At 35.3% G+C, this 72,089-nt stretch overlaps 2 protein-coding genes, 1 long non-coding RNA gene and 1 other non-coding gene across 7 annotated transcripts in view; all 4 read left to right on the top strand.

Moving 5' to 3' along the window:
• Window positions 1-23,015, top strand: part of LOC147400218 (ubiquitin C-terminal hydrolase 13) — a 30,721-nt gene extending 7,706 nt beyond the window's left edge. For 2 of the 4 annotated variants that reach the window (XM_086445833.1, XM_086445832.1), the window contains exons 16-32: window positions 463-585; window positions 1,751-1,828; window positions 1,972-2,060; window positions 2,147-2,255; window positions 2,425-2,493; window positions 2,583-2,693; window positions 16,361-16,416; window positions 16,524-16,701; window positions 16,816-16,917; window positions 17,003-17,074; window positions 17,327-17,392; window positions 20,821-20,886; window positions 21,060-21,146; window positions 21,274-21,387; window positions 21,594-21,668; window positions 22,010-22,096; window positions 22,354-23,015. In XM_086445833.1, the coding sequence (XP_086301959.1) occupies window positions 463-585; window positions 1,751-1,828; window positions 1,972-2,060; window positions 2,147-2,255; window positions 2,425-2,493; window positions 2,583-2,693; window positions 16,361-16,416; window positions 16,524-16,701; window positions 16,816-16,917; window positions 17,003-17,074; window positions 17,327-17,392; window positions 20,821-20,886; window positions 21,060-21,146; window positions 21,274-21,387; window positions 21,594-21,668; window positions 22,010-22,096; window positions 22,354-22,395 (1,524 nt within the window). In that variant the 3' untranslated portion in view covers window positions 22,396-23,015. Of the gene's footprint in view, window positions 1-462; window positions 586-1,750; window positions 1,829-1,971; window positions 2,061-2,146; window positions 2,256-2,424; window positions 2,494-2,582; window positions 2,694-16,360; window positions 16,417-16,523; window positions 16,702-16,815; window positions 16,918-17,002; window positions 17,075-17,326; window positions 17,393-20,820; window positions 20,887-21,059; window positions 21,147-21,270; window positions 21,388-21,593; window positions 21,669-22,009; window positions 22,097-22,353 lie in introns of all 4 variants that reach the window. The other 2 variants (XM_086445831.1, XM_086445830.1) reach the window with 1 other exon arrangement.
• A 1,069-nt stretch (window positions 23,016-24,084) lies between these two features.
• On the top strand, window positions 24,085-24,157 carry TRNAR-CCU (transfer RNA arginine (anticodon CCU)). The gene has a single exon. It is a non-coding gene; the product is annotated as a tRNA-Arg (tRNA).
• A 27,530-nt stretch (window positions 24,158-51,687) lies between these two features.
• On the top strand, window positions 51,688-52,357 carry LOC147400216 (uncharacterized). Its single transcript, XR_015179535.1, has 3 exons — window positions 51,688-51,806; window positions 51,893-52,018; window positions 52,117-52,357. It is a non-coding gene; the product is annotated as an uncharacterized LOC147400216 (long non-coding RNA).
• Window positions 52,358-53,657: 1,300 nt separating this feature from the next.
• On the top strand, window positions 53,658-64,719 carry LOC147400215 (protein BUNDLE SHEATH DEFECTIVE 2, chloroplastic-like). Its single transcript, XM_086445829.1, has 4 exons — window positions 53,658-53,996; window positions 54,093-54,123; window positions 62,708-62,791; window positions 64,440-64,719. The coding sequence occupies exons 1-4, from the start codon at window positions 53,703-53,705 to the stop codon at window positions 64,490-64,492; spliced, it is 462 nt and encodes a 153-aa protein (XP_086301955.1). The 5' UTR covers window positions 53,658-53,702; the 3' UTR covers window positions 64,493-64,719.
• The last annotated feature ends 7,370 nt before the right edge of the window (window positions 64,720-72,089 follow it).

Raw genomic sequence — 72,089 nt, 5'->3', positions numbered from 1 at the left:
TTTTTATTTTTGATAAATAAAGAATTTTTTTTTTTTGTGTGTGGAATTTTTACTGAAAAATTCTTCGAACTCAATTGATCTCCCCTGAATTAATTTTATTTGAAATGTAGTATTTCACAATTATACACTTGCACAGCAAAAGACTAGCAATAGCCAATACGCACACCCATTTGCTTGGACCATGAATGTTCATTATTGGTGTCGATACCATATGTCCCCAAAGCCCCATCTGTTGTCCCTAATTTAGGAAGTTCTGTTACATTTTTGTTTACTAGTTTACCGTGTTATATATATTGGGTAGTGTGTTAGTGAATTCAATACTCAGTATATCTTATATGTACAATGATGTAGTTTGACTGGCGATGCCCAGTTCTGCTCCATGCTATCACCATGAAGCTTATTACTGAAAATTTTATCCTATTCTGTCACATTGTGGTTTGACTAAGTTGAAGTGGTTTGCAGGAGGAGGTTGCTAAAGAGTTTGGTATACCAGTACAGTTTCAGCGTTTTTGGCTGTGGGCGAAGCGCCAAAACCATACATACCGTCCAAATCGGCCATTGACCCATCTAGAAGAAACACAATCTGTAATTTTTTTTTCCATGGCCAATACTTTTTTTTTTCCAATAATTTTGATCTATCTGCATACTGTTGTGTTTTCACTGTTAGAGTTTTGAGTTATTTAAGGATTGCCTTAATTTTCTATATTTTTTGTGGTATGCTAATCATGCTTGATGAATATATTGAAATTAAAAGGTTTGATGTATATTGACTGGTCACGAGCCATTTTGTTCAAACTATGGAATGGATATAAAATGAAAACATGTATGCAATAGATGAAAACTTCGAAGGTTTCTGGCTTGGTAAGTTAAAAAGTCAGTGAGTGACATTACCACAAACCTGAGCTCAATGCCCTCTGTCATCCACATGCCTATCGGAAAAAGAATAATGAAAATTTCCATGTATCTTTTATTCTCAATTTTGGGCATGGACAACATTATAAGCACCTTATTTATATACCTTTGCTTTAGTCTTGAACTTTGTAAGCTTCTATGCATCAGTCATGGGGTTGCCATGTGAATATATAATGTACTTTTTTTGATAACCAAATATAATGTACTTGAATTTCAATATTACTTTCTTGCCTTTTTTTTGCTAATATTTTTCAAGAACCTATTTTTAAACTCACTTATCAACATATATATATTTAATTGGTACAGCTAGGGATCTATCAAAAAAAAAAATTGGTACAGCTAGGGGTACTTTGAATATGGTCTAACTGCATCTTGTCTTACTAGTTCATAGTTTCATATGTCTTGGAATGTCTCATCTGCAGTCAGATTTGTCTGAGTCTTGAGGATGACTTGAAGTGTACATCGGGGTTGTCTCAGCTTTGTCGACCTGTCTCAGTTCAAATTGTCTCTATGATGTAGTTGTTAGTTCATATCAATCTCGCCACGGCTTTTCAATTGATTTGGAATACCTTAAGACCAATACTTCAACCTTACTGGGTGCATTACCCCATAATTTTGTTTGATGCGCTTAGTCTCCTCACTAGCCCTCCCTCCTTTGCATCTCTTGTGCTGCTGTGCTTTTCCCCAATTTGATAATTTGAACATTTTTGTTATGAGTTGTGCTGGACCTGTGGTGTTCTGGCTTCAACAAATTAATTAGATTTCAGATACGATGTTTGTATGAGATGGAACTCGGAAAACATGTAGGTCAAATTCATAATCCTTTGTTGCATTGTAGGTTGGACAGTTAAGGGAGGTATCGAATAAGGCTCACAATGCAGAGCTAAAGTTGTTCTTGGAAGTAGAGCTTGGCCTGGTAACATTTTTTTTTCCAATTAAGGCAATTTTAGTATAGGGTTTCTTGGGTGTGAATTGCGAATTTTCTGTAGGTTTTAAGCTGACACATTATACTGCCCAGCAAGAAATGCTTTATTACTGATTTTCATTGTGATCATACAGGATTTACATCCTATTGCTCCACCTGATAAGACAAAAGAAGATATTCTGCTCTTCTTCAAACTTTATGATCCTTTAAAAGAAGAGCTCCGGTATATATTGATTCTTGTCCTGACACTGTATCCCTCATGTCAGAATTACATGCAATTTGACTTGTGGTTTTCTTTTATGATGTCAGGTACATCGGAAGGCTTTTTGTGAAGGGTAGCGGTAAGCCAGCAGAAATTTTGGGAAAACTTAATGAAATGGCTGGTTTCGCTTCTAATGAAGAAATTGAACTTTATGAGGTTAGTTTTCCATCTAATACTTTGCTTGTGGGATCATCATTTTCTAGCTGGGTTTTCATTCAGTACCTTATAGCCAGTCCTTCCAATAAATTACTATTATTGCTTATAATTTTTTTTTTAATACCATTATTGGAAGTATTTGACATATCCTTCCTTTTTTGTTGTTTAGGAAATTAAGTTTGAGCCCACTGTCATGTGTGAACGCATTGACAAGAAAATAACATTTCGATCTAGCCAGGTATATATTATGCATGAATGATTGCTTGATATATTATATGAAATGGTTTCTGATTTTGTAGTTAACTTTTCTGTTATATATTTTTGTAGCTTGAGGATGGGGACATCATATGTTTTCAGAAATCCTCTCCAGTTGAAATTGAGGAACAATGTCGCTATCCCGACGTTCCTTCATTTTTGAAGTATGTGCATGATCGACAGGTACAGTTGCCGAACCCCACTCCTTGTAAGAAATTTTCATGCACTTTCTCGATCCCTTTTGATACACCTTCACCTTAAGTGGAGATTATTTTCATGATGCCAGCCCTAGGAAGCACCCGTATTTAAGCCCAGTGCTTCTTTATCACAGTGTCTTCTGTATATTATGTTAGACCATGCTACTTGCCTACTAAGATGTCTAAATACGGATACCGCTATGGACACTGGTATGGGGAACAGAGATACGACTCCTTGTTGCGTAAATACTATCACGGATACGTATATGGGTACCCTACCTTATAACTTTATACCATGCCCTATTTTTTAGTTTTCCAGTCTAGATTCTAGACTATCTTTCTTTCTTTTCTTTGTTTTTTTGTTTTTATTTTGTTTTTATTTTTTGAGGTATTTACACTATTTCCAAGCCAACCCCAATTCTTTGGGATTAGGCTTCCACAGTGATGATGATTTACATCCTGTCAAACATAGAGTAAAGGGTCAAGGAAAAGGGAGGAAAGTCATACTAATGAAATCTGTCCAGAATTTTCTGTCCGAGTTAACTCAATCAACCTTTGTCAAGTTGGTTTTGACCAGCCAGATCGAGTTGACTAGGTTGGACCTGAATTAGGACAAAATTGATATAAGTTTCCCAAAAAGGAATTAGATAGTGTCTGTTTTAGTTAGTTTCTAATTTGTTTTCAAGTTTCTATTTTTTTTTTTAAATTCGTTTTTATTCTTTAGGTAATTATAATAAGATTATAAAGTTGCTATTATGTTAAATATAGATTATGAAAGTTACCTTTTAGTATTTTAGAAGGATTCTAAGTTGTTATGATGAAGTTATCTATATAAGGAGCTTCAAAAACGAAAATCAATACATATATCAATTCAATTTTCTTTTGCAAACTTTTTTATCTTTTAGTTACTTAGGACATGTTTGATTGCAAGGAAAATATTTCCTTGCTAAGTAAATGGTTTGCACAGGCAAATCCTTTTCCATTGTTTGAGCACATCATGGAAAATTTCGCAGATTAATTTAGATTTGGGAGTTCCATAGCCGTTCATTTTCAAAACCTTTGATCATGCCCAAAATAAATCATTTTTTTGAAAAAAAAAATTGGATGTGTTTTTTCATGAAATCTAGAGGATTCTGGTGTTGGATTGCCAATGTGGTAATCCATTTGAGCCAAATGATCATTACTAACTTGGTAAGATTTTAAGTCTTACTAAAGGTTCCTTGATTTCGAAAGGATCTCAATTTTTTTTTTCTTTTGGGCTTTATCCAAGGTTTTAAAAATGGACGGCTATCGGACTTCCCCTCCACTCCAAAATTTAAAATTAATATTCAACGGCGAAAAATAACTTTTTTGAATTTTTTTTCAAAGTTCATAGAGTTTTGTCTTTTACAACCCAGAAACATCTAATCATGGTTTTTGATGTCACAAGGTGAATCCAAGGACCCTTAGCAAGGGTCAAAATCCTTAGAGGGATACAGCCCAGATCACCAGCTAAGGCTCCCAAATGATTGCTCAATGAAAAAGGAGGTAAGGGTGCAGAGACAGCCGGGAGGTTTGCCTAGAAGCAGCCGCCCTTGAAAGAGTGCGTAATAGCTCATTGATTGAGCGCTCTTGCACCGACTAAGTTAATAAGGCTAGTTGGACTCAATTATTATAAATGAAACCCTTTCCTTACTAACTTAGTAAGATTTCAGCCTTACTAAGAGTCTTTTTGCTCAAATGGATTACCACAGGAGCAATCCAACATCACAACCTTCTAAGTTTTTTTTGAAAAACTTAGATAAATAAAAAATTCAATTTTTATTTATTTATTTGAGCTTGATCCAAGGTTTTGATAATGGACGGCTACCGAACATCCACATAGCTCCAAAACTAAAAATTGAAATTCAACGTTGAAAAATTAATTTTTTTGGATTTTTTCTTTTTGAAAGTTCATAGAATTTTGTCCTTTACAACCTTGAAGCATCGGATCATGTTTTTGGATGCCACAAGGTGAGCTCAAGGACTCTTAGTAAGGGTGAAATCCTTACTAACTAAGGCTAGTTGGACTCTTTTATAAAAATCTCCAACAAGCTACGGCAGCTAACATGTAAGCTTTAAAAACCTTAAAGCCGTGGCAAATCCTTTTCCGGGGGGAGTGTTTTAAAAAACCCACGCCTCGGGCATGAGGTGTATGCCTCAAGGCGAGGTGCATGGATCATGCCTTGAGGCTTAAGACTCAACAGATTTTTGTGAGGCTTATGCCTCAGGTGTGTGAGGTGTACGCCTTGAGGCTATGTGAGGCATAAGCCTCAGGTTTTGCGGCAAAACCCAAACCCATGGGTCAAAAAGCTGATTTGTTTGTTTGCATTTTTTTTGTTTTATTTAGAACAATACCCCCTTCATGTCATTTATTTACTAAACCCTACCAAATAAAAGTGCTTTTTGTTTTAGAAACTAAGTTATCAAGAGAAATCTCAAAATCTCTCTTCCAAACCCTATTTTCTCCCTACACCAAGATTTCTTCCTAGAGTTTCCAATACTCATCTGATTTCAATTTCGTCGCTTCCTACGAATTTCTTATGAAGATTGTGGTCAAATAGAATTAAAAAAAAAAATCAAGGATGTACTAAGTTTTTGAGGCATGTGATTTTTATGTGTAGTTTTTTGAAGTTTTTTTGTTGTCAAAATCTCATATTTCTCCCTTGTTTTTGTGTCTGATCCTTTTGTTTTCTGTTTTATTCTTCCTATTTATGATGGTGGTTAAAGAAGGGAATAAAGGTGGGGGTAATATAAAAGACCCCTCTTGGTAGCATGGGGTCTAAAACTTCATTCCTAGGTTTAGACTAGTTGTTTATTTAATGTTTGATACTATAATTAATGAAACATTTCTACTTCCCTACATTTTTATTATTTAATGTTTATTTGATGCTTGATGGTTGTCTTTATAAATTTATTATTACTGTTATATATATTTTGGGATTCTTTTAAAAAAAGTAATTGAGGCTTACGCCTTACCTCAAGTCCAAAACACCTCACTTTAAAACACTGCAGGGGGGGGGGGGGGTAAGGATTTTCCTCCCTAGGTGGAAAATCTTGCGCGTTAGAGAATACTTTCTCCGTCTTTATTAATTATTAGTGTTGTCAAACACCGAAAAATATGTGTTCTCCGTAGCAAACAATTTGCCGTTGGATTTTCCTTGCAATCAAACATGCCCAATGTTGTCAAATGGCATATGCGATCAGCTTGGGCTGTTTGTATATCACATATGCCATGACATATTCAACAAAAAAATTGGGAAAAAATATAAAAAAAATGCTAACAAATTCAGAAAAAATAAAGAATACTCTGGAAAAATACTTAGTAATTAAGCAATGCACAAATTCCATATTTTGATTCATAAATCATAGTTCATACACCAAAACACGCGAGTAAAAGACTTAAAATAGTCAATTATAAAAAAAAAAAACAATAAGTCAAATAACCAAATAGTCATACAATACATAAAATAGTCATAGAAATCTTAGTTTGATTATCTAGTCTACACACAAGCATCCATAATCCATTGTGGAACATCTCTAGTAGGATCGTCATTGCTTCTATTTCCGTCGTCATCAGAGTCACCAACCTTCTCCACGTACACGCCATCATCCTCAGTCTTCTCATATTCAGATCTCACATTCATCTCCTTGACCTTGTATTGCTTCATCTTCTTCTTCGTCATTTTCTTTTTGTATCTCATCTTCAACTTCATCTTCTAGTTGCCTCGAGCATTGACCAATGCCTCTTCTTCTTTGGCTTGAGCGTTCTCCAGTTGTCGATGCAAAAGTTGCTTGCTCAACTTGGGCCCAACTTAGATCCTCTCCTTCGAACACAGGCTCGTCCCGTGCATCTGTGATCCACGAATGATCTATGCTAAGATCATCAATAGAGATGGGATCATATAAGTCGAGATTCTCTTTCCTCAACTTGAATTGTTCGTGCAATTGCTGGTTGTATTGTACGAACACAAGTCATTCAACTTCTTTTGTTCTAACTTGTTTCTCTTTTTAGTGTGGATCTGTTCAACATAAAATAATTTATAAATATTATATACTTATTTATATTATTGAAAGTATGAAACAAAATATTAATGGTTTACTTAGTTTAGTTATTAGTTTTTGCCATCTCAAAAGTGCTTCAATTACGTTTGCAACTCGATGCAGAACATGCTAGGCCAAGAATCCGTATGGCCAACCTCTTCAAATAGGGATCCTTCGCAATAGGATCAACTCCATATGCTGACCACCAATCAACTGTAGTATACAATATAATTATAGTGATAATAAGATGACAAATAATTAAGTTAAATTTACTAAAGTCTAAATCTAAATATTAAATTTTTTACTTGGAATTTTTGTTGTTTTATGACTTTTGACTATATCTCTTCCAAAGATCCCTTCGCTATTGTTGTAACGATCCAACTACGTCGATATTGCATCTTGTTCTGCTTGATTAGGGACCATTTTTTTCAACACGTCAAGAAATCCAACCATATGCATCGAATCTGCCTCATCTTGATTGACGGATTTGAAGTATACGGTTGGATTAATGATGTAAGAAATCGAATATAATGGAGATTTCATTTGGCTGCCCCATTTCTTATAAATAATATCGATAACATTTATAATTTCTTTCACGATATTGGTATATTTAATCTTTTCAATAGCTTTGTCCATTGCATTGTAAATGTAGCCCATAGGGGGCTTATCATCACCATTTACTAACTAAAGAACAGAGACTAATTGCATGACATTATTCAGGGCCTTTGTGACACCTGTCTAAAAAGTTTGGGACAGGATAGTTTGGGCAACTAATTTTCCTTCGGTTTTCTTTGACCAAGGCCCATTGTTTGATTTGGCCGACACTACAGAGGTTCTAAGTTCAGTCTTTTTTCCGTGTAGGCTTTGTAGTGTCAAAAAGGCTGTTGAAAATCGAGTGATTGCAGGCTTAATTAGGTTTTCATCCATATGTGCTCTCATTCATTGTAGTAACAATGCATGCTTGTACATAAAAACAATAACCTTCCTAGTTTTAGCAATAGTGTCGATATGCAATTAACCTATGTCCTCCAAAGTTAGGTCTAAGCAATGTGCTGCACATGGAAACCAATACAAACGGTGGGGTTTATCCATTAAAAGGCAACCTACAGCCACATGCAGTCGCGTTGTCTGTTACAACTTGGACAACTTTGCCCTCACCAATTTTCTCAATTGTTTTATCTAAATATTGAAAAAGATACTCAGCCTTGTGAGAATGAGCTGATGCATCTATGGATTTGAGGAACATTATTCCGGTCGGACAATTAATTAAAAAGTTAATTATTGACCGACCGGTTTTATCGATTCATTCATCAACCATCAAAATACACTTAAAGGTTTTCCATGATTCTCAATAGTTGTTGATTAATCCCTGGGTGAATTCCACTTCTTTTTTAAGACGTGACTCTTATTTCATGATAAGAAGGTGGCTTGAGGCCAGGTCTAAATTGACCTATTGCCTTTACCATTACTTTGAAGCTCTTTAATTTGACAGTATTAAATGCAATTCCAGCTTGATATAGCCATTTGGCTATATATTTAATGTGGTGGTTTTCCTATCTTTGGTGCTATGTTCAATGGTGGTTTGGTATGGACCTTTACCTTACCCTTTTTGGTCGACTACATCTTCTGGATGTGGTCTACACCACTTATCCATTGGACCATGGGCACGAGTTCTTTTAGAAGCTCTTCGAGATAGTGGTGGTGGAACCGGTGGTCTACTACGCACCATTGACGTAGGAGGTGTATCGTAAGCAATGATATCATCATCCTCTCGACCTCCACCCTACATAGAACTTTCTTAGATTTATGGCCTCATCTTGTTTTTTTTTTTTTTTTTTTGAAATCTTGTCCATGTACTCCATTAGTTCCTTTCGGATTTCAGGACTAACTTTCTCACATGTCCTAGCATTTGATCCCGACATGTGTACTAAATGTTGTTTGTGGCGTGTAATGCCACCTTTACTAATGTACCCACACAACTCACATACTACTATTTTTCTTTTCATTTGGACTACGGTAATGACCATATTTCCAACCGGGATCATTAGATTTAGGCTTTAGGGAAGAGTTGACCGATGTGGATGACATACTAATTTCTAAGTTTCTAAGTTCTGACTTCTAACAAGTGAAACTTTGAAATAAAAAAACAACTACAAGTAATAACTATTAAAGTAAAAAAGTATATAAATTATAAATACCTCAACCTCGACTTGAGTAGTATTCGTAAAAGAGAAAGAAGATGAATGCTGATGGATTGATAGTTGAAGGTTGATTTAATTCTTAAGCCTTTTCTTGAGTGAGTTGATGTCTTGAAGGTTGATAGAAATTAGAATTTAGAATGATAGTTGAATTTGAGTGATGCTTGAATGCTTGATGCCTTGACCTTTGATCAATCTTGATTCTTGATTTGAATTATTGACTTTAATCTTCTTGATTCTTGAAGTTGAAGGTTGAAGGTTGAAGGTTGAAGGTTGAAGTTGAACACTTGATTCTTGTACTTGAATGGATGATGAGATGACTTCATTTGAATTTGATTCTTATCTTCAAGTCGTGAGAGTTGAGAGTGAGTGATGATAGTAGTGGGTAAGTGAGTTAGAGAACTTGAGACTTGAGAGTTGAGAGTGATGATAGTGATTAGTAAGCGGGAGATTTAAGAAGAATTGAAGAAAGAAAGATATTTGAGCTTAAAGAAGGTAGTAGAGAGTAGAGAGTATGAGGGTATTTATAGGAAAAAATGGTGGTTTAAAGTAAAAAAAATAAAAAATTCTGGGTCCAACGGTCATATTTCTGACCGTTGGAAATTATGTTATTGCATACTTCTTGGCCAACATATCATGTACATGCGTGGGTAGCATATTTGATTTTTGATTTGGATATCGCATATGAGATCGCACAATCGCATATGTGATCGCACAATCGCATGTGATTGCATTTGACAACATTGAACACACCCTTAATTTGTAATTCTTTTCTTTATCTTTTTCAAGTTGTTTTTTGTTTATCAATTGAATCTATTGATTGACACGCTTCTACTACTTCAAGTGGTATACGAGCTTTTGCTAAGATCCACAAAAGATGACTGGTGAAGGTGATTTGTCATAAAATCTTATTTAAAAGCTCAATTTGAGAGGTTTGAAGTCAGAATTTTAGCTAAGTTGGAGTCCCTTGTTCAAGGCATAGTCCTCAACACCATTAAGAAGGAGAAAGGTAAGAAAACCCTTGGAGATGAAAACCAAAAGGATTCCCCTCCCCGTCCCTCCCTTAGTTTTCCCCTCAAAATTCAACCTTGCCCAAAATTTCAATCTTACCTAAATTGCATCCGATGTTTCCCTAAACCCTCAAACCTATCCTCCACCATCACCTTATCAAAACCCTTCCAATAATCCACTCTCCACACCTCATACGAAGCTCTCTTAACCTTCTAGCCATACCGCACCACTCCTAGACTCTCAAAATCAAAATCCTCACCCTTTAATAACCGCATATCGTCCCCCATAACATGTTTCTCATAACCCAACCTTCCATGTAACCTTCAGAACCCTTCCCAAACCCAACCGGTCCTGTATACTGATTATGTTGATGAATTGGATCCTTACTCTACTCCACCACCGTCCCAAATTCATCAGGTCAAATACTGACTTAGGACGGACATTCCACAATTCAATGGTCTTTTCCACATTGACGATTTCCTTGATTGGTTGTTTACTGTTGAGTGTTTCTTGGAGTATAAGTGTGAGCTTCTTAGGAGAGAATTTTAGCACTGTTGGAATTATTTCATTCCTCTTATTCCCTTGTCAAATGCATGGTTACAACCATTAGAATAAATAGGCTGATGACAACAAATCAGCCCCTAAGAACTAGGAACAAATAAGGAAAAATAAACTAGGAAAAATCATAATCAGATCTGTAATAAAATCCCTATAGATCTGGAATAATATCCCAAAGGATAGGATCTGTTTCTTAGCTTATTTGAATTAAAAGTCTATCCCTAAAAATCAGGATATAACTATTTACAGCTGATCCGATTCTTTCTACACTCCCCCTCAAGCTTGGACTGAAAAAACATCAAACAGTCCAAGCTTGCTTACAAATTTTTTGAATGATACCCCTGGAAGCCCCATGGTGAGAATATCCGCAGTCTGATCAGTTGTATGGAGATAAACCAGACACAAAGTTCCGTCTTCAATCTTTTCTTTAATAAAGTGCCGGTCCACCTCAACATGCTTCGTTCGATCATGGTAGATTGGATTAAGTGTCATGCTTATGGCTGCCTTGTTATCTGAAAATAGTTTCATAAGCTGATTAAATTTCCTTCTTAGTTCCTTCAGTAACATCTTTAGCCATAAAAGTTTGCAAACTCCTTAAGCAATGGCTCTAAGTTTCACTTCAGCACTACTTTTAGACACAACCAACTGCTTTTTACTCCTCTATGTTACCAAGTTACCCCATACAAAGGTGCAATAACCAGAAGTTGACCTCAAGTCGACCTTGGATCCAGCCCAATCAGCATTTGTATAAGCTTCAACACTTCTGTTTTGGTTCTTTTCAAAGAATAAACCTTTTCCTGGTGTTCCTTTTAGATAATGAAGGATCTGATATACAGCCTCAAGGCGTTCTTTGCAGGGAGCATGCATAAACTGACTAACTACACACAACGAAAGTAATATCAGGGTGTGTGAGAGAGAGATAAATAAGTCTTTCAACCAGACGTTGGTACCTTACCTTGTCCACATGATCATTGCTTGGTTCAAGATCCAACTTCGTAGTAGAGTCAATTGGCGTAGGGATTGATCTGCACCCCAACATTCTAGTTTCCTTGAGTAGGTCAAGAACATATTTCCTTTGAGAAATAACAATGCCTTTCTTACTCCTAGCAACCTCCACGCCTAGAAAGTATCTCAGATGTCCCAAATCTTTAACGTCAAATTCTGTGGCCAAAACATCTTTCAGTCTCTCAATCTCCATAAGGTCATCACCAGTTAGAATAATATCATCAACGTAGACAATCAAGATGGTGCTTCTTCCTTCTTTATGACAGTAAAACAGTGTATGATCAGCATGAGCTTGACTATACCCTTGTTGTCGAATAACCTTAGTAAACCTTTCCAATCAGGCTTTGGGAGATTGTTTTAAGCCATGGAGAGATTTTTGAAGTCGGCATATTTTACCTTTCTTACTTTCATCATCAAAACCTGGTGGAAGATCCATATACACTTCTTCTAAGTCACCATTAAGAAATGCATTCTTTACATCAAGTTGGTGTAGTTTCCAATCAAGATTTGTTGCTAAGGATAGAAGGATTCTGACTGTATTCATTTTTGCCATAGGTGCAAAGGTTTCCAAGTAGTACACACCATATGTCTGAGTGAAACCTTTTGTATCCAATCTAGCTTTGTATCTTTCAATGGTCCCATCAGAGTTATACTTAATGGTAAAAACCTACTTACACCCGACAGATGTTTTGTCCCGTGGTTTCTCCACCAACTCCCATGTCCCATTCTTTTCCAGGGCACTCATCTCTTCCATGACTGCCTTTTTCCACTTAGAATCTTGTAATGCTTCTTATATGGTTCTAGGTACTTCCTTTGACAAGTTGGCTACAAAAGCTTTAAGCTAAGGAGATAAATGATTGTAGGCCACGAAGTTGTATAATGGATGCTGAGTACAAGATCTAACACCCTTTCTGAGAGCAATAGGAGCATCAAGATCACTAGGAGTATTTATATGTGTACCTTGATTTGGTTTGGAATCATGACTGAGCTGAGTGTCCTCAATGGGTTCTATTCTTCTTGGGCGTCGAGAATAAACACGAAGCTCTGATTGTGGTTCTGAGTCTTCCTCTTCATTTCTGTTATTAGTCATCGAGGACTCAATAGGGTCGGATTGATTCTCAGGCTGAAAAACGTCATACTAATGTGTGTCTGGTAGATCTGGGGGGATATGACAGGTTGGTGAGTGTTTTGGATATGTGGTGTGTCAGGTAGATCTGGGGATATGACAGGTTGGTGAGTGTTTTGGATATGTGGAAGACCTTAAAAATTATCTTCATTACTCATGTACTCCCCTTGAAGGGAATTTTTGGCGTAGAATGGCTTGGTTTAAAAAAAAGTGACATTCATGGAGATAAAATATTTACGTTTTTCGGGAGAGTAACACTTATACCCTTTTTGACTAGCAGAGTATCCTCAAAACAATCATTTAACGGCTTTGGGATCTAATTTGCTACGTTCTCGATCATAAACATGAACGAATGATTGACAACCAAAGATTTTTAGGGGTATGGATGAGTAGGTCTTGGAAAAAGAGGGGTAGTGAGTGGTGAGAGCTTGAAGAGGGGTCTTAAATTGTAAGACACGAGTGGGCATTCTATTAATGAGATAGCAGGCAGTAAGGACAACATCCCCCCAGAACTGTTTTGGGACATTTGAGGTGAACATTAGAGATCTAGCTACTTTTAGGAGATGGCGATTTTTTCTCTCAGCAATACTGTTTTGTTGAGGAGTATCAATACATGTGCTTTGGTGTATAATTCCTTTTTCTAAGAAAAAACCTCCAAGAATGGAATTAAAGTATTCTTTTCCATTATCAGTATGAAGGATTTTTATGTTGGTGTTGTACTGATTTTGGACCATAGAATGAAAAATTTTAAAAATCTGGGCATCATTAGATTTTTCTTTTAGTAAGTAAACCCAACAGACCCTAGAATGATCATCAATGAAGGTTATGAACCACCTATTTCCTGTGATGTGTTGTGTGCGAGATGGTCCCCAAATATCACTATGGATTTGAGTGAATGGTTGAGATGCTTTATATGGTTTTGATGGAAAATTAGAACATTGATGTTTTGACAATTGACAGATTTCACATTCAAACACATTTTATTTCTAAACAAAGAGGGAAACAACTTTTTAAGATACGGAAAGCTAGGGTGACCTAATCTACGATGCCACAACATTATTGTATGCTCACGCGTTAAGGGAAAAGTCTCACAACCAGCCATTTGAGCTTGTTTATTCTTGAAGCCTTCATTTTTGAAGAAATATAGCCCACTAAATTCCCTAGCATTGCCAATCATCCTCCCAGATTTTCGGTCCTGAAATAAACACTCAAACTATGAGAAGTTGGCAGAACAATCTTGGTCTTTAGTTAATTTGCTAATTGAGAGTAAGTTGTAAGACAACTTTGGGACATGTAGTACAGATTTCAAAACAAAATTAAGAGAAAGGTTTATATCTCCACTACCAGCCACAATTGAAAGAAAACCATCGGCAACCTTAACTGACGGAGGAGTGGAACCTTGGAGATTAATCAGTTTGATGAGTTGGTCCAGTTGCTCCTTTGTGAGGGACAAACTTGGAGCAGAATCTTCATGTTTTGTGACCATTTCAACAGTAGTTTGAAGGCCTCTAGGTTTGCATTGGTCCTTGGAGTCGAAGTTTGCTGGTCTGCCTTGAAGTTTCTAGCAAGTTTCACGAGTATGGTTGGTCCTTTGGTAGTGATCACACCAGAGATTTCCTCTTCGTTGGTTTCAGTTGGTATCTCGGTGGTAGGGCTCCATGTTTTTGTTGGCAGCAAGAGCAAAATTGTCAATAAGTGTGGGTTTGGGCTCTTCCATCATCACACGTTTACAGCTTTCCTCTCTTCTTACTTCTGCAAATGCTTCATCTATTGAAGGAAGTGGTTTAGTACCAAGAGGATGTCCTCGAACTTCGTCAAGGTGGTTGTTGAGGCCAGCAAGAAAGTCGTGTATCAGTTTCTTATTGACAGAATTTTGATGGTGTTCTCGGCAAGTAGTGCACCATTGAAACTTGTCAAAGAAATCAACCTCCTGCCAAAGTTTTGTGAGAGAGTTGTAATATTGAGTGACATCCATCTCACATTGGGTTAGCATCCGTGCTCTATTTCTCAATTTGAACAATTGGGCAGAATTTTCTAGGTCAGAATATTGCCTTTGCATAACATCCCACATTTCTTTTTCTATGGTATAACCAAGAAAATTTGCACCTATCTTGTCCTCCATGGAGTTGATTAGCCAAGCCATAACCATGGAATTTTGGGCATCCCACATTTTGAAAGAAGCATCAGTAGTGGTTGGTTTTGTAACAGTCCCGTCAATGAACCCATACCTTCCTTTTCCTCGGATTACCATTTGAACTGAGAGTGACCATTGTAGATAATTTCGTCCATTGAGTTTGTGAGAGGTGATTTGAAGAGAGGACATATTGGAATAAGCAGTGGGGGTTATTGTGGGGTTAGATTCAGAGGTAACCTCTGAACTATTACCGCCGCTAGCCCCGGTGTGAGCCAATTTGTGCATGGCTTCTCTCAACCAAGTTTAGGCTCTAATACCATGTGAGCTTCTTAGGAGAGAATTTTAGCACTGCTGGAATTATTTCATTCCTCTTATTCCATTGTCAAAAACACGGTTATAGCCCTTAGAATAAATAGGCTGATGACAACAAATCAGCCCCTAAGAACTAAGAACAAATAAGGAAAAATAAACTAGGAAAAATCAGAATTTGATCTGTAATAATATCCCAACAGATCTGGAATAATATCCCAAAGGATGGGATATAATTTTCAGCTTATTTGAATTAAAAGTCTATCCCTAAAAATCAGGATACAACTATTTACAATTGATCCGATTCTTTCTACAATAAGTAAAGGCATTTCAAATCCTATGAAGAAGGAGATTTGGTGATGGTCGACCTTGGCTAGGATCGTTTTCCAACAGGCACCTACAACATGATTAAGTTGTAGAATCTAGGTCCACTCTGCATCTTTAGGAAAATTAGCGTTAATGCTCACATTGTGGACTTACCAGAAGACACGCACATCTTCCTTACTCTCTTGGCGATGGAGGTTGTTTATCTACGTTGAACTTGGAGATTGAGTTCTCTTCAAGAACGGGATAGTATCCATTCTCCACAGTCCACTTACTCAGACGTAACATTTAGATGTTTCTTCAAATCGTGTCACCAGATATATGATATGGAATGGTATATTTCCCCATTGTTTTATCCATATATCATTATTTGTCCATGAAGATATTCATATTAGATTATTTGAAATTTATTGCCGAATACAATAATATCATATTTGGGGATCCTCCACGTCCACATTCAACAATTGGATTTATGCCTATGTGTCGCAGTTTTCCTCTGGCCCTTTTTTTTATTATTCCTTTGGTGCACCTTATGATGTTGTCCCATGTTGTTTTGATGAGCTATTCTTTTACCTTACAAACATTATTTTGTAACTGAATTTAGTCGGTAACATATATTTGAAACTTTGACTTGTTTACCTGAAAAGGTCATGGGTTTGAGTATTGGGAGCAAATACGAAGGCCCTTGAATAATTAGACTTTTAAAATCAATTTGAAATGGAGGAACCGAACCCAGATAATTAGGTTAAGGCTTTGATAATGAGAAGACCATGGTCATGATGATGAAAGGCTTTATTGTTATGGCATTTATTAGCATGATATGTAAGGTGGACATTTCTATTGGTTCATCGTTATACAAAGATTTTCTGATCACCCTTATCCTTCCCATGTTGATTTAAGACCTCGTGTTATGGGATTCTTTTCAGGTTGTGCATTTCCGATCTCTGGAGAAACCAAAGGAGGAGGATTTTTGTCTGGAGCTGTAAGTATTTCCAATTTGTGTATTATTGCATTGTTATTTTGAACAAATGGGGAGGATCTGTGATTAGATATTGTATCTAAATATTTTGCTCTCGTATAAATTTCAAGGTCAAAGCTTTTCACTTATGATGAAGTTGTGGAAAGAGTTGCTCACCAACTTGGTCTAGATGATCCATCCAAAATCAGGCTTACAGCACACAACTGTTATTCTCAGCAACCTAAACCCCAACCTATTAAATACCGGGGTGTTGATCATTTGTCAGACATGCTGGTCCACTACAATCAGGTAGTTTCATCACATATGGACCTAGCAGTGAGGCTTGTTATATGTTTTTGTTTCTAGTAAACATCAATTTACTGCAATTGTTTGAAAATTTCTTTATGGATTTCATTTGGACAGACTTCCGATATTTTGTATTATGAAGTATTGGACATTCCTCTACCAGAATTGCAAGGCTTGAAAACTCTGAAGGTAGCTTTTCATCATTCAACAAAGGATGAGGTGAGTTTACCGACCACTGATCATATTTCCTAACTGATCATTTGTTAGAGAATGCCTCGATAAATCTCAAATTGTTTATCATCAGGTGGTAATTCATAGTATTAGACTGCCAAAACAGAGCACTGTTGGGGATGTGATAAATGACCTGAAAACAAAGGTAATTGTCTTCTATGCATACATTTCTTCTCATCTTTCCTCATATGTAAGGTAACACCCGAGTTTTGTTAATAGCTGGGGCCTTTTCCCTCCCTTTGGATGGTATACTGTTGTAAATTTAACAGATCAGTAAACTTATTTAGCATTCATGTTATGTGCTTCCCATCTTTATTCTTTTTGGGTCCTAGAAATATGATTATTTATCGATTTAAGAAAAATTTACTTACCTTGTGTGTTGCATTTTGAAACACAGGTCGAGCTGTCGCATCCTAATGCGGAACTTAGATTGCTTGAAGTTTTCTATCATAAGATCTATAAGGTACTTGATTATTATTATTATTATTATTATTTTAAAATTCCTGTCTCTATGTTTGTCAGTGGTCTGCATATATGGTTTTAAAGGCACGTGAAGCATACACGTTGAGACGTGCCAAGGGTGAGGCTTACTAAAAATGTCATGAGGCGCAGGGAAGAAACGTAAAAATAGTTGACTACACCTTTTAGCTGAGGCTATAAGCCATACACATTAATTTTTTTTTCCATTTATATATATATGGACGACGTTCGGTTTCCAAAATGGGAGCGAAAGCCTTAGCCAAAGTTTTGTCTCATATGGGCTAAAAGTTTCTGAATGGGCTGAATTTTTGTGAGGATGATCTCTATGGTGAGGAGATCATCCTAAAACAAGCAGTTCATTCCGAAACTTTTAGCCCTTATAGGACAAAACACTTGGCTACGTTTTTGGCTATTGAACCCTTCCCTATATATATAGGGAACGGATCAAGGGACATATGAAAAAATATATGTAAAAACAATGTAACATTAATAAATTTTCAAAATATGGGTTAGAAGTTTCGGATTGAGCTGATTTTTTGTGAGTATGATCTCTATGATGGGAAGATCATTTGAAAAAAAAAATCAGTCCAATCTGAAACTACTAACCCCATTAAAAGTGATTTAGAATGTGGACTGTCGATTTTTTTGCCAATTTTTGCCAATAATTTGTAAATCACTTCTGACGGATTTAGAAGTTTCAGATTGAGCTGATTTTTTGTGAGGATGATCTTCTCATCATAGTAACCATCCTCGCAAAAAAATCAGCTCAATCCAAAACCTCTAACCCATATTTTGAAAAACCATTGTTTTTACATATGTCCCATGAACCGCCCCCATATATATATATATAGGGTCTGATTTTTTGTCCTATATGGCTTAAAAGTTTGGGATTGGGCTGATTTTTTGTGAGGATGATCTCTTTGGTGAGAAGATCATCCTTGCAACCCGAAGGGGTTGGCCTAGTGGCAAGCTGAGCCTTGATAAGCTAGAAGTTTCAGATTGGGCTAATTTTATGTGAGGATGTTCTCCTCGCCATAGAGATCATCCTCACAAAAAATCAGCCCAGTACGGAACTTTTAAACCTTATAGGACAAATTTTGTCTCCCAATGTTGTCTCCCTAACGTTGTCCCTTGAGCGCTACCCTCTCCCTCTCTCTCTCTCTCTCTCTATATATATATATATATATATATATAGGGGTGCAACTTGGTTCGGTTTAGAGCAAAATTAGAACTGAACCGATCATGGTCGGTTCCATTATATGAGAACCAGAACCGAACCAAATTGGTCTCAAACCAAACCAACCCAAACCGATTTTAATTCGGTTTGGTTCGGTTCGGTTCCATGGGTTGCCAAAAATTTCTTAAACAAATATTTTTAATAAAAAATAAAAAATAAAAATTGGTTCATGCATAATTTTGGAGTTTGATAATGTCATCTAAAACAGTATATTTCTTAAAATTTTAATTAATTTTTGTGTTAGATAATAGACAACTTCATATATCTTTACATAAATAAAAAATTATTTAATAAAAAAAATTAAAAGAACTTATCTTTATAATTTCAGGGAAAACCTGACTAATTAATATAGTTAGAAATACTAACCTCTTCCTAAAAAATGCTTAGAAATTGGGGGCATTTTGTGCAGTAGAGATGTGAATCTTATCATACACAAACGACAATCCTATCCATCCATTATTCCCCTTTGATCCAAACATCGAATGACTACAAATCTGGACAATATCGAACAACAAAGCAACTCTGGCTGTTCTTCAACTCCAAGAGACGAGAGAGAGAGAGATCCGTCAGCCGTCGGAGTTGATAGGCAGCCCGCAGCCAGTCAGCTACACCTCTGCTTGCAAGAGAGAGAGAGAGAGAGAGAGAGAGAGAGAGAGAGAGAGAGAGAGAGAGAGAGATGATCGCCCGGCAACTAGCAGCCGCAGAGTGAGAGAGAGGATCCGCCTGTAGCTCGGCAGCCGCAGATAAAGAGAGAGAGATAGAGAGAGACGATAGAGATGATCCGCCCGCAGTCGACATCCGCAGAGAGAGAGATAGAGAGAGAGGAGAGTAAAAGAGACGAGAATTAGGGTTTTTAAAAATCTAAATTTTATTTTAAAAGACACTGTTAGTTCGGTTATCGGTTCGGTTCGGTTATTCATAAAGTCAAAACCGAGAACCGAACCGAATTCATTGGTTCTTTATTTTGTAAACCTGAAACCGAACCGACTTCAATTTAAACCGAACCAAACCAATCCAAAACTCACAGTTTGGTTCGGTTCTCGGTTTGAACCGATTTAAGTTGCACCCCTAATATATATAACGTTGTCTCCCTAACGTTGTCCCTTGAGCGCTACCCTCTCTCTCTCTCTCTCTATCTATATATATATATATATATAGGGTCCCGTTCGATGGCTAACTTTTTGGCAAAACATTTTTCAAAACATGAGTTAGAAGTTTTGGAATGGGCTGATTTTTGGTGAGGATGATCTCTACGGTGAGGAGATCATCATCACCAAAAATCAGCCCATTCCAAAACTTCTTACCCCATCAAAAATAGTTTACAAAAATGGACGGTCCACGATTTTTCAACTTGTAAACATGGGTTAGAAGTTTTGGAATGGGCTGATTTTTGGTGAGGATGATCTCCTCACCGTAGAGATCATCCTCACCAAAAATCAGCCCATTCCAAAACTTCTAACTCATGTTTTGAAAAATGTTTTGCCAAAAAGTTAGCCATTGAACGCTACCCATATATATATATGTCGTTGAGTTGATTTGATTCATAGATTGATTTTTCTAATACTTAGTAATATGCAGAGAAATTGTTGAAATACCTTTTTTTGTTATATTTTATAATAATTTATTGTATAAAATTTTAATTATTCAAATATAATATAATTTTTCTTGATAAAATATAAAATAATAATATTTTATTTTACAGGATTAACTCTTGTAATTTGACATGCAGGTTTGAAAATATGTGATGATTAGTCTATTTTCTTTACTTATAATATTAATTATTTTTGTATGTTATGTTATTCATTTAAAAATCCCATGCACGTAAAGTTTACACCATACCTCAGGGATTATGCCTTGTGGCCTCATGCTCTGGTCGAAATAAGGATCAGTTTTGAAATTGACGGGAAATATAGATAGCCACCGACTGAGTTTTTTAATTTGAGGCTATAACTAAATGGATCGAAATCCATGAGACCCCCTTCGAATGGCTTCAGCTTGGCAAATCGAGTTCGGTGGTGTATTGGAGGACCTCAAGTGTCTTAATTGTGCTACTGTAGATTCTCCCCTGTGGTGATCTTTAAGATGCAATTAAATTATTATAGACTATTCGAGAACAATTCATATTATGTCTTTCATTGTTATCAAGACCATAATTCTGGATCACTTCCTTGCAGATTTTTCCACCGAGCGAAAAGATTGAGAACATAAATGATCAGTACTGGACATTACGAGCAGAGGAGGCAAGTTATTGTTTGGGTTTTTATAATTGTAAAATGGGGGGTTGTTAGGCATTTATATTCCTGTTTAAGATAGTTACATGGTTCAAATCGTATTTCTGAAGGTTTTTTTTTTTTTTTTTGGTTTCTCACTTTCTTGTAATCAAAATCGTTCTGATCCTTGTTCATTTTCACAGATTCCGGAGGAAGAGAAAAATCTTGGTCTTCATGATCGCCTGATTCACGTGTACCATTTCACAAAAGATGCATCTCAAAACCAGATGGTAGGAAATTGTGTATTGTAAATATATCAGGGCACGGTTATTTCACGTTCAGTAGGTACTTGCATTGATATTGCTTGCACGTTTGATAAGTTTGGCTGTTTGAATGTTGTTTTCAATTCAACAGCAGGTTCAGAATTTCGGGGAGCCATTTTTCTTGATCATTCATGAAGGAGAGACTTTAGCTGAAGTTAAAGCTCGTATACAGAAAAAATTGCAGGTCCCAGATGAGGAATTCTCTAAGGTACCCTTCTGCCACCCTCCCTGCTGTACACACATTTACGCTTTATTTTACTCAGGTGTACATTAACTAAGCATGTACACACATCACACTATCTGGTTATATTACCTCATTGCCGTCTTTCATGGATGCATCTAAGTTCTCTGCTTGCTTCAGGATTATATTTTATGTGATATCTGAAATTTTAATTTTTAATTTTTTTGGTTTAGTGGAAGTTTGCCTTTTTGTCATTGGGTCGACCTGAGTACCTTCAGGACACAGACATCGTCTCCAGTCGCTTTCAGGTTTGTCTATCCAATTCAATCCAATTATTTTCTGTGTGTATTTATTTGTCGGGCACATGGTTTAAAATATCAGTATGTATAGGTCGATATGTATTAGTATTGGTTAAGTGAATCATCGACTCTGAAACTTTGAATGTTTTCGGAATGTATCGGGTTGTATTGGATGTAACTTTGAATGTTTTCGGAATGTATCGGGTTGTATTGGATGTATCGGCCGATAACATATCAGTTTTTTAATTAACTGAAACGTTCAATCGATATGATATTTTAAACCATGGTTTTGTTTCTATGTTAGAATTTATATTTGGTACATGTTCTTATTTTTATCCATCTGCCTTCAGAGAAGAGATGTTTATGGAGCGTGGGAGCAGTATCTTGGGTTGGAGCACTCTGACAGCGCTCCTAAAAGGGCTTATGCAGCCAATCAGGTAAAGCCCCACGTTAATGTTTGTTATATTTTGTCTACATTTCAAATTTACCTGGTTAAAGCGATTGTGACTTGTGAAGAAAGTGAATATGGGCTTTATGAAACATGTATGGTCCGGTTCGAAAGACTGGACTTCCACAGATTTCCCTTTGAAAACTTCTTTGATCCGATATTTCTGCTGGGTTATTTGAGGAATAGATCCTACATAATCTTGGGATTCAATATATGTTTGAGTGATTTTGTCTCTAAATTTTGCAGAACCGCCATGCATATGAGAAGCCCGTGAAAATCTACAACTAGAAAAACAGCTGATGAACCTCGACCTTAGCATCGACTGAACCCCCATACCGCGGGATATATTGTGATAGTGGGAAGAGAAGATGAAAAATCTACACTTCCAAAGAAGAAAAGAAGTAAAAAAGAAGAGGAAGAGAGCATTATGAGGTGGTGTCCTTAGGGCTGGTGTATTTATTTTGTTGTCTTATATATTCTTTCTTTGAAGTGTGGGTTGGGGAGTGGTTTTCCGAACAACACTGTATTTCTTCTACAAAACAATGACAACCCCATCGTGAGCTGTTTCGTCCCTTCTTTCTCATGAAGGCTCTTTGTTGGAGTGAGGTTGGTCACATTCATTTCCTGTGTAATTTAGTAAGTATATAAGAAGATTTTGGACTAGGAAATGTATACATACAAGCTATTATGGGGGTGTATTCCACACTTGGTCTTTATTTTTACAATTTTTATCTGATTCTCCTTTTGGGGTTGTTTTAGGTGTGTTATTATTGTGCTTAGGGCAATGGGTTGTAATAGGGTCAGTTGATGCTCAAGTTCTGTCGTTCCTTTCAAGTTTGTGTAAAATATCTGCTCTGCTCTGCTCTGATCAGCTGTTGTCATATTGGGTCTCTGTGCCTCTATTTTCATTGCCTCTTGTCATTTATGTGTTGTTAAAATGAACATCTTTTGTTTAAGGTGAGAAAAAGAGGGAAGTAGAAAAAAAAAAAAAAAAAAAAAAAAGTTCCAAAAATTGTTCATCTAAGATTAGTAATGATGATGCTGTGCTGTGCTATTCGATTAGTGGCACTCTTTATCGGATGCAAAAAAGAAAATATATCATGTTGGGATTTTAATGCCTCCCATTTTTATATTCCAAAAATTGGACTGTACTTGTGTCTCCTGCATCCACAGGTGAGAGAGTGGAATATAGGAACAAGATTCATTTAACCTAAAACCAAATCTTTGTATTTTATTTTACGTAAGAGTTATTACATATATGCCCATTCAAATCTTGAGCCATATAATTTGAGTTTGTAAAAATCATACTAGGGTGGTGTTTAGGAGGCCTTAAAGAGCCAAAATTTTTTCAAAATGTGGGTTAGAAGTTTTGAAATGGACTGATTTTTTGTGATGATGATCTCTATGATGAAGGGATCATTCTCATCAAAAATCAGCCCATTCTAAAACTTCTAATCCCATCAAAAGTGATTTATCAAAATCGGTCGGTCCATGATTCTTCAACTTGTAAACTACGGTTAGAAATTTCAGAATAAGTTGATTATTGAAAAATGTTTGGCTCTCTTTAGGGCCTTCGAATGCTTCCCATCATACAATAATAATTAATAGAATGTTGAAGAGTATAGCGATTTGTGTTGCAAAGAAAGTAGAGAATGATAAAGATAAGAAGAGAAGAGCAAGGGGAATGGCTTGGCTCTCCAATTGACATCATGTGAGAAACTGCTCAAATGGGATAAATCAAGCTAATGTTTTTCATTCACAAATTCTTAAAAATGAAAAAAAAAATAAAAAAAACATAAAGTGAAACTTCTAAATTGTCTTGTGATAGGGGGCATACAAATTTTGTTGATGAAAGTCAGCTTTCAAACAATAAAAAATATAATTTTTATGGAATTTCAAATTTAGATTGAAAAACATATTTTAAATGGAATTTTTCTAGTAAATAAAATTTAAAATAAACTAATAATAAAAATAAATGCGCCTGTAGCTCAGTGGATAGAGCGTCTGTTTCCTAAGCAGAAAGTCGTAGGTTCGACCCCTACCTGGCGCGTCAGCTTGATCCTTTTTTGTTTTTAAAAACATTTCTTGGATTCCACGTATAGAAATAGTGAAAATTACTTAATAGACCCTATGGGGAGGCACTTATTTCTAAACTCACCCCCTTAGTTTGGAGCGGTATCTTAACAACCCATTTACTTTAGTTTTTTCATTTTTAACATTTCTTCGTGGATGTGTTTCTAAATGCACCCTTACTTTGGACTTTGGAGTTGTTATCTTGCCTACCCATTTAGTAAAATTTTTCTTTCTTAATGCACCCTCACCTTGAAAAAATGTTGAACCCAAATCATGGTGATCAGATTAAAATTGTAAAGATCAACCATTTGAATAATTGATCTCAATAATTCAATTTCGAACATTGACAATAGGAGCAAAGGTTAAATGATCTGAATTGTCGAATTTGAAAATTTAAATCATTGATCTCAATGACTGAAAGAGGGATGAGGGGGCATTAAGAAAGAAAAAAAAGATTACTAATTGGAATATCAAGATACTACCTAAAAATTAGAGGGTAAATTTCCTCCTATAAATAACATAATATACCCTTTTTTTTTTGGGGGGGGGGGGGGGGGGGGGGGGGGATTACTCTTATATTTCATGGATGTATTCATTTTTAATTGTATATTTCTTAGTCTTTCCACTTAACTATCTCAACATGCATATTTTTATTACTTTCAATCTCTCAATACATTATTTCTTGATCAACCATTGTTCTATCACCATAACTTATAGTTGGATTTACATTCATCTTATAAACAAAGGTTTTCTTTTAATTTGATTGAACTCCATTTGTCATGTAAAACTCTAAAAACACACATCCATTCTAATCATCGGCTTTAACTCGATGGGGCAATAACTTCCTCATTTTTTCCATCCTTATACATAAACTTGTAAAATGCATGTGCATTGCACATGGATTATCATTTATTTTAATATATATATATATATATATATATGAGTCGTGCTGGAGTAACATTGAAATTGACAGCGTTTGAGATATGGGTGTGCAAAGAACCATAGATGCTTCTCACTCTTATCTCCATTAAAATCATCTATGGTTCTATAGACACATCCACGTCAGCAATGTCCCGAATCCAAAAAATATTTATAAATTGCAGCCATTAAATTAGAAAAAATGACCTCTACTAAGTACGATTATGTAATCAGACACTTTTCCATAGCAGAAAGGATAATGGAGTGGAGTGGCCCATCCTTCCTAAGAAGTGTTTATGCCCTGGGAAAAACTTAGATTACAATTTTTTCAGCACATAAGGCAGGTGTTCTCCCCAGAGTTCGTCATAAAATGTTCTTTGATAACTTTGAGTACTTACTATCTTATGGATAACGAATATAATTTGTATATGAATATGATTTCAAATGCGACTTGATGGGTTTAATTCTGTTCATATATGATTTTTGTTATGAAAATTTGGGCTTCCAAGCATTATGAAAAAATAGCTGAAAAAAGAATTAGAAAATGTACAAATGTCAATTGATTTTGGGAAGGAAAAAAAAATCGAAGTTTTTTATTAATGGAGAAATGCCATGAGTTGATATGTATAAATACATCCTAAATAAAAAATAACAGATAGATGGAAAGATTGACAAAACTCTAATAATATGATGTTACATATTACAATGGGTGGAGTGGATGGGGTTTATATAGAAACGTTCTTCATTAAGTTAATAAGGTTGATTGGGTTTACTCCTCAAGTCATGTCTTTGAAATTTTATATGCCCTTCCAGTAAAAGTTGGCTATTTAATGTTGTACACGTGTCGGGTGGGATGTCATGTGCGGCTTACCAAAGGAAAAAAAATATAATTAATATGCAACAAGGGATTTTGGAAAGATTTCGTAGCTTTTCAAATCTTTCTTTATTACTAATCCTTTCTTTTTTATAATATACATATAACCCAATAAAAATGATGAACTTTATAAGACAATAGTTTTAGTCGAAGTAATAACAAGTACTTTTGTAATTTTTTTGAGGTATATTTGTTGGAGAAACTACAATCTTAATAAACATGGATCTAGGATTTGATCTTGACCAAAACATAATAATTGAATCAAAATAATAAATATAAAATACCTAGATTCGCTTTTCTAATAATCCACGAGGAATAATTTAATCTTGATCTATGAAGAATAGGCGTACTACCCCAACTCTGTCTATACCTTTGGTGATGGGAACCTTTATCTCAAAAATAGAAAAATTTATATAGAGAGCGGGGGACGACCACCTATTTATAAAGAGGATATTAGATTTTTTACTCATCATAGAATTCTAATAGTAAGTGAATATCACTTAAAATTTTGATAGGATGTTCACTAACCCATCATATTTGATGTTGGTAACCAATACTAGACCACAAACATGATTTCCAATTTTACCCTTATGTTTTGAACAAATTACAATCTAGTATTTATACAAAAAATTGTATATGTGAAAAGACAATAAAAATAGTTTTAATTAAAAAATACTAACAATATTCCAACAATCTCCCACTTGGCCTTCACATATACTTTTTGTTTAAAACGATTCTTTGGATTATTACTTTTTGAAAAATTGAGTGTACTTTTTTGAAGAACAATTATTCAAAACAATTCAGATAATCTTTAACTGTCACCTTTATTCAAAGATACTACTAATAATGAATCATGGATGTAACAAAGTGCTCATTTGTTGGCCTTAAGATAGTTCTATGGTCTCAAAACTAGTATCATCAATGAATTCATGAGTTTACCTTTACATGAATTTTCTTTATAGTATTAGGGCAATGAACACTCCTCAATGTAGTCTGTATGTACATTTTCTAGGTGTCCTGCTTCATACTCATCGTATGTCATTCTGATATCTTACTAGTAACTATTCATGTGATATTCCATCACCTTTCTATCTAGAATGAATACTTCATTAATATGATGCCAAATCATGTCTAGCCCAAGCATTTTTAACATTCTACGAGTACATTTACTCACAGGCAATGATAACATGTGTACACAATAATAAATAATCATAATCAATTTCTTTAAGTAGTAATAAATAATCTATTAAGAATATAAATAAATTAAAATAAGCAGAAAATAAACTCAATATTTAAATAACTTGAACAAATGACATGATAACTCTCATACGAGTTACATGTTCTTTGAAAACCTTTGACGAAAGTTCGTTTGTGAGAGAGTTAGTTATTATATTGCTAGAATCTATCTTGACAATCTTGATTCACGAATCTTTTCACATAATGAAAGGTAATTTATTTCGATGTGCTTGTTGTCACTAGTCACTTTTTCATTTTTTACAAAATCAATAGTGATTTTGTTATCACAATAAACAACAATAGGTCTATCAATGAAATCCACAATCCTTAATTTACCAATAACTTTTTTTTATCAAACTACTTGACGAGTTGTTTCTTAGCATCCAATAAACTCTGAATACATGGTCGAATATGTCAAAATGGTTTATTTTAAGCTTCTCTGTGAGATAACTCTATGAGCAAATATGAAAATATAATTTGAAGTGGACTTCAAGCTATCACAACATCCAGCTGTAGACACCCCATTTTTGCATCCGCCTGATTAATCAACTCGTCAACCCGATCGCAACGGTTCCCCAATGATGGATGTCCATTCCAATGCTTTATTTTGTTACCAGATATGTTTCAGAAATCCGGATGAGGTATCTCGAAATCCAGATATGTTTCTGGAAAGTATTTTCCAGAAAAAGTGTTTTCCGAAAGAAGTGTTCTTTAAAAAAAATGTTTTCCAAAACAAGTGTTGTTCTCTAGAAAAATATTTTATAAGAAAAAGTGTTTTCCAGAAAATATTTTCCATAAGAACAAGATTTTCCAAGAGAAAATGCTTTCAAAAAAAAAAATTATTTTTGAGAGAAAAAATATTTTCTAGAAGAAAATGTTTTCCAAAAGAAAAGAAAATGAAGGAAAAATGATTTACAAAAGATCTATTTTTGCATGGAAAATTTTTGAAATATGTTTTTACCAAAAATCTATTTTTTGCATGGACCTTATAAAATGATCAAAATATGTTTTTCTAAAAAGAAAATGATTGCAAAAAATAATCAGAATTGTGAAAATTGTTATTCAATAAAAACATTATTTTCAAGAGTGCAATAAAATTATTTTCCTTCTGAATAATCATTGAATGGATGAATTGTTTAATGGATTGGTGCACAAAATTCAATAAAATCTCAGGGTTCATTTAAAATATTATCAAGGGGGTGACACTAAAATTGGTTAAATTCACCTTCAAAGAGGTTTAAGGGTTATCATTATACTTAAGCTCAATCGTCCATCGTCTAACTAGGGTTGTAAGTCCGATCAGTTAGAACAAGCGTCAGTACCAAGTCAACAGTTAGAAATAACCTCAGAATTTCTCAATATCGCACAGTTGTTCCTTGAAGATCACCATGTCTCAATCCTGTTGGTTCACATTCCGTAGGTCCGAATCGAGCCCATAATTCTTCCTCAAAAATCGACCATGTCACCGTTCTATCTTCATCCTTGTAAGCTCGTTGTAGCCACTGCCACCACTGATTGGCTTCACCCTCAAGATGGAATGATGCTAGAGATACTTTTTTTGTTTCAGCAGTGCCTTGAAACTCAAAGAATTGATCAACGCGGTTGAACCACTCGGTTGGATCGTCACCAGAATATCTTGGAAACTCGATTGATAAACAGCCACGTCGTTCCTATCGTTTTCCTAAGCTAAATCCAAAATACGCAGCATAAGAGTGGAACTGATTCAATTCTGTTACTAGTGGAGTTGTTGATTCAATTCTGTTTCTAGTGGAACTGATTCAATTCTGTTACTAATTTAGTTCCAATTTCATATGCTTAGGAATATGACAAAGTTGTTGGCATTTGTTAGCTATTATTTTGCATTTGTTGGTCGTAAGTTTAGGAGAAGTTGTTAAACTCTGTTTTATTTAAATTCCAGTGAAGTGCAGTAATAGGCAGGCAATTTTCATTCAACAATTGTGATTTAATTCTCACCCAAAGAGAATAGTTTATTTTGTTGTTATCAGCCTTGATTGGGACCTTATCATCGTCCCTTCTGAATTTGATTGGATGAAGAAAATTTTTGAATACCTTGAGCGCATTAACGAATTAACTAATAATCTAGCTTCAAGGATATATTTTTCTCCTGAACAAGAAGATAAGAGTCAGACTCAAGAAAGCAAAGGTCATTGACCTCGGAACAGAAATAAATTTCTAAATAGATTCAAATAGAAACCATCTTATCTCTAGAGGAACACAAGGGGATAATGAATTTTCTCAGAAATTTCCAAAGACTTGTTCGCGTGGGCCTATGAGGATATGTTAGGTGCAAGCTTGGGTGTTGTCTGACACGGATTAGATATTGAATTGATAAAATGAGATCAAAGAAGATCTTACAAAATGTATCAGTGCTAGACTTCTCAACATGGTAGAGCTCCCAGAATATATTACCATTATCAGATTAATGAAACAGTTGAAGCGGTATTGATCTCTGATAATGGGTCATACATCAAAGCTTAGGTTATCACTCTATGTTCAAATTTCAAGATTCAACATCACATTGTCTCTTTACCGTCCTCAGATTAATGAAAATGTTGAAGCTGCCAATAAAATATCTCAAAACAATCATCAAGGATATGTGTCAATCACACCAAGATTAGTTAGAGAAGTTACCATTCACACTAGGGGCACATCATACTTCAATACAGTCTTCCACTGGAGCTACTCCCTACTGCTTAGTGTATGGCATGGAAACAGTCTTGCTAGTTGAAATGAAAATTCCATCACTCAAGGTCTTGTTGGAAAGTCAGTTGTCAGAAACAGATTGGGTTCGCCAACAGTATGAAGAATTGAATTTGATCGAAGAAAAATGACTGAGAGCTTTATATCACGTGCAAGCTTATCAAAGAAGGGTCGCCCGTGCATTTGACAAAAAGATCAAGGTCTGTCACTTACAAGTCGGGGATTTAGTACTCAAAGAGAATCAGGTACCTATCTTTGACCCTAGAGGGAAGTTCAAACCAAATTGGGGAGGTCCGTACATCATCAATGAGATATTACCAGGAAAAGTTGTCAGACTTCAAGATCATGATGGAATCGAGTTACCAGAACCAACCAACCTTGACCAAATCAAATAGTACTACATTTAAGGAGGCTGTTTTTAGTCGAATCAATTTTCCTACTACCTAGTTCATTATCTCCTTTCTCAACCCTTTTGCAGTCTGTTCAAAAAGAGAAAAAATATGCCTTTTACTTTTTAGCCTGATTACCTGACCCAGGGGAGAGAAAAATTCGAACTATGTCTTGGTCTGATCCCAAAATTTTGGGGTACGTAGGTAACCTGAGAAGTTACTTCAGGCCCGACCACGTCAAAAAAAGAAAATAGATTCCTCGAAAATTTTTAGTAAATATTCAAAAGAAAAATATTATCCAAAATAGGGAAGAAAATTCAAGAAAAAATTTTAAATGAAATGTCACACAAGGGGCATTTGGGTTTTTGAGCCTCAAAATTCCTTTCTTTTTATACCCAGTCCTAAGCCCACCTATAAAAGTCCTTCTAAGTACCGTACGAAAAGTCAAGGAAGATAGCAAAACATGATCAGATAGTAACTCTAGAAGATCAGAAGAGAAGAAAAAGATAAAAAAAAAATGATGAAGCCTGCTAAGTTGAAAACCCGAAAAGGGAGACTTAGGCAAAAATTAAGGCAAGCTCGCAAGGTTGAAAATCTTAAAGGACAACTTTGGCAACAATCTGAGCCGAGAAAAAAGAAGAAAAAGCTCGGTAGATCGAAAACCTGAAAAGGCGATCTAGGCAAAAGCTAGAGCAAGCTCGATATATTGAAAACCTAAAAAGGCGATCTAGGCAAAAGTTAGAGCAACAAAGAAAAAAACAGAAGAAAATCTCAAACTGAGAGTGGTCCGAGCTGAAACATTAGAAGTCCGAATAATCAAGGTCAATACTTAGCTTAAACCAGCCATAGACTCGGAAGCCACAAGTATCTTGTCTACGATTGATCTGAAAATTTTTACTTCCCCAAGTGAACCAAGGGAGAGAAGAATGAATTCTATGATGAGTCTCAAAAGGAAAATAATTTTGTTCTCTTAAGCTTGACTCAAAACCTTCAACAAAATTAATCAAAATTAAAAGTTGGATCTTTATTGCGCTTGTGGTAATCAAAAATTTTAAACCTTCATACAAAGGGCATTTTTCTTTTTCCTCTAAATATGTAATTTTCCCCCTTATACCAGGGGCATTTTTTACATGATGTATTCAATTATCTCCAGTGCCATATTTGTTATCAAACTAGGAGCATTTTATGTTTGAGCAATGTTTATCCTAAAAGAGAACCCCAAACTTAAAGGTTACCCTCTTGATAATAGTTTTTCGAAAAACTTGTGAGGTTCAAACTCAGATTTTAAATTCATAAAACTTTTGGATAAAACCTTGAGGTTCAAACAAATGCATTTTGGATCTCACATAGGAGATAGGGCATTCATTCTGTCCCAGATCTATTTATTCCCAAATTCAACCCCTCTTTTTCCAGATTTCATTTTCAATCGTTCTTTCCTAGATTTATTCCTTCATTCTCAGTTTTACTCAGCCAGATGCCGCCGAGGACTTTCTAGGAATTATGCTCAGTTGTCGCTGCCGCCGAGGGTTTTCTCGGAATGATGCTCAGATACCGTCGAGGATTTTCTCGGAATTATGCTTAGATACCGCCAAGGGTTTTCTTGGAATTATGCTCAGATGCCGCCGAGGGTTTTTCTTAGAACTATGCTCAGATACCGCCAAAGGGTTTTCTTGGAATTATGCTCAGATGTCGCCAAGGGTTTTCTTGGAATTATGCTCAGATGCCGCCGATGGTTTTCTCGAAACTATGCTCAGATGCCGCCAAGGGTTTTCTTGGAATTATGCTCAGATGCCGCCGAGGGTTTTCTCGGAACTATGCTCAGATGCCGCCAAGGGTTTTCTTGGAATTATGCTCAGATGCCGCCGAGGGTTTTCTCGGAATTATGTTCAGACGTCGCCAAAGGTTTTCTTGGAATTATGCTCAGATGTCGCCAAGGGTTTTCTCGGAACTATGCTTAGATACCGTCGAGGGTTTTCTCGGAACTATGCTCAGATGTCGTTGAGGGTTTTCTTGGAATTATGCTTAGATGCCGTCGAGGGTTTTCTTGGAACTATGCTCAGATGCCGCCAAGGGTTTCTTGGAATTATGCTCAAATGCCGTCGAGGATTTTCTCAGAATTATGCTCAGATGCCGCTAAGGGTTTTCTTGGAATTATGGTCAGATGCCATCGAGGGTTTTCTCGGAACTATGCTCAGATACCGTCGAGGGTTTTCTCGGAACTATGATCAGATGCCGCCAAGGGTTTTCTTGGAATTATGCTCAGATGCCGTCGAGGGTTTTCTCAGAACTATGCTCAGATGTCGCCGAGGGTTTTCTCAGAACTATGCTCAGATGCCGCTAAGGGTTTTCTTGGAATTATGCTCAGATGCCGCCAAGGGGTTTCTTAGAATTATGCTCAGATGCCATCGAGGGTTTTCTCGGTACTATGCTCAGATGTCGCCAAGGGTTTTCTTGGAATTATGCTCAGATGCCGCCGAGGGTTTTCTCGAAACTATGCTCAGTTACCGCCGAGGGTTTTCTCGGAACTATGCTCAGATGCCGCCAAGGGTTTTCTTGGAATTATGCTCAGATGTTGTCGAGGGTTTTCTCGGAACTATGCTCAGTTACTACCGAGGGTTTTCTCAGAATTATGCTCAGATGCCGCCAAGGGTTTTCTTGGAATTATTCTCAGATGCCGCCGAGGGTTTTCTTGGAATTATGCTCAGATGTCGCCAAGGGTTTTCTTAGAATTATACTCAGATGCCACTGAGGATTTTCTCGGAACTATGCTCAGATGCCGCCAAGGGTTTTCTTGGAATTATGCTCAGATGCCGCCGAGGGTTTTCTCAAAACTATGCTCAGTTACCGCCAAGAGTTTTCTCTGAATTATGCTCGGATGCCGCCAAGGGTTTTCTTGGAATTATGCTCAGTTACCGCCGAGGGTTTTCTCGGAACTATGCTCAGATGTCGCCGAGGCTTTTCTCGGAATTATGCTCAGATGCCGCCAAGGATTTTCTTGGAATTATGCTCAGTTTATATTCACATTATGCTCAGTTTTGACTCATTTCCAACTCAAACTCTTTGAAATCTATCTCAGATTTTGAGTCCACACACTTGCACAGTTGTTACATCAGTCAAGGAGAATTTTTTTAAAATTCAAGGATCTGACACTGCCAGTGAGAGCTTGCGCTCAAGGACCTGACAACCTTTTAGTTCGGGGAGAGTTTTACGCTCAAGGATCCGAACACCCCGACGAATTGCTAAATCAGGCTGCAAAATGAACTGTCACTAGCTTTGGCATTCGGATATCGCACTATCTACCGAAATAGATTTGCTATCTAGTTTGCTTCAACCCTCTGCCAAAGAGGGGCATCTGTAGATACCCTAATTTTGCATCCGCCTGATTAATTAACTCGTCAACCCGATCGCAACGGTTCCCCAATGATGGATGTCCATTCCAATACTTTATTTTGTTACCAGATATGTTTTAGAAATCCGGATGAAGTATCTCGAACTAACAAAACTTTAGAAACCACGCTACGCTAGGAAAATACGACCCCAGAAACATATAAATCATCATCTTGCAAACCAAAAAGAAGCTTCACAACAAAAACCATTAAAAATGACCAAATTACCAAAATGCCCATAACATCAAAATAACCCTAGAACCTACGTTACGCTTAGGAAGACCCATTCAAAACACATAAAACAACAAATCGAAATCAAATAAACCACTTCGCCAATTTTCACAAAATTCGACAAAATTATGAAAATACCCCTCATAAAATTCACGATCATTTCACACAAAAAATTTCATAAATGATAAAAATCAACATTTCCATTGAATTCTTTACGAAAAACTAATTCCAAAACAACCTGAAACATTGAAAAACGACTTAAAACGTAAAAAATCCTCTCCGAGGGCAAAACGGTAATTTTATAACTTTAATAATTAAATTTTTTGAAATTAATAAACAAATCATTAAATAAGGTAAAGTGAAACGTTAAAGTCAATCAAGTAAGACTAAAGTCAATCTTAAAGTCAATCAAGTAAGACTAAAGTCAAGATATTAAAAGCCAACCAAGAAAGACTAAAGTCAAAGTATTAAAGTCAATCTCATAAGACTAAAGTCAAAATCCTAAATCAAAACCCTAATCTAAACTAATCAAGTCAATCTCATAAGACTAAAGTCAAAATCCTAAATTAAACCATAATCTAAATTAATCAAGTCAATCTCATAAGACTAAAGTCAAAATCCTAAATTAAAACCCTAAAGACTAAGTCCATCTCATAAGACCAAAGTCAAAACCCTAATTAAAAAGAAACCCTAATCAAACCCTAATGCTTCTAAAAAACTTTATAAATGGGAGCCTCCACAACCTATTTTCGTATCAAAGAAAAAATCCTAGGAAAACTAGGTGAAGAAGCCTCCACAACCTCTTCAAAACCCTAATTTTGGAGCCCCAACTCCTTACCTAACACCCCTACTTCGATTTTAGCCTAAAAAATACCCAGAAACCTTTCAAAAACACCCTAAAATCCACAACAAATTCGAAGCACCCATATCCAAGAAGGAGATACCTTGCCTCGGAGATCAGAAATCAGATCCGGAGACAGAACGAAGTAAGAGTACGGTACAATGAGCATTTTCACCGGATCTGAGGGAATAGAACCTTTGCAGATTGAAGATAAGATTTTTGTTATTTTTTTATCTAGGTTTTTTCATTAGCGATGTAGTCTTATTTTGGATAAGTAGAGACTGACATTGGCCGGGCGGGGTTGGTGCCTAACACCTTCCAACCCCGTAATATGATCCTCGGATTCAGTTTTTCTCTAGTCGATTAGTTTTTTATCCGTTTTAGAGTCAGTTTGGTTCCTAGACCATAATAAGTAGGTGGCGACTCCCAAACCTCAAGGGTCAAAAGCGGATCCGCGCACCCCGCGGATCGAGTGCGTTTTCACCAATATGATCGGCATCAGAATAACCAACAACTCAAAGCTCACTCGATCTTCTTTATATTAACATAAAGTCATTTATTTTTTACAAATATCGGAGTACTTTCTTTATTCTCCAATGAACAATACCGAAGTTCTATTGATATCTCCCAAGCATATCAACGATGTAACTGATATCGGGTCGGATGTAAATCATTACATATATAAGACTACCGACTACTGAGACATATTCTGATGCATCAACCTCCAACTTCTCAATCTTGTTCTTGGTACATTGATCTTGGTTGAATACATCTTCTTTTACCACATGAGCCTCATTAGGGGCACATTTATCTATACCAAATTTTTTGAGCACCTTTTCAATGTATGTCCTCTATGACAAATCCAAAAACCCAACTTGTCAATCTTAGTGAATTTTAATCCCTAGAACATATTGAGCATCCCCCATATCTTTCATGTCAAAACTTTTTGATAGAAAATTATTTGTATTATATAAAAGATGAACATTATTGCTTGCCAGTAATATATCATCAGCATAGAGTATAAGAATGATGAATCGACTCCTACTCATCTTGAAATATATGCAGTTGTCGACGATATTTTCTTTAAAATCGTATCTAATCACCACTTGATCAAATTTTACGTACCATTGTCTTGATATTTATTTCAAGTCATAAATTGATCTTTTCAACTTGTAGACAAGATGTTCTCATTTATCAATTTTAAAACCATCAAGTTGTGCTATGTAAATTTCCTCATCCAGTTCATCATTAAAAAACATAATTTTTATATCCATCTGATGTAAATCTAAATTATAATGCGCCAATATTGCCATGATGATTTTTAGCGAATCTTTAGAAAAAACTAGGGAATAAGTCTTACTTAAGTCAATACTTGGCTTTTGCCTAAAACCCTTCGCCGCAAGACTCGCTTTAAATCTCTCGACCTTACCTTCTGAGTTTCTTTTAGTTTTGAAAACCCATTTACATTCTATTATCTTTTGACTTTTTGAAAGCGTCGTTAGATCCCATACTTCATTTTTTTCGTAGATCTCAATTCTTATTTCATTGTTTCCTACCAAAATTGAGATTTATTTGAGTCATGGCTTCTTTGAATGTTAAATGACCATCTACATTACCTTTGATAACATCTCATTCCTAAACATATACCTCATAATCATCTATAATAACGGGTCTGCATTCTCGGATAGATCTTCTAATGGGAATGAGTGGTTGTGTAACTAGGACCACCATTGCTTGAGGAGTGGGTTCTGGTTAGATTATGACATCTTTTGCAACAGCTGTGTGGATAGGTGAAACCACCAAATGAGGTAAAGATTGTGGAATAAAATATATTGGTGAATCACTACATTTTTATTCAAGTATAACCTTCATTCTCTTTTCACTCTTACTGTTTTGATCATATTCAAGAAATTTAGCATGATTGGTTCAACAATTTCGATGTCTCGACGGACAAAAAAATCTATAACCCTTCGATTTCTCTGGATAACCAAGAAAGTAACAAGTCATCATTTGAGAATAAAGTTTTTTTTATTTGGATTGTAAAAATTTTCTCGATAAGACACCCCCAAACATGAAGATGGTTAAGGCTTGGTTTCTTGTCAGTCCATAACTTGAAATGAGTTTTTAGAGCAGCTTTGCAGGGAACTCTATTGAGAATGTAAACTACTGTCTTCAAAGCCTCACCTCAAAAGTTTTCTAGTAGGTTTGAGTGACTCATCATGCTACGAATAGTTTCTTTATAAGTCTAGTTTCTTTTTTTAACAACCCCATTTTGCTTAGCTGTTCTAGGTGTGGTATATTAAAGAACTATTCATTGTTTTCTCAAATATTCCACAAACTTCCTATGATTTACACCATTATTATCCATCCTCCCTTAATACTCTCCACCTTTATTAGATCTGATAACTTTGATCTTCCTATCTAAATATTTTTCAACTTCTACTTGATAGATTTTAAAAACTTTTAATGTCTCATCCTTATAGTGGATTAGATACAGGTAGGCAAATCTAGAATAATCGTCGATGAAAGTAATGAAATAACGTTGACTGCCTTGAGAAGAAATCGAAAAATGACCACAAATATCTATATGAACTAATCCCATCAAATCAATAACTTTAAGGTTCCGTTGCTTAGTCATCTTACCCTTAATGCAATCCACATAGACATAAAAATTTGAGAAATCTAGAGGGCATATAATTATTTCCTTAACTAGGATTCTAGTCTTTTATTAGAAATGTGGCATAATCTCAAATGCCATAATATAGAAGAGCTTTCTGACGAATTAAAAAGCTTAGACCCCGAAATATACGAATCAACAGATAAACATAACAAAGAGGAAGCGAATGAATTATCCAAAGATAATTGATAAAGTCTGTCTAATAAAAAATCATGTCCAACAATGTCATCATGAAAATGAATGTGCATCTTACTGTCACAAAAAGTAAAACTGTAACTAGCAATGTCCAATCTAGAAATGGAAATAATATTTCGTTTAAAAGACAAGATGAAAAAATGTCTTCTAGTATCAAATAATGTCTTGTATCGAGAAAGAAATGATAAGCTCCAACAACATCAACCTAAAATGCCTATGCATTTCCAAGAAAAAGTCTGTTATCCAGTCTGGGGTTTATCCTATTGATGAACCCCTATAGAGAATGAGAGATATGCACAGATGCACCTAAATCAATCCATTATGAGTTTAAATAAACATCAACTAAATTGGACTCATAACAAATTAGAATTGAATTAGTACATCTTGGATTCTTTTGCAACTAATCCTTATAAGCAAAACAATCTCTTTTCATGTCTATTCTTCTTTCAAAACCAACATTTTTCATTATCTATTTTTCCAACCTTTGTCTTTTCATTGATTATTTTCTGATTCTTGAAACCTTTGAATCTCTTTCCTTGCTTGAAGTTCTTGTTGTCGCCTTTTTTAAAATCCTTAATCTTGAAAATTTTCTTGCTACTTGAGTGAATTGCCAAATATGCTGACTCAACCTTTGAACCTATCAATCTTACCTCTTTAGTGACATAAAGGATAATCAGCTGATTTAGATCCCATTTAGTTTCTTGTACATTGTAATTGACCTTAAAAGTGTCATAAGACTTAGGTAGAGATAAAACTGCCATATGAATCAGAAGATCATCTTTAAATGTGATCCCTTGCTCACGAAAACTAATAACAAGCTTGGACATCTTAAGAATGTGTTCCCGCACATTTCCGTTATCGTCATATTTTAGATTCATTAATTGACCAAAATATTCATACTTAACAGATTTATTTATTTTCACAAACTATTTTTTTGATGATCTACAACAATTCTTTAGCCGTATTTATGGTCTGAATACTATCTCCAAGAGCCTCACTGATTGATACTAGAATAATCATCTTAGATAATCTATTAGCCTTTTCCCATTTAGCAAATTAGGATCTCACCAACTCTGTAGAATCTTGAAGTGGGGTTAGTGACATGTCCTCAAAGAGAACAAAATCAAAGTCCATACATCCCAACAATATGTTAATATTCATCTTCCAGGATAAGTAATTAGAGCCATTTAGAGGCTCAATCCCTACCAAACTTTTTTGAATCAATGATCCATCCATAATTGTAATAAGACATGGTCAAACATTATTATAGATACTATGGGATTCAATTATTTCAATTCGTACCAAGGGTTTTAGTCGAATCGTTTCAGAGTCTTTTGTTAAGGGTGAAACTTTTCACTCTATAGGTACGAACAAGTCGTATCATCAAGACTCACCTTTAGGTTGAGATCTTAATATGCTGTATGCTCCCTAAAATTATGTTGAAGTACGCACATAGGTCATTCATGTTCTAGTTTGATCGAGACACTATCCACACGTTTAGGCAAAATGGTTATCCTTTTATCTTCTTTATACTTGTGACTATTCTACTCACTCAATTTACACAATCATCCCTAAGTTATTGATTCTATACAAAAGAGTGTCATAAAGTGATTTTAGTGAGATATCAAGTCCCAAAATTCCAGAACCCCTAACTTTCATAGAACGGTCACCTTTAGGCAGGCTACTATCCTATTTCTATCACGTTTTTTGAATAATCACTCAATATGTCTCCCTAAACCCTTATAGGCAGAAGAATTGTAGAATTGTCAAGTCTTTAATTAAGAGCTTGATATATATATATATATATTAATAAATAAAAAAAGTGAATGGACATAAATGCCCTTACATAAAAATATTATAATTAGACTACAAACTACTAATTTTCAATACTCCCTCTCAAGTTGAAGTAAATATATCAACTAAACCCAACTTGACAAGATGAAAGTTAGAGATAGAAGGATCAACAGACTTTGTAAACATATCGACAAACTGATCTGAAGAAGATACAAATATTGTCTGAAGAGTACTAGATCAAACTTTCTCCATGAGAAAGTGAACATTAACCTCTATTTGCTTAATTCGTTTATGAAGAACTGAGTTAGAAGCAATCTTAATAGCAAACTTGTTGTCGCAGAACAACGATGAAGAATCAAAATGAGGAAATCCCATCTCTATCAGTAAAGATCTAAGTCAGAGAAGTTTACATGTGCCAAGAGCCATAGCACGAGACTTAACTTCAGTAGACGAGTGAGAAACCACACTCTATTTCTTACTTTTCTACGAGATAAGGTCACCTCCATGAAAATTATAGAAACCAGATGTAGATCTCATGTCTGTAAGAGAGCCCGCATAGTTAGCATCAGTGAAACACGATAGATGTGGTTAAACAGTGGATGAGTAGAAGAGCCCAAGGCCAGGACGTGACTTCAAGTAGTGAAGAATATGGTAAACATCATCAAGATAAGACGTACATGGAACATGCATAAACTGACTGACTAAACTAGTTACAAAGGTCAAATCTGGTATAGTATTAGTCAAATAGATTAGACGACCTACAAACCTCTGATAAGAAGAAGGATTAGATAATAGATCATCAGATTTGGCCTGAAGTCGATAATTCTGATCTATAGGAGAAGATGCGAGACGACAACCAATCATAACAGTATCCTTAAGAAGGTCCAATGTGTATATGTGTTGAGATAACAAAATATCATGACGAGAATGAACTACTTTTATCCCCAAGAAGTACTTAAGATGACCCAAGTCCTTAACCTCAAAGGTATGACCAAATATCATTTTTATCTTGTCAATCCACTGTGTATCATTTTTTGTCAAGATAATATCATTTACATACACTAGAATAGTAGCACAACAACCATTCAATCCTTGATAAACAAAACAAGTATAATTTGAGTGGCATTTGGTGAACCCTATAAACAAAATAACTTCTAAAAAATGTTGAAACCAAGCTCATGGAGACTATTTCAAATCATATAGAGATTTGAGAAGACAACATACCTTCCCACAATACTCCCCTTAAAGATGAAACCCAAGAGGGGGGTCCATATATATATAACCTCAGTTAAATAACCATTTAGAAAAGTGTTCTTCACATCAAGTTGATGAAGGGGCCATGAGTGACAAGTAGTTAAAGAGATAAGAAAATGAACAATAGAAAGTTTGGTGACATGAGCAAAGGTGGTGCCAAAATCTTTTCCTAGAGTCTATGTAAATCTCTTTACAACTAGTCATGCATTATACTGATCAACAGTGCCATTCACGAAGTATTTCACGGTAAAGACCTATTTACAACCAACGGTCTGCTTCCTAGATTGAAGGGTAACAAGCTCCTAGGTATTATTTTTCTACAAAACATCTATCTCGGTAGTCATATCTCTAGTCCACTGAGGGTCTCACAAAACCTCATATACAAGTTGAAGAACCTGAATAGAATCAATGAGAGTAATATAGGTTGGTAAAAGGAGGGAAGATCCTGATAAGAAATAAACTGGACAATGAGATGATTAGTAACACACCCCCGCTTACCTTTATTAAGAGTAACAGGCAAGTAAGAGTCAGAAACATAAGGAATAAAAGTAGGTATATGTGTAAGGATAGAAGATAATATACCTGAGTCCAAGGAGGAGGTTGGCAAATGTGGAAAGGGATGAAGACGACGAGTGTAAACCTTAATCGACGATGGAGGTGAAAGAAATACTGGAGAAGGCTGCATAAATGATGGATCCTATGAAGAAGCAGGGTCCTACCAAGTAGAAGTGGTACTAACGTATGGAACATTTTCAAAGAATGTAACATCAAAAGAATGTATGACATGGTGAGAAATTGGATCATAACACCGTACCCCTTGGACATAGAGGAATAACCCAAGAAGACGCACCGAATGACTTTATCATCTAATATAATGCGAGTGGGAGTCTTGTCTTGAATAAAACACGTGCACCTAAAGACTCTAAGAGTAATGGGGAAGAAAGTGTTGTCAGGTTGAAGAACATGAAAATACACTTGTCCCCTTAAGGTGCGACTCGAAATGCAGTTAAGAAGAAAGCTGCAGTGAGGACTGTTATATTTCAATATGCTTTAGGAACATGTATGCCTCGAAGAAGACACCAAACTATATTCACGAGATGATGATTCTTCCGTTGCGCCACCCCATTATGCTTAGGAGTGTAGGAACATGTCAATTGATGAAACATACCATTCTCATAAAGATGGGAACGAATCCCATCAGAAATATAGTCCCCCCCATTATCTGACCTGAAACATTTAACAATGATGTTGTATTGAGTTTGAATCATTTAAAGAAAATTAACAAAAATAGGGAATAGTTCTGAATGAGAACGCATCAAATAAACCCAAGTATCCATGACAATTAAATACAGTAACAGGGGAATGCCCCAACACATTAGAATGAACTAAATCAAATATTACATTAAATCGATTCATACAAAGAATATAAGATGTATGAGTGTGTTTAGAGAGTTCACACACAGAGCACTGAAATTTGTGTCTATTACACAATGTGCTTAAAATAGGAAATAACGAACATAAGTACTACAAATTGGCATGTCCTAATAGAGCATGCCATAAATCTAAAGACTGAGGTGAAAAAGTGTGGCTTCCAGAAGATGGAATCATAGAAGCTAAAACCATAGTCGGTTGAGATCTAAACAAGTACAACCTATCATTTTCATACCCTTTGCCAAAAATCCTCCTTGAAGTCAGGTCCTAAAAAATACAATGAGTAGTAAAAAAATTACAGAATAATTTAAAATTTTGGTAATGCTACTCACATATAAAAGGTTAAGAGATAGGTGAGGAACATGAAGCACTGAGTCAAGAGAAAAATTAATGGATAATGAGATGGTACCTTTACTGTGGATAGGTATAAGAGACAAATCAGCAAGGTGAACCTCCCTATGAATAGTAGGAAATATAGAAGATGTAAAGTGGCTAGACTCACCAGTTATGTAGTCAAAGACGCCAAAGTCAATTACTCATGTTAAAGGAGTATAGCCAGACTGAGTAGCATAAAGTACAAAGGATGTACCTGGGGGTGTAATAACTTACGCAACAGTCGAGGATGATGGAATGTGAACCTGAATCTAATCCCGTACAATAGAGGTAATATGAGTCTGAAGGTGTTGCAAATCGATAGTGCCAAGGAAAGCTTGAGAAATTGATGCAGACTCAATAGTAGTAGCATGAGGAGAAGTCTGTCCCACAAAAGATCTCAAAAGGTGATGATAGAGCTGAAAGTAACGGGCCTTCTTATGTCTAACCTTCCCACAATGACTACAAGTAAGGCCACTCCTTTTACTATGACCATAACCTCCATGGGCTCGACTTCCATGTTTTTGAATACGAGGTTCAGATAAATCAAAATTAGTTGCGAGAGCAATTTGATCTGTAATTGGGGAAGAGATAATCCCAGAGGCCTGAGTCTGAGAAAAAACTATATGGCAATGACGCTCATCACTATCAATGGTCGCAAATGCCTCAGATAAAGATGGTAAATGATTTATGTCCGAAATATCTCACACTTAGGACGTATACCCATGAGGAACTGATATGTCTGATGTCGAGCAATTTGCTTAACCACATATTCAGTTGCCTTTGCAGACAACTCAACCATAAACTCATAGTTCGATAACTCCTCCCAACGGGATTGAAAAAGTCCTAAGTAATCTGCTAAATTCTAAGTACCTTGGGTAGCTTGGGCAATATTCCGATAAAGCTCATAAATCCTCGAGTCATTCATAGCATGCGCATATGTCTGAGTGAGAGCTGACCACAAAAAAGAGACAATTTTATGGTATATGAATATGGTATAGATGTGCTGCTCCATAGAATTGAATAACCATCCAAGAATGGTATAATTATCGATTTTCCATTGTTTAAATTTAGGATTAGTGAGGGGTGGCTTAGGGGTGTTACCCAATAACCAACTAGATTTACCTCTACTACCCAAATAAAGTCACAAAGATCGAGACCAAGACTAAAAATTTCGACCATCTAAAAGAGCACTGGTAATCTGTTGAGCATAAGAATTTGCCCCAAGAGTAGTGTGGGAGTCCTTAATATCTTAAGTAGATGTCATGGCTTACTATGAACAAAAAATAATGGTGCTTGTTGATTGAAGGAAGATTTTGTGCAATCTAAATAAAGGAAGATCACCAAAGTAATGAGCTTAATTGCCGCAAGTGGACCCAATAGTTAGTTCTACTACTATCGAAGATCACAAGCAACACTCCAGTTGTTGTCGCATACTTTCTAAATTGTTGTCACAGGCTTCTAAACTTCACCCCAGTGGGTTCTATTGCTGTTGTAGATCGTAAACAACCCTCCAGGGTCTGTTGTAGGCTTTTAAATAATACTTTCTTGTTATCACATGCTTCTAAATAGCCCTTAGTAGATTCTGTTGTTGTCGTAGTTCACAACCTACAGTCCAGTTGCTGTCATAGATGGTAACCAACAGTCCAGTTGCTATCGTAGATGATAACTAATAGTTCAGTTGTTGTCGTAGGTCACAACCAGCACTCCAGTTGTTGTTGTAGGCTTCTAAACAATCCCTAGTGGATTTTGTTACTGTCGTAGGTCACAACCAACAGTCCAGTTGCTGTTGTAGGCTTCTTAATTCCACTACAATGGGTTTTGCTATTGTCGCAGATCATAAAAACCATCTAGGATCTGTTAGAATATCCTACATGCTTTGTAACCACTATCATAGGTCTCAAAAGGCACCTTAGGTGCTGTTGTAAACCTCCACAGACTGTAGTGCTATTGTCGCAGGTAAAAAAGGGACTTAATAGTCCAGCCAAAGGCTAACGATAACACAGAGAATTATTGCAGCATGTGATCAAACCCTAACGAAATAGAAAAAAAGAATCCCCGAAGGGGGGAAAGCGCCTTCGATCAGCCGGGTGTGCAGATCCATTTTTGACTTTTGAGGTTTGAGAGTCGTCACCTAGTTATTACGATCTAGGAACCGAACATTGACTCTAAAAGGCAAATAACACTAATCTACGAAATAAAATACGGGTCCAGGGGTCACGTTATGGGTTGGAAGGTGTTAGGCACAAATCCGACTGGCAAATGTCGGTCTCTACTTTTTTCAAATAAAACTACATTGCTAAAAAGACCTAAATAATAGTAAAAATAAAAATATTTACCTTTTCGAATGCAACGGTTTTGGTTCCCTCAGATCTGGCGGAAAGATCCCTTGATTAATATTCTTTGCTTTGTTCTGTCATTGGATCTGATTTCTGATCTCCAAGTTGAGGTATCTTCTTCTTAGATCTGTGAGTTTTTTTTAATTTTTTATGGATTTAAAGGTGTTTTAGAAGGGTTTTTGGGTGTTTTATGAACTAAAGTTGGGGTATGGATGTTAGGTAAGGAGTTAGGACTTCAAAATTAAGGTTTATGTGAGGCTAGGGAAACTTTTTGGCCTACTTTTCTTAGGGTTTTATTTTAATACGAAAATAAGTTGTAGGGTCCCTTATTTATAGATTTTTTAAAGTACTTTTTAGATAGAGTTATTGTCTAATTATAATTATTTTAGATAGAGTTAGCGTTTAATTAGAATTATTTTTAAATAGAGTTAGTATTTAATTAGAATTACATTAGATAGTTTTATAGTTTAATTAGAATTCTATTAGATAGTTTTAGAATTTAATTAGGTTTCTTTTAGATAGTTTTAGAGTTTAATTAGAATTCTATTAGGATTTTGACTTTGGTTTTATTAGATTGATTTAGGGTTTTGACTTAAGTCTCACTTGATTGACTTGAATTTAAGGTTTTGACTTAAGTCTTACTTGATTGACTTGAATTTAGGATTTTGACTAAAGTCTTACTTGATTGACTTGAATTTTAATTTGGATTGCACTTTATATTAATTAATGTTTTAATTATTTATTTCATAATTTTTAATTATTAAAATGGTAAAATTATCATTTTGCCTTCGAAAAGGACTTTTTGCGTTTTAATTCATTTTTTAATGTTCTAGGATGTTTTGGAATCGATTTTTTGTAAGAAATTCAATGAGAATATTGGTTTTTGTCATTTATAAAATTTTTTGTGCGAAATGGTCGTGAACTTTATGAGGGGCATCTTCGTAATTTTGTCGATTTTTATGAAAATTGGTAAAATAATTTATTTGGTTTCGATTTGTTGTTTTATGTGTTTGAATGGATTTTCTTAAGCGTAATGTAGGCTCTAGAGATGTTTTGAGATTAGAGGTATTTTGGTAATTTGGTCAGTTTTTAGTGATTTTTATCGTGAAACTTCTTTTTGTCTGAAAAATGATGATTTCTATATTTTTGGGGTTATATTTTCCTAGCGTAGCATGGTTTCTACAGTTTTTTTAGTTTGAGATACCTCATCCGAATTTTTGAAACATATCTAGCAACAAAATATTACAATGGAATAATCATCCATCATTGGGAACCGTTATGATTGGGTTGACGAGTTGATTAATCAGGCGAATGCAAAAATGGGGTGTCTACTGGGGAGACTACTTAACGAGGTTGCTTTAAATTAGTAGATTTTTCTATAGAATAAAAAAGAACATAAGAGAAAAAAAGGAGATGGCGGAAGGAAATTGAAAGAGAAACAAGAGAGTTGGGTGTTGGATCCTAATGGCTCTGGTACCAAGAAGAATTGTAGAATTGTCAAGTCTCTAATTAAGAGCTTGACCGATATATATAATAATAATAATAATAAAAAGGTGAATAGACATAAAGGCCCTTTCATAAAAAATTTAGAATTAGACTACTAACTACTAATTTCCAATATAGGCAAAATATATACCCTAATATATCTAAATTTTTTTCTAATTGTTCTTGTTTTGAATGTGAGTACAAACATTTGTGAAAATAATATCATCTAAAAAATTTAACATAAAAGAAAGCAATTCTATATATATTCTCCAAGAAGGGTACATACTTGATCTGATTTTTATTGAATATATCTCAAAAAAATATTCAAAATGAACTCTTTATTTATCCAAATTGGAGTTAAAACGAATAACTTATGATTTTTAAAAGTTTTTAAAAGAAAATTGGTTTTTCAACGGGCTGGTTCATGCTTGACCAACCTGAATTGGTTCGGCTGAACCTGTTTGACTCAAATTGGGTCAAAGGTTGACCCAAATAGGTAAGATAAATGGTCAGTTTGACTGGTTCATATTTCTGAATTGATCTTGATGCAACATAACAGTCAATCGTTTGTTAGTTGTTGAATCGGGCTTAGCCCAAACAAACAACGAATAGGAGTTGGCCCAATCGAATGATAAATTGGGTTTAGCCCAAACGAATAATGAATCGGACCTGGCCCAACCAAAAAATGAATAGGACTTGGCCCAAACGAAGAACAATCATTTTTTTCCTCAAGAAGACAATAACGACTGTAAAACCCTAGTCGTTGTCACAAAAACTGCAGCCACTTCTGCGCCAACTGGCAGCCTGATTTACGGCATCTACGATCACTAGAAGAAATCTAGTAACCTCCGATCTAAAACAAACCCGACGACTGGAAACATTTATTTATTTAAAATAAAAATAAAATTTTGATTTATGCAGGTATGAGTTCCAACTATGCAAAGATGAGCCTAAAAAAAATCCAATCGAAAACTTCTTTATTGCAAATTTCTTAATGGGTCCAGCCCATGAAGGTCTTCGGCCGATCATCGCAGAGATGCGAACTTGAACATTGGCTGATCTGAACAGTTATTTGCTTGGTCTTCTTGGACTGATATAACGGGGATTACGATCACTGGAATAGTTTCTGTCTGTGTTTTATTTTCTTTGAAGACGAAATATGACAGATTTTTGTGTGTGTGGAATAAAACGGCTTTAAAATCAAAGAAAAATTTTAAACCAAAATAGATCTAGTTCAACTCAGATTTAATCTGGGTTTTGATCAAGAACATATCCATCAATGACTCTAATACCAATTGTTGGAGAAGTTACAATTTTAATAAACATAGATCTAGGTTTTGATCTTGAACAAGACATAATAATTGAATTAAAACAATTAATATAGAATACCTAGATTCGCTTTTCCAATAATCCGTGAGGAATACTTTGATCTTGATCTGCGAAAAATAGGTGTTCTACCCCAACTCTGTCTGCACCTTTGGTGATGGGAACCTCTATCTCAAGAATAGAAAAATCTGTGTAGAGAAGGGGGGGCGGGGCGACCACCTATTTATAAAGATGATACTAGGCTTTTTTACCCATCTTAGAATTTTAGTTTTAGGTGGATACCACTTAAAATTTTGATAGGATGTTCACTAACCCATCATATTTGGTGTTGGTAACCAATGCCAGACCACAAGTATGATTTCCAATTTTACTCTTATATTTTGAACAAATTACAATCCAGTATTTATACAAAAAATTGTATATGTCAAAAGGCAAGAAAAATAATTTTAATTAGAAAATACTAATAATATTCCAACAATATTTGCTTTATCTTTATATATTTCTTCCTTTTAACATACGCACACAAAAAAGTCAATATTTTTTAACTGTACTATACCATCCCTTTTTCTTTGAAGTGTATCTCAACACCATTGGATCAATCATCTATTTAAAAATTGGAAAAGCCCTTCATACTAATCTCTACAAAACTGCAACTTACCCTAATGAAGTGCAACTAATTGCTTATGATAGAGATTATAAAAGGGGGGATGATATTTTTTAGAATAATGTTGAAGTAACATTGTTGTGAGTAGGGGTGTCAATGGGTTACCAGGATTCAAATCAGAATTGAAATAAACCCCGGTTCCGGTTTCCTTTTTATTGGAACCGATTAGAGTTGGGTCTAATATAGAACCAAATCGATAGGAATCAGAACCATTAGGTTCTATTTGATGGGGACCCGCAGGTACCCGGAACTGATTTGTTTTGTCCTTTATTTGTACATTGTACATGATTGAAGGTCATCTTATATTTTAAAATTAACATATATGATATAAAGTTCTTCAAATATCATATAAACTAAATATTTGAGTTTAAAATGGGCCATTTCTTTTTAAATTTATTACTTGTAAAGGAGATAAATTTTAATTTTTTTAAAATAAGAGTCATTAAATCATCTTTTTTGTGGAACAAATTATTATTAAGTTGATACTTTACAAATAATATGTTATTTTATAGAAGGAATTTTTTATTATTTATAATGATTTAGAAATAATTTTTCTCATTTGATTTTTGAGAATCGGAACCGATGGGTACCTGTGATTTTTGACGGTTCTGATTCTAGTTTCACTTATTTTAAAACTGGAACCAAAACCACCAAGATCCGGAACCAATAAAATAGAGTGGTTATGGTTCTAATATTCATGGAACCGAACTGGAATTGACCCATTGACACCCCTAATTGTGAGGGACATCGTGGGGGACAATAATGTGCACAAAACCATAGATACTTTCATCGAGATCTCACTCGTATCTCGATGGAAAGTATATATGGTTCTAGCACACATCCACATCAGCCGATGTTCCCCACAATGTTACTCCAACATAATTCTGTTCTTTAAGGTTGGGGTGCCAGTCAGTAACTAGTGATCTACAACTAGTCAATCTCTTGCATGCCATGTGATCTTAGTGAACCTTTCTTGTGGCTTCCCATCATATATAGAAACATTTGAGAACCCCAAAAAAAAAAAAAAAAAAAAAAAAACACACACACACACACACACGTACGTATAAGTGATAACTGGCCAAGAGCCATTTTCTTCTTTTGAAATTTGTACAAGCGTCTCTCTCCCGCTATGGTGCACCCAAATTTCTTACTTGCCCTTTGAATTTGTTATAATAGCAAAATTACCCTTTGAACTCTATGGTTATTCTCACCTCACTGTTTTCCCCCTTTTATCCCACCTTTTGTATCACAATGTCAAAATTACCATCTTCACTCTCGTGCCTCTTCTACCCCTTAACCCCAAAGAGGATGCCATCGGACAAACTCTAGTACAATAAAATACAATAGTGGTTCTCACTCTCTTTATACCCTTATAACATGGGTAGAGATTTAATTTTACTATGAATCTCAAGAAATTTTTTTTTCTTTCTTTTTTAAGAATATCCTTTTTAACTTTATTATCTTTCATTTTTCACCCTGTTAATCACAAATAGATGCCCTGACCCAAATTCTAGTCTATATAATAAAACACAATTTTGGATTCCACTTAACTACAATGGAAGATAAATGTACTCTCCCACTACAATGCAATAGGGTCTCACTACCTACTTTATTGTCTTTTTTTTTTATCCCTTCAATTTTATTATCTTTCCATTTCTCAACCCTCTTTTCAATAATATTCCTCTAATTTTACAATCTTTCTTATTTTTAACCTTTTTCAATAAAAATAATAGCCTTTTACTTGACTATCTTTCCTCTTTTACCCCTTTAACTTACATAGGATTAACCCCATCGATTATTAATAATACCCCTTCAACTTCATTATTTCTCTTTTACCCACCTAACCCAAAGAAGGACGCCCGTGGGCGAACTCTAATTTATATTTATAGAGAAACATTTTCCTTACTAATTTAGTAAGATTTTTAGCCTTACCAATGGCTGTTTAACTCAAATGGATTACTACTTTTGCAATCCAACACCACAACGTGCATCTAGATCTCATTGAAAAACTCAAATCATACATATATATTTGAGCTTGATCTAAGGTTTTGAAAATGGATGGCTATTGAACTTCCACCTAACTCCAAAATTTAAAATTAAATTTCAATGGTGAAAAATAATGTTTTTATTTTTTCAAAGTTCATAGAATTTTGTCCTCTACAACATTGAAGCATAGGATCATGTTTTTGGATGTCACAAGGCGAGCCCAAGGACCCTTAGTAAGGGTGAAATCCTTAGTAATTTAGTAAGGTTGGTTGGACTCATATTTATATAGAAGAAAAGTTGGTTAGGAGACATTAGTTTTTCTATAAAAAATTTTTGGGACCTAATTGGCATTTCTAAAATGTGAAGGTTATATAATGAGAGCTGCTATTAGCACCCCGACATTTAGTTATTACACCCCAATTAAAAATAAAGAAAATGAATTAATGAAGTGTAATAAGTAAAAGTTGGGGTGCCAATAGAAGCTTGTTCGTTTTTTTGCTAGATTTATATATATGGGAAGAGTTCGGAAGCCCTAAAGAGAGCCAAACATTTTTCAAAATATGGGTTAGAAGCTTCAGAATGAGCTGATTTTTTGTGAGGATAATCTCTATGGTGAAGATAATCTCTATGGTGAAGATATCATCCTCACCAAAAACCAACTTATTCCAAAACTTTTAACCCTAATTTAGAAGTTGAAGAATCATAGATTGTCCGATTTTTGTAAACCACTTTTGATGGGATTAAAAGTTTCAGAATGGGCGTGAGGATGATATCCTCATCATCACAAAAAATCAGTCAATTCCGAAATTTCTAACCCTACATTGAAAAAATATATATATTTAAATATATTTTGCTTAAAATTTTGAATAATGTTGAAGTGACTTCTTGCTGGAACCTCATATTGCACTTCTTGACGTGAAAGTGTATGGGAATCATAGATGCTTTTCATTGAGATACGAGAGAAAAGCATCAATGGTTTCTATCCACTTTCACGCAAGAAGTGTGATATGAGGTCCAACTTGTGGTCACTCCAGTCCAACTTGTGGTCACTCTAGCACGGTTATAAAATTTTGAGTCATGTTGGGGTGACACAAATGGAGACACAAAGGTGACAAAAATGATGGGGGTGGCGTACACATAACCGTAAATGCTTTTTAGTCGTATGTTGTGGAAAAGCATCTACGGTAATGTGACATCTTTGTTTCTCCATTTGTGTCATTCCAGCATTTTCCTAAAATTTTATATGAGCTTAGAAATAACTGTAAGAGTCATGCTGGAGTGACCTCAAGATTCGACCTAATATCGCGCACCCTGACGTAAAAGTGAATAGTAATTGGTGATTTTCTTTTCCTTGTTTACATAAAATGCTAATATTAGTTTATCTGTTTCATATTTCGACCACTTGCAGAGCAATGATAAAAAAACAAGGGAAATAGTTACTTCTGCTGGAATTGCGCATAAGATAGAGGAGGAGACCCTTATATCATTGCTAGTGAATACTTCCCAAGTAATGATAATTGTCTTTTCAAATATTGCTTTCTATAGAAGCATTGATGATGAATTGTTGATTACCAAAGATATTGAATGTTGCAGTTTGAGTTTGAAGTGAAACAACTCTATATGGAGCTTTTGGAAGGCAAAGAAACGTTGTGGCAAGAGAACAAATCTCGTGCTTCAGAATGTATTGAAGAATTATCTGAGTATTATTCTGGGTCTCGGGTATGTATTAACTTATTTCAGGAATGTATGGGTTCTGCTAGCTGCATTTGCACAGATAAAACTGGGACATTGACAACCAACCTTTATCACTCCCACAGAATCAGCATTGTTGAAGTTTGGCTTGCTTTTGGTGGGTGATTTTGATGCCCAACAAATACTACAGACCAAGCGAAGACTTCATGCCCCATGAATTTGATATACTCGCCATCTAACTTAACGGAAATGGTGATTGATTGGTTGATCTTTATAGTGAAAATTTTGGTGTCATGTAATAAATGTTTGTCAAATTGTTCTGGATCCATGTATCTTAACATGTCAATTGTGATTATAAATCAAGTTCTTCGCTTTGATTTCAGAATTTGAATTGATTTCGCTTGGAAAATTTGAATTAATAAATTTCACTTGATCTCATCATCTATCGAAATCACCCAAAATGATCATTGAACAGACATTGTTTTATGTTTCCCGGCAAAAATGTAAACCACGACACCAATTTGAGATCCAGGTGATAGAGGATCCGAGTGAATCTTCAGAACTTCAAGCATCTTCCTTGCCTTTTTAAAGTAAACAAAATCAAAACACCTCTTCAAATGAGCCATCAAGAACATGACATCATTGTCTCCATTTAAGAAAAATCGAAGTGTACTAAGAAGAGGTTCGAAGAGGTAACCTAAGATAACATCAAACACTTCTCCAATTGATCCCACATCCTCAACCTCTCCCCATCTAAGAGATTTAACATTGACAATCCCACCCCCCTTCAATCCAACTACATTGGCATTTACGGTTGCATTGAATTGGAGGTTGTAGAGGACGTGCGGGAGATCAGTGAGAGTGACATTGGCATTGAGGATTGCTGCAGCAGCAATGCCATAGTCGACTTTTTATTGCTTTCTTCTCCTTAAGAGATACATTAGGGCTGGTTTGGTTCTTTAGTCAAAAAAACTCGAAAATTGGAAATGGGTGGATTTTATCAATGTCGACTTCACAACTTTTTATTTGAAAAAATGATGAACTTGACAATAATTAAAAAAGCGTCAAGTTCGTCAGTAAATAAAAAGTTAACTCGTCAATAAACAGTAGTGAGTTCAACATTAAAAAATCCTTCTGCAAGGGTCCCTTAAGTAGTTTTTCCTAAATAAATAAAGTTGCTATTAATTTAAGTGCAATGATTATTTGTAAACTATGAAGGGTATAATAGTCATTTGGACTAAAAATAATTTCTTAATATGATATTTGGTTGGAAGATGAATATTTATCATATTCTTTATAAATAAATTTAGGTGTTTATATTTTGTTTCATTACATAAATACAATTTTGTTCTTTAGACTATGAAGGGTATAATAGTCATTTAACAAGAATAATTTCTCTTCTCTTCTCTTATGAATGATAACCAAACAGGAGAAACTTGATTCTTTCTCTTCTCTTCTCTTTCAATCCAAACAGGGTGAAGAGAAACTAGTCTTCTCTTCCCTTCCCTTCTCTTCCCTTAATGAGTTTCTCTTCCCTCCCTTTCCCTCAATCCAAACACAGCCTTAGTAAACCTTTTAGCGTTTGAAGAGTGTTTCATTAGGGTGTGAGAAATAATTTTAAGAAACGTTGGGGTGCCAATAGCAGCTCTCTATATAATTGAATTTCAAAGTTACTCAAACGCAGAGGTTGAGCTCCTCTTATATTCTATCCATGGCGACGTTCTCTTACTCTCTCCATCGTTTCTCTTCTCTCCCATCTTCTTCTTCTTCGTCTCCATTTCAGTTCTCTCTCAACTTAATTAACCCTCAATCTCTTCCTTCACAAATTGGAAAACCAGATTTCTCGAAAATCTCTGGTTCGGAACCCAATTTCATTCAACCAAAGCTCCTCTTCCATCAAATTTTCTTCCTCAATGGGTTCGATAGGCCTGTTGACACTCAAACTTTTCTCGTTACTATTAGTGTTTTGGCTGCCATTGCCTTGTCACTGTTCTTGGGGTTGAAGGTAAATTTTCTCTCATTTTATTATAATAGTTGTCGAATTTATGGGGTTTTTGGTGGGAAACGAGTGATTGTTTTTTTTCTTTTTTTACTTTTACAGGGAGATCCTGTTCCTTGTCAGCGATGTGCTGGTAATGGTAATTCATTTTGTCCTCAGTTCTATTTATTTTATTTTATTTTTTAATTTATTGTTGGTTTTTGGAGAATTATTATGATTTAGATTCTCAAATCAATTCATTGAGAATGTATGAATCCCAATGTGTTATAATTGTGATTCGTTTATTATTTGAGTCATTCTCGAGTCATGCGCGAGATAGTCAGTGTGAGTCGTCCATCACATTGACTCATCCGAGATGATCTATCCAATATTTTGGAATATTGTCAGAGTAAATGAAAACTTGGATGAGTCAATCTGGTTTTGTGTTTTTAATGTAAAAGGTGAGTAATTTTCTAGTGATTTAAATGTTTTTATCTACAAAAAATGAGATTTTGTGACTGAGCATTTAGTAATCCACCTTATAGGAAAAAAAATGTAATTATTTATATAAATATAGATTAGTAAATAATTTTAAAATGATTTAAATGGTTTGACGTGTTAGGGATGAGATGACTAGGATCAGTCAAATCGGTATTGTTTTTTTTTTGAGGGGGGGGAGTGGTTTTAAAATAATGCCCATGAATTTGGTTGATCTATAGACAAAAATCTTGCTGATTCAAAGTTGCCATATATTCTTTTTGGGCTTAGGCTTGCACACGGGCTTGTTTGTAAAGCTCCAACATGAAAATATTGTTGAATGCTATAACTAGAAATCACCCCTAACTAGGGGTGGCAATGGATTAGATCGTGTCATGTTGAGGTATGGGTATTATGAAAATTTACCAAACCCAAACCTGAACCATTTAATAATCGTGTAAAAAACTTAAACCCATTTGTAAATAGGTATACTTGACCCAACCCATATATAACCTACTTAATAGAATTCTAATCTTTATTGGAAAAAAACAAGTTTCATTTCCAGGTCATTTCTAAAAATAAAGTCACACAACCGTAAACTAAGTTCAATGGTGAAAAGTAACTTTCTTTTGAATTTTTCTTTTTCAAGTTAATAGAATTATTTCCTTTACAACCACTTCCATGTGGCATCTGATCATGTTTATTAGTTGCCTTAAGTCTTGTGGTTTGTGGAGCCTGATAGTACTGGTCAACAAGGAGGTACTGTAGACGTACCTCAATCTTGAGGGAACCACGTAAAATCTGTGTTTCTTTGTGTGATTGCATCTTGTGACTGTTTTGTCGATTCATTTTCTTAGTTTGTTTGCACCTATTTTCTTAACAACAAGGAGATGTGGTCAGAAAACTTTCGTTACTAAGTTAGCAAGGAAAGTGTTTTTCATTATTATTATTATTATTAGCTAAGCAAAGTGTATTTCATTTCACATGAGACATACAAGACTTCCTTAGTAAGATCTTAAATCTTACAAAGAGTCATTTGCCCACATGGATCACCATATTAAAAATCAAACACCACATGCCTCTAGATTTCAATGAAAAAAAAATATAAATATAAATAAATAAATAACTTAGTGAGGAATGTGTTTTTGTTAAATAAGTCTATGTTAAGGCTATGTCCTTTTTTGGTCTTTTCCCTTTACTTATATTATGTAATCATTACATAGTCTAATTAGGGCTAATTAATAAACTTAAATTTTTCCTTAATCTTCTTCTCTCTAAATACGAACTTGGTATCAGAGCAAGGCTCTCTTGACCTCCATCATCTCCATTCTTCGTTTGCTACAAACTTCAACCCCTTCCTCTTCCTTAAATCAACTCCACACCTCTAGTCTTCAATACCTATCACCCCTACGGGGGTTCTTCTTTACTATGTACCCTAATCGCATCATGCGATAGAGGTTTGAGACTGGTTTGAAGCTTGCGATCAGGCTGTTCTTTCAATAACACTGCTATTTGGAGTTGTCGATAACAGCAAGGTGATGTTTCGAACACTGGTTTGCTGAAGATCAACCAAACGACAACTCCACAGTGCCTTACGACACAACAACTACTGTTGTTAGGCTATTTTGAAGCCCACGACTACAACAGATTGCTGTTATGATATCGGTGACATTCTACGACCATAGTAGAAGGCTAACGACTAAATCAGATGGCTGTTCTCGTATCTGCGACACCTATGATCACTGTAGAGGTGTAGTTTTACAGCTTGTGACCATAGTAGAACCCTGGTTTGAGGCTCACGATCACTGCAGAGGTGCAGTCAGAGGTCTATGATCACTCCAGACCTTGCTTTGGAGGTTGCGATCATTGCAGAGGTGCAGTTGAATGGTTGTGATCACAGAAAACCATTTGGTTGAAAGCTACTATCACTTCAGACCCTGTTTTGGAGGTTACAGCATTCGCAGAATTTTTTTTTTATTTGACTGCATAATTTTTTGTTTGACCTTCCCTTAAACTAAAGTACATTTTTTTTTTGTTATGGCCTCTGAGATGTCTTCTTCCTCAATCACCGGTGATGGTGCTGGATCAGGAGGTCTTCCCTCTCATTCAACTTATTTTTCAGGCATCCAAATTACAACTGTAAAATTAGATGGTCCTAATTACCTTTTTTGGGTTCGATCGGTTGAAATGTTTATTGGTGGAAAAGGGAAGATTGGTTACCTCACAGGAGTGGAAAAACAGCCGGTACCGACGGACACTACTTATCCTCAATGGTTTGCTAATGACTCTATGGTCCGTTCTTTGCTAGTTACATCTATGCAACTACACATTGCAGCTGGTTTCATGTTCTCCAAGACCGCAAATTAGATATGGAATTCTGCAAAGAGTAACGTTTGGATCTTTAACTTAGAACGTGAGATTCCTCGTCTTTCGCAAGGTGATTCTTCAGTTACCACCTATATATCACAGCTACGTACTCGGTGGGAGGAGTTGACTTTCTATTCATCGTCCTTTGCCTGGAAGGACCCTCTTAATGAGACATTGTATGCGTCCATCTTGGATAAGAATCGAGTTTTTCAGTTTCTGGTTGGTCTTCGAGATGAGTTTGAGTATGCGAGAATTCATTTATTGGGTATGGATCCTTTTCCGTCCCTACAAATTGCGTATTCCTATGTCTTGGTTGATGAGAGTCGTAGTGCAGCTGTCCTACCCCTTTCTTCGGGAGATCACTCTGCTATGCTTGCTCGCCTACCTTCTCCACAGTCCCCTAGCGGGTCTTTGCCTACTCGTCAGCGACATAAGTGTGATCATTGTGGAAAGTTGGGTCATGTGAAGGCTCGCTGTTATGCACTTCATGGTCGTCCTAATCAGCATCGTCAACAGTCTCAACGATCTTCAGCTCATGTAATTTCTCAGCAGACGACTGATTTAACACCTCATTCAGCTACTACCTCCCCATCAGATTCGGTATCTCTATCCCAAATTGAGCTTGACAAGTTCAGAAAATTCATCAATCAGATAGAGACTTCATCTCAGCCGGTTTCTACCTTCGCTCACTCAGGTACCTTTGCATCTGCACACAGTGTTTCCACTACTTCCTCACCATGGATCATTGATTCTGGTGCCTCAGATAACATGACCGGTACGTCCTCCCTATTTAAAACCTATAGTGTTTTCTTTGGTTATCGCAAGGTTCGCCTGGTTGATGGTTCTTTGTCTTCCATAGATGGTCAAGGTCTTTTACCTGTTACATCCTCTTTATCCTTAACTAACACATTATATGGTCCTCAACTTACTACTAACCTGGTATCCGTTAGTAGTCTTACCAAAAATTTGAACTGAAGTGTAACATTTTATTCCTCTCATTGTGTCTTTCAGGATTTGGAGTCGAAGAGGACGATTGGCATTGGACGTGAAGTGAATGGATTGTATCTCCTGGATGTTCTTGGTTCCCCTAGCTCCCATTCTGTTCTTCAGCCTAGTAGTATTAGTAGTCAGTCTAATAAGGCTTTTGTAATGCGTTGGCATTTACGCTTAGGCCATATTTCATTTGGATATTTGAAACACATGTTCCTTAATTTATTTAATAATAACAATTTGCTTGATTTTTCTTGTGAAACTTGTCAATTTGCTAAACATGTTCGTTCTTCTTATCCTATTAGTATGAATCCTACTACACCTGCTATGTTTGACTTAATTCATTCTGATGTGTGGGGTCCTTCCCCTGTCACATCTACTCTTGGTTTTCGCTATTTTGTCTTGTTCATTGATGACCAGAGTCATACCATTTGGGTTTATCTTATGAAACACAAGAGAGGTTTATGAGATCTTCAAGCAATTTCTTGCTATGGTTCAAACCCAATTTGGTCGTACCATCAAGACCTTCCGTTCTGATCATGGTACTGAGTACACTTATAGTGAGGTCTTGAAATTTTGTTTAGAGTCTGACATTGAGCATCAAATGTCCAATGTTAAGACCCCTCAGCAGAACGGTCGATCAGAAAGAAAAAATCGTCATATTCTAGAGTTAGCCCGTGCCATTTCGATTGGCATGAACGTGCCTCAATCCTATTGGGCTGATGCAGTTCTTACTGCTGTTTACTTTATTAATCGGACCCCTTCCAGTGTTCTTCAGTTTGTCACACCCCTCTCTAAGCTCTCTCTCGATTGTCCCGTGTTTCCACTTCCTCCGAGTGTTTTTGGGTGTGTCTGTTTTGTTCAAATTCTTGACCAAACTCGTTCTGAACTTGACCCTAAGGCCGTCAAATGTATCTTTCTAGGTTATTCCTCTACCCAGAAAGGATACCGTTGTTACCATCCTCTTTCTCGGCGACGTATCATTTCTCGAGATGTTTCTTTTTTTGAGCATACTCCTTACTATAATGGGTCTGTTGGCATTCAATCTGAGTGATTTCCTCTAGATTCAACTGATGATCATTTTCCTTCTTTATTTCCCCTTCCTATGCTTGTTCCTCCCTTTCCACCCCCCGTCAGTTCGTCCTCTCCTCCATTGCAGATTTACTTTCGACGTTCACGTGATACTACCATCACTTCTATGTCCGACCAGCTCGCCTCCAGCTCCGCCTCCTTCTGTTCCCTGTGATGATCGTCCTATTGCCATTCGTAAGGGTAAGCGCACTTGTACTTATCCCATTTCAAATTATATATCTGATTCTGTACTATCACCCTCCTATCGGAGTTTTCTTGCTTCTGTTTCCGTTGTTTCTCTTCCTACTACTGTTGCAGATGTTATTGCTCATCCTGAGTGGCGCGCAGCTATGATTGATGAGTTGACTGCTTTTGAAAAGACTCAAACTTGGAAAATTGTTCCTCTTCCACCTGGAAGGAAAGCTGTGGGTTGTCGCTGGGTATTCACGCTTAAGCATAATCTGGATGGTCCCGTCTGGTGGCCAAGGGTTATGCTCAGACTTATGGGCTTGATTATCAGGAAACCTTTGCTCCGGTTGCCAAGATGAGTACTATTCGCGTTCTCCTTTCTGTTGCCGCTATTAGAGGGTGACTTCTCTTTCAGTTAGATGTCAGGAATGCGTTTCTCAATGGTGATCTTCAGGAAAAAGTCTATATGGTCCAACCTCCTGGGTTTCTTATTTCTGCTTCTCCTGCCCATGTTTGTCGTCTTCGTCGGTCTCTGTATGGCCTGAAGCAGTTTCCTTGTGCCTTGTCTGAGCGCTTCACTAAGGCTATGCATCAGTTTGGATTTCATTAGAGTTCTACTGATCACACCTTGTTCTTGAGTTACTCCCAAGGCAAAATCGTTGCTCTGCTTGTGTATGTGGATGATATTGTCATTACTAGCGATGATGACGATGGACTTATCGCAGTCAAAACTTACTTAGGACGTCAATTTGAGATTAAGGATCTTGGATATCTTCGCTATTTTCTGGGTATTGAGGTTGCGCGGTCCCAATCCGGTATATCTATTTCTCAGCGTAAGTATGTCCTTGATCTACTCAGTGCCTCTTGGATCTCGTCCAACTGATACGCCTATTGAGTAGAATCACAGGTTGACTGATTCTGAGGGGGAGTGTTTGTCAGATATTGGTCAATATCAGCGTCTTGTGGGAAAATTGATCTACTTGTCTATGACTCGCCCTGACATTGCCTATGCTGTTAACGTTGTAAGTCAGTTTATGCACTTGCCTTGAACATCTCATCTTACTGCTGTTTATCGTATTCTTAGATACCTTAAGGGATGTCCTGGTCGAGGTATTTTATTCAAAAATCATGGTCATCTTCGCGTTGAGGCATTGACAGATGTAGATTATGCTGGTTCAATAACTAATAGAAGGTCTACTTCTGGATATTGTATAAAGTTGGTGGTAACTTGGTAATCTGGCGTAGTAAGAAGCAGGATGTGGTATTTCGGTCGAGTGTTGAATCAGAATGCAGAGCTATGGCACTTATAGTATGTGAGTTGTTGTGGCTCAAGATCTTACTAGCTGATTTATGTCTTCCTGTGCCGGTCCCTTTCTTACTGTATTGCGATAATAAGTCAGCTATTAACATAGATGCAAATCCGGTTCAACATGACAGAACGAAGCATATCGAAGTTGATCGTCATTTTATTAGAGAAAAGATTGTTTCTGGACAGATTTGTACTCCCTTTGTTCTTACATCTCAACAACTTACTGATGTTCTTACTAAAGGTGTTAGTAAAGCCTCATTTGAAGATGTCTTGTCCAAGTTGGGTGTTGTTGATATCCACGCACCAACTTGAGGGGGAGTGTTAAATAAGTCTGTGTTAAGGCTATATCCTTTTTTGGTCTTTTCCCTTTACTTATATTATGTAATCATTATATAGTCTAATTAGGGCTAATTAATAAACTTAGCTTTTTTCCTTAATCTTCTTCTCTCTAAATACGAACTGTTTTTTTATCCCAAACTAAAATCTTAACCATTAATTATTTGAAAAATATCTTAAAGCACCCTCTATATTTTATAGAACTTGAAAAAAAAAATGTATTGTTAAGAAGGTCTAGGAAACTTTAGCAAAAAAATGAGTCATTTAAAAAATTCTAAAATAAGTGTTGATAGATTTAAGAGTTACACATTAATGACATAATAACTAAATGTGTCTAAACGGTTAAGCAGGTTGACGCCCCTAACCTAGCCCCAACCCATTTACTAATTGTGTTGGATGGGTTGACACTATAATGACCCAAACCCACTAATTTTGTGTTGTTTTCGAGTCGTGTCTGCGGGTCGTGTTAAGATTGCCACCCCTACCCCTAAGTTAAAGTCCAGCTTAATCATAAAAAAAAAACGAAATCCCCCCTAAGCAAGCTGATTTTTCATGTTGATTCACCTAATTCGTGGGTTGGTTGGAAAGAAAAAGTGCCACATGAAGAAAAAAGACATGTTGAATTGGGAAGGCTACTCAACTACTTGAGTAGAGGGTCTTCACTCATTCAGGTTTTAAAATTAAATTTGGTTGGAAAGAAAGTATGAGCTAGAATTGAAGAAACTATCTGTGTATGAATAAGAGCTCATTATCCCGTATTATGTGCTTGAAATTCCAATACTAATGAATCCTTGATAAATGGGGACTGGTTGCTTAGGTTCCATGTAAGAAATGTCTCTCTAGGTTTGTCATGAATTAATATGCCTTGAAATATTGGGCCGCCCCTAGTGAAGAGAGCCCAAAAAACACAAGGATCTGGTGATCTGAACCGTCGTAATTGGTTGTTTTCTTCCATAGGTGTGGACCCAGATTGGATAAAAAAATCTTTATAGTATTATTCCAACCTAGATGGGCCTATTAAGAAGTACTCGAGTTAGAGGGTTAAGATCACTTTTCATCAGTGTGACTTTGTGATGTGGTGTCATCGGGAGGTAGCCCAACATTCATCAACCGAGTCCAATGAATTGCCATGAGGAGAAGATCCACAATTCTACCCATCTAACAATGACATGGACCTATACATCAGAGTTCAACAATTAACATAGATACAAGGTGTCTGAGATGGTGCTGTGGGGAAGTCCGAACCACCATGACGTTCATTTTCCATAAATTGAGATTGAAATTAGTAAGTTTACACATAAGTTCTGCATCTTATTCCTTTAAATGCCCTTGTAAACTTGCTCCTTGAAATATTTTTTATTCAGGAGCATTTGCATTTAAGACTGAGTTACCAGTGAGGTGACTAGAAATTTGTATCAATGATCACTTATGTGAACCATGTTCTGAGACGTGTAAATACTCAATTGTCTAGCCAGTACCCACTAAGTTGGATGATATGGTGATCAGATATATATATATATATATATATGTTTCTATATTTCTATTTATTCAAGCGTCGACTAAGAAATGTTTTTGAAAGTGTTCCACTTATATTTAATCTACTATGTCTCAGCACTTTCTACTTAATATAGATTATCAACATAAAGGTTATTTCTTTCTAGTACTGGATACACAAGTAGTTCAGGACAACTCTTTCTCTACTAGTTGTTGATTTTCAACAAGGCACATAATCCCCTATGAAAATTTTCATGCTTTACCTTCTTGTTTCCCTTAGCCGACCAAATTTTATGATGAAGACAACCTACATGCGTCCTTTTTGTACTAACAGCCTACATATTTTGCATAGGTCTAAGGGAAATTTGTTAGATGAAGCATTCATGTATTGACAGTGGTCAATCTAAACCAAATCACATTTTTTGTTGAAATCTTCTGTGGCTGTTTCATTTCTTCTTGGAAATATGAATTAATGGTGTTTTTTTCTTCATATTTGGTGGACAAGGTGGAACAAAATGTGTTTTCTGTAACGATGGAAAGATGAAACAAGAAACAGGATATGTTGACTGTCGAGTATGCAAAGGTGCAGGTATGCTTTTTGTTGGATTGTGTCCTACAAGCTCTGGATTTTCTTTTTTTCTACGCTAGAATAAGTAATCGGTAAAAAAAAAAATATAATAATTGTTATGTATCTTCTGAAATTCATGTCACTGTTAGATGTGGAGAGGCTCCTTCCCAGTAAACCAGATGGAGGTTTAACTGGGATGACCACTAGGAGATAATTGATGGGAACTGTGGTATTGAGCTCCCACAAAATCCCAATTAAGGGATTGTTAGACTTGGCTTGATTTGTGGTAGCTGAGGGAGAGAAAAATGGGGAAGAGGTATGGATTTTAGATCTCATTTCATATCCCAAAAATTGGGATACTTATTAATGAGTTGCTTTGCTTATTTGTTTCAACTATAAAACTTTTTTTTTTTCTTCTTCTGTAATAAAATTTCAACTTATAAAAGAAAAATAAAAAAATAGGGAGAAATTAAGTTTCAAAGCTCCATCTTTTGTTTTACTCTCTTGCCTCTTTCCCTTGAAAATTTAGTCCCACATTGTATGGGAATGGGAGAAGATGAAGAAGTATTCTCAAGCTTATCCACTCTTTTTTTTTGGCTAGTTTTAAGATAGAGGCTAAACTATGGGTTGGGTGCTAGGAAGTAAAATCACTACATTTGTATACGTGCACGTGCATGTGTGTTTGGGCACTTGCACTTCCATACCTTTAAATAGTTGATTGTCACAAAATGCTTTTATTTCCTTTATTTTACAATCCAAAGTAATATTGCAATAAATCAGAGAGCCTTTAGTCCTTTCTCTCTCTCTCTCTCTCTCTCTCTCTCTTTGACTTCAAAGATCTTCTCTGTTCAACCCATCAAATTGTGGGTCTGAAGTCTGAACCTACTGCTTGCAGTGCTCTGCACGTACAGCTACTCTCTTTGTGAACTTCAATTACCTTGCCATAAGCTTCAAATATTTATATAAATATATGTTTCCTTTACTAAGATACACTCGAGGAAATGTAAAACCATTTGTATTTAAAACTAGAAGGTGCATGTGCAAACACAAATGTATCGAAAGGATTTATTTGTAATTTAAAATATTGATTAAAGGGTTTTTGAAGATTACATAGTAAAAAGGATAGTTTTGTAATTTTAAAAATCAAGCAATGTGACTATACAGTTCTAGTTTGCAATTTTCTTAGTTTTTGTTTTACCAAAAAGACCCTGGTTATATCAAATTTAAATAGAAAAGTGGGGGCATTTATGGCCACCCAAATTTTGGTGTCGAACCACACTCTACCTTCTCTCATTATAATATATTTTTTTGAATGATCCATAAATATCAATGGTATAAGCCCTCGTTCTCTTTACATTCTCTTAGGTACCCGAGGAGTAATAGTTTTTGAAAATTAACTTTTCTTAAAGGACACAATAGTCAGTCATTGTAAAAAAAAAAAAAAAGAGGATATTTTTGTAATTTTGAAAACTAATTAAACGTGATTTTAGGGGATTGCAATTTTCTTGCTTTTTGGTCAAAATGACGCTGATTATATTAAGTTTAAATATAAAAGTGGGGGTCATTTATGACCACTTGTGTCGAAGCATTATATAATAGTAAAGACGATTAACCGTCTTTTGGTTTAATTTGATGCTGCATTTCTCTAAATCCTTGAGTATTGTTGCAGGGTTGATTCTATGTAAGAAGTGTGCAGGTTCTGGGTATTCAAGACGCCTATAAGACATCTTGCATTTGCTTCACCACCGTGTAAAGAAATGCTCTTCTGCTTTGATTCTTTGTGTCTGTCAACATTCCCACTTCTTCCTTTCTTGAATCAGTTTCCAACTCTTGCAGTGTCTTCGACAAATTTTAGAAAATGTAGAAAAACTAGTTGTAATGTAGTCCATGCATTCTGCGGTTGGCTTTATAATTTTTATGCGACTGAATGAGCATCAATTTTTCTTTAATCATCAGCTACTAAATTCCAGTTGATTTGTCAAACTAACAAACAAGCTTTTAGATCAGACTATGTTTCTCATTCTTTTCTCCTTGGTTTTAAATGTAGAGTTGTAACCTCAAGATTGTACCTCATATCACACATTCTTGGTGTGGAAGTGTGTATGAACCATAAATGCTTTTTTACTTGTATCTCGATGAAAAGCATCTATGTGTCCCATACACTTTCATGTCAGGATGTGCGATATGATGTATAATCTTGAGGTTACTTCAACATTATTCTTAAATGTGCAAAACACACATGCATCCATCAAAAGTGCTTATTTGTAATTTAAAACATTGATTAAAGGACTTTTAAATATGTAAAAAGGATATTTTTGTAATTTAAAAAATTAACAACAATGGTTGATTAAAATGACCTTGATTGCATTAAGTTCAAATGTAAAGTGGAGGGTATTTTTGAAAACCAAATTTTAGTGTCGAACCACTTTTTACTCCTCTCATTAAAATAGTAAAGATTTTACTGGTCTGAAATTAAATATGAATACAAATTAATAGACTTAATTTGTTTATTTAGATGGAGGCTAGATCAATTATTTGCATGGCAAGGTATATATAATTGGAAATTAACCACTAAACTATCTTCAATATGTCTGTCAATCAATAATTTAAGATTGCACTTTTATCACTGTCATTAGATAAATGTTGGATAGGTATTTTTATTGTATAAATTATTTGCCTTACCTCAACATTTGGATCCAAATCTGATCAAATAACACAATTGGAACAGGTCCATATCACATTGAATCTGACTAGAAGGTGGCATGTGCAAAGGTACATGTATAAAAAAAAAAGACTTATTTATAATTTAAAATATTGATTGGAGGGTGGTTTTTAAATTAAAACAGCGAAAAAAGATATTTTTGTAATTTTGAAAACTAAGCATCGTGGTTTTGGCTGAGTAGGTTGCAATTTTCTGGGTTTTGACTAAAATGACCTTAATTCTATTAAATTTAAGTATAAAGGTGAGGGTATTTATGACCACTCAAATTTTGGTGTCAAACCACTTCTACTCAAGTTTTTCTCATTATAATAGTAAGGATTTAGTAGACAATTTATACAAAATATAAATATGCATCATATATTTACACATCATAAATAAAAAGTTTAATATTAGATCAAATCCATGGGTGTCAAATTTTTATTAGACCATGCAGTGTTTGGATTAAGAGGAATGGAGAGAAGAGGAGATAAAATAAATGAGGTTCTCTCCATTTCTCTTGTTTGGATTGTTAAGAGGGGAGAGAAGAGAAAATAATTGAAAAGAAGAGAAGAGAAAAAAAATGTGAGTTTTATTTATCTTCAAAAGTGGAGAGAAGAGAAAAGAAATAGAGAGAAATCCTTTTAAAATATTTTATAATTTTAACTCTGGTCTTAGATCTATTTTAAGATATTTTAAATTTTCAAAATTATCCCAATTTTTCTACTGTCTATTCAAACATGATAGAGAGAAATTGAGTTCGCCTTCTTTCCACTTATCTCAACCCAAGAGTGTAGAAAGAGGATGGATGCCAGAGTGCCAAGTTCAAAACTATATTAGCATGAAAAATAACAAAGCATTCTCTTTTACATTTTAGATAGAAACTTAATCAATTTTATTTAATTAATCATGTTTTGAAAAAAAAAGAGAATCACCAGTGCCAATATTTTATCGAATCCAACAACCTTACAATTAAATAGTTCTTGATACATACTATTTCCTATTAATAATAAATATTTTAATACCTAATGATTTCATGTATTTGATATGTGTTTGATGAACTATGTGATTCCACTCACACTTAAGCTTTTCCTACCATTTTTTATATATTATAATTGCTACTTTTGAGAATATAAGGAATCAAGATCTATTTAAACAATAATGCTAACAGATACTCAAATATGTACAAACTGACATGGAATGTACCCAGAACTATAGGTTTTTGGAAAAATTATTTGAAGGACCTTAGTGGAGGGATTTTTTTTTCTTCTTCTAAATAGTCCATAAATTTTGGATGATCTCTTAGTAGTCCATTTCATAAAATTTTAATTTCTTAATAACCCTTGAATCTCATCTCACGTTTATAATGTCTTTGAAATACCCAAACTACCATTTTCTCATCTTCTTCACATAGTTAGATTTTCCAGTGGCGAATGCGATCATTTCAACGATCTTTAATCATTTCCGACAATATTTGATCATGAATAATGAATGGAGAATGGCATTCTCTTAATTTTGAATATTTAGACGTTTTTTTTTCCTGATGATTTATAATAAAATAAATAAATAAAGAACAAAGTTGAGATTCTAATTTTTTTGATGATTATATTGTCATTTTTTATTTGCAACAATGATTTATACATTTTGGGTATTTCGAGGAGATATATACCAAGTATTGATTTCAGAAAAAAGAAGAAGAAATATATTGATCACATTTACAATATTGAGTTCACCACTTTTTATTTTCTATTTCAATATTTTTATTGTCGAACTCACCACTTAATGTCAAGTTTACCGCTTTTATTATCTAGTTCAACATTTAATTATGTCGAGTTCGACGGGCTTTTTGTTTTTTATGAAAATATTGTTGAACTCGACAGTAATAAAATATTGAACTAGACAATAAAAAATGGTGACCTTGACACTATAACATGAATCAGATTTTTCATTTTTTTAGACTTTGATACTTGGAAAATCTCCTTGAAATACCCAAAATATATATATCATAGTTGCAAATAAAAAATTATGATGTAATCATAAAAATTTAGAATCTCAACTTCGTTCTTTATTTTTTAATGAAACATTGAAATAAATAAATAAAAATATATTTAAATGTTCAAAAATTAAGAGAATATTATTTTCCATTCGTCATTCATGATCAAAGATCGTCGGAAATGATCACAATCACCATTGAAAAATCTAACTAAATGAGGAAGATGAGAAAATGTTAGTTTGGATATTTAAAAGATATTATAAACGTGAGATGAGGTCTAGGGACTATTAAGAAAAGAAAATTTTACTGAATGGACTATTAAGAGATCGTCCAAACTTAGGGATTATTTAAAAAAAAGTCCCTTTGCCTAGGTAATTTAAGTAATTTTCCTAAAATTTTTCATTGTGTATCTCAAAAAAAAAAAAAAAAAAAAAAAATCTATGGTTCTATTTACATCCCAATGTCAATAGAGTAGTTTGAGTATCTTTTATTTGAGTTAGGTTGTCACGATTCCTATTTAAAAGGAAAAAAAAAAAATTGTTAATGTTGATGGTGTGGGGTTTTCATAAAGAATGACTTTCTAGCATTTTGAGGGTCAAACTCAATATTGTGATAGTAGAGTTTGGATAAGAATCAAGTCCTAAGGTGTAAGAACGTGGTTTTATAGCAAAGCTGACATCAAAAAGGATTTTTGATTCATAAGATTCAAAACGTCAAATTATGGGATTTTGGGTTTGATCTAAATCTCTCCGTTATACTAATTTTTCCGCTTGAAGTTAAAGAGTGGAGCCTCTAGGGTCCATGTTCTCGGAAAAAAGACCGCCCACTTGATTATACGAGAGAATTTTACAAGGTGAACCCCAAATCGAAGTACCATTTATATTTTATCCCTAGAGCTTGAGTGACTCTTTCAAAATTGTACCTTTTCAACCTGTTACTCATTCTTCCTCTTTGTAGGCCTTTGATACTATTTATTTTTAAATGATTGAAGTACCCTCATTTCTAACAGGTTGGACACAAGATGTCTCTTGATTTATGTGGAACTTTCCGCGTTTCTTTCCAATCTCATTCTCACTTTCCTCTTGAACGAATCTTAAACTCTATTATTATCATCTTCTTATCCTTACTCTCATTTTCAATAATGGATATTCAGCTACATTTTGAGATAAGGTTATGTGAAAGTGCCTCAACACTTTTTATTGATGAGATAAGAAGTATTTGGTGATATTGGGGGATTTTAAGAGAATGGGGAGTTTTCACCTAATTTTGGTCCATGAATAAAAAATAATCCCAACATGGCATAAGGCTGGTTTATAACTAAGAGAAAATGGCAAGGGGTCGAGTTATGGACTTCGAAAGATGTTAGGCACCGAACTCGATGGATCGAAGTAATCGGTCTCTACTACGATCTAAGAAAATTATAAGGTCAATTGAGGAAGTTTAGGGTTAAGGCTAAGGTCCAATCATCATCATTATTTTATGTTGAATCGATCAATCGAAACATCATCACTTTATATGAAATTTATCAATCAAATCTCATGACTATAATTTCCTCAAATATCAAACAATTTCTCTAATCCTGCAAGCAAGGAAAACATGAACAATTTGAAAAGGCTTAAATCATATCCAATGCCCTAAGGCTCACGTAGCAACTTTCTATAAAAATGAAATTCAATTAAAGCGCCACATGCATGCATAATTTTCAAATCGGTCAAAGTCCTTATATGCATAAATAATTTCTAAATTGATAAAATTTCATCACACGGGTAAATAATTTTCAAATTGATTAAAATTCTCATACGCATAAATAATTTCCAAATTGATTAAACATTATAACATGCATAAGTAATTACCAAATTGGTGAGTTAGTTTGGCCGAGCTTAGAAAATTCAAAAAGAGACTTCCGAGCTAAATTAACAAAAAAAGTAGATCATGCAAGCTATTTTAAGCACAAAGATGGATCAAATGAAGGTTCGACATACTCACATAAAATCATAAGCTTGAAGAGTAGAATGATCTACACAATGACTCGAACTCCTCGATAAAAAAATAATAAAGAGATAACTAGTGAACCTACCTTAAACAAATGATGTGGCCATGGCTACTATGGAGGTATTCCTTCAGAGTTGTTGAGTGACGTGATCAAGTCCTATAAAGTCAATTCTGGGACCATAATTACACAGAAATCACCCATACTTGATTGATATTTTTCCCCAAATAAGAATAAATTATATAAAATTGCCAAATAATTGAGCTAATAGAATTTCTAATTGATTGCAGGTAAAAAGGTCAAATTCGGAGACTAATACAAATGAAATAATTTTTATTATAATGCTCGAGTCAAGGTGAATTTTCCACTCAAAATCCAGAGCCAAAATCTGCCATGTCACCACGCTACAGTAACATTGTGGTGCACCACGATGATCTTGAGGAGATATGCCTCGAGATGTGTACTGAAACTTCTAGACCTTTTGGCTGTTGTAGTGGTGGATCTTTTTCGAATTTACTAACGCGGATATGACCCAGAAACTCGAAAGAAAAGTCTATAAATTTAAGGGTTGTCCCAAAGAAAGGGGTCCCTCTTCTTCTTCCTAATTTTGCTCTGTTATTTTCTGATTTTTGTTGAGAAAGAGAGTTCTTGTAGAGTGAGAGCTAAATAACCATCTCTTTCTCTTTTCTCATTTCTCTCCTCTTGTACTCCAAGTGTAATTTTGATCATACTTTTAAGCTTTGGAATCAAAGAATAATAAAGAATTTCTCATTCTCGTTTCCACTTTACTCTCTCTATTTTACTTTATTGCAATTTATTCTTTTTGATAATCGGCTAGACTCTCCATAGAGAAGTTAATGAAGCTGGGGCGTGTTTATCTTAATATTGTCGAATAATTCTATTGCCACTGTTTTAATGTATTTTTATGAAGACTCTTAAGATTAGAATTATCCAATTTGTATATAGGGTTCTAACTTTGATGATTCATGCTTAGATAAGATCAAGCTTAGTCATACTCATTGATAAACTTGAGATATAAATCTGATAATCTCATCTTGGATCAGGATTCACATATATTTGATTCACCTAAAAGAATTAACCGATTTATATTCCGATCCACAAACAAGAGTATTATTGCGTGGATTGAGATAGAAAAAGAATTATTCAGATTTTAAGATAGCTTGCAAGGGTTGATGTTTTTAAACTCTACGTTGTATTTCGATTCTTTCTTTAATTTCATTCTCCTTCTTAACTGCAATTTCTCTCCACTCTGTTTTTTAATTTGGTTACTAAGTCAAAAGAAGATTCGAATTGATTGTTGTCTTTGTGGATCGAACTTTGCTTGGCAAAGTTTATTATAAGTTGTTCATTTTTGTTATCTGTAATCTGCAAACAAACATGACGCTTTGAGAAATGGAGGGTTTGAGGAAGAAGCTTGTGCAGCTGCTATTGATAGAGTGACTGAAAATAAAATGTCAACTGCCATGGACAAGAGAGTAGGAATGGAGGGTTTGAGGAAGAAGCTTGTGCAGCTGCTATTGATAGAGTGACTGAAAATAAAATGTCAACTGCTATGGACAAGAGAGTAGGAATGGCTGAGAGAGAATGTGATTGAGAGAGGGGGGGTTTGAGGTGATAATAAAGAGCTTGGTGAGATGAGGGTGCGTGATTGAGAGAGGTTCTGTTAATGGTGGTGAGGACGTGAAGCCAAGAGAGAGAGAGAGAGAGAGAGAGAATGCTATGGGAGGTCTTTGGAGAAGATAGAAGGGATGTTATGGATGAAATCTGTTGGGAGAGATAGAGGGGCTGTGTAATGTGGTTGGGTTATGAAGAAGAAAACGATGGAGGCGAAGGTAAGGGTTGTTGTAATGGGTAGGCCGAAAGGGTGATGGCCGAGAGTTAGAAGAAAATGGAGAGGAGAGAGGGGAGTGCACTGTTGTGGGGAGGTCGAGAGAGAGGAAGAAAGGAAGAAAGGAAGGAGGAGGTGGTGTTGTGAGGAGGTAGAGAGAGGGTGAAGGAGAGAGGGGGTGAAAGAGAGTTGATGAAGAAGATGAACGTGGGGCTGCTGTTTGGTGATGGACTGAAGAAGGTGGGGACAATGAAGCTTGAAGAGGAGCTTCCCCAGAACGTGTGCTGCTTCAACGTGAAGAAGATGGGGGGAGGGAAGAGACCCCAAAGCCGTGAGAATCTCTCTCTCCCTATTTTTTTTTTCTCTCGTTTCTCTTCTTTCTTTTTTTTCCTTATTTATTTATTTATTTTATCTTTTGCTCCTCTTATCTGCTTTTTTTTTTTCTCTCCCCCGCTTGTTAAAGAGAGTTCTTTCATTTATAGATTCTTTTATTTTTATAAAGTGTCTCAACCCTAAATCGTGATTTTCTCTTTGTTTCTATTTTCAATTTTTTTTTCTTCCTTTTTTTTTTTTTTTTTTGACCAAACCTAGAGAGTAGAGAGTGAAAACCCTTTTTTTTTATTTCCGTTTCTTTTAAGATTCATGGTATGTGAGTCGTAGGTGCCATTCTCAATCAACTCCCTAATGTTGCAATGTCAGGAACCATAGATCTGTACGCCTTGGGATACATGGCTCCCTTGGGATACACTTTTTATGGGGAAGTGCAATCATGTATCTCGAGGTGTACGA

Source organism: Akebia trifoliata, chromosome 6 (assembly GCF_017979445.1).
Source record: "Akebia trifoliata isolate Shusen 1 chromosome 6, ASM1797944v1, whole genome shotgun sequence".
Lineage (NCBI taxonomy): Eukaryota > Viridiplantae > Streptophyta > Magnoliopsida > Ranunculales > Lardizabalaceae > Akebia > Akebia trifoliata.
Note: the sequence above shows the minus strand (reverse complement) of the source record. Positions and strands in the feature narration are given on the sequence as shown.

Bases quoted from the DNA above. Each gene is read 5' to 3' on its own strand.
- LOC147400215 (XM_086445829.1), top strand. From the start codon at position 53,703: ATGGCGACGTTCTCTTACTCTCTCCATCGTTTCTCTTCTCTCCCATCT. The intron at 53,997-54,092 runs GTAAATTTTCTC...TTACTTTTACAG, and splicing joins CACTGTTCTTGGGGTTGAAG to GGAGATCCTGTTCCTTGTCA. The intron at 54,124-62,707 runs GTAATGGTAATT...TTGGTGGACAAG, and splicing joins TCCTTGTCAGCGATGTGCTG to GTGGAACAAAATGTGTTTTC.